We start from the raw sequence: 72089 nt of genomic DNA on the forward strand, positions 1-72089 counted from the left end.
TTACATCCATAATGTCCTCAGATCTTACAATAGATCTACTTACATAGCATCAAAAGTGCAACCAAAATCTAATGGACATTTAGCTTTAAGTCCATTGATTACCACTTCCTCTTCAACATGCGGATTACGTCCAGATAGAGATGCGTTGTTCATATAGCCATGGAAAAGAGCGGCCACTGTGTAGATTGGCTGTGAACTGCATTCATATAAATTGTGTTCGCGGCTGTTGTGAAAATTAAACCGTTTTCTTAACTTATGCCTTTTTTAGTATCCTGAGTGGATTTTCTGAAACAGGTGGCAAAGAACCTTGACAGAACATCCTATCGCACTTGAGTGAATCAAAGTTTTGGCTTGTGATGATTTCAGACATTAATGCGTCACATGTCCAGGCTCCCAACAGTTGATGCAGACCGGTGTTCCATCCTCAGCGTATGGGAAGAATCCCCTACTTGTTTGCGCCCAAATCAGCCCTGCCGGTGCTGTGGGGTGGTTAACTACCCACTGAACTTGGTGACTTGCTTGTGTTTGGTTAAGAGGCTGGCCAGGATGTAGGCTGCTCTGTCCGCTTGCTTGTTGGATGTACTGCAAAACCTCCAATAATTCAGCGAACCTGTTTAGTTTAAAGTTGACATGCTCGCACCACTGCTTTGGAGGTTGCAATGTGCCTTGGTTTTGGCTTTCCCACTCGAAGGCCTGGTTTCTTACTGCAGTGAATGGCATTGCTGGTTCTTTCTCCACCAGTTTAAACAGTTCTCTCCGTAGAGCAGAGTCTATAAACCCGTGGATTAACTGGTCCCTCAGCCTTGCCTCGCTGAACCACTCCACTCTCTCACGTACCAGTTCAGAGTTGGCTGTTGAATGCCAGCCGAAGCGGACGACTCGCGTGGAGCCGCCGCATAGCTGAGGCAGTCCATGGGAAGGTTGAAGCCGCGTTCCGAGCTCGGCCGGCCCCGTCGACTAGCAACGGGCGGCCTCGCCCAGCCCGGGGTCATCCCAGTCCCGCTTCATAACCCGGCCCAACTGGCCCAGCCCTCAGAGCCAATCTTTTTCCAAAGTTACAGTTCCAATTTGCCGACTTCCCTTACCTACATTGCTTTATCGACTAGAGGCTGTTCATCTCAGAGACCTGCTGGGGATATGGGTACGGCCTGGCACGAAAATCACACCGTCTTCGTTGGGTTTTCAAGGGCCAACAGGAGCGCACCGAACTCTGCAAGAGCCGCGGTGCTTTACGGAGCCATTATCTGGACAAGCCGATTCCAGGAATGAAGCCCCTTACAAAGAAAATAGAACTCTTCCCGGGGCTCCCGCCGACGTCCCACACTTCGTTTGCGTTGCCGCACGTGGCAGCAATCTCCGTGTCCAGGTTCGGGAATATTAACCCGATTCCCTTTCGATAAGAGTCGAGCAACCAAATAAAATTTTGTATAAAAATTTTAAAGCTTTGCCTCAGAGTCAGAACTGAGTTTTCCTATCTCTTAGGACCGACTGACCCATGTTCAACTACTGTTCACATGGAACCCTTCTCCAATTCAATCTTCAAAGTTCTCGTTTGAATATTTGCTACTACCACCAAGATCTGCCCCCGGGGCGGCTCCACCCAGAATCGCTTCCCAGGCTTCCACGCTCACCCCAGCGGCCCGCCTACTCGTCTCAGCCTGTCTTCCAGACTCGATTGCCGAGACGGCCCAGTATAAGTCCGACGCTCTAGCGCCATCCATTTTCAGGGCTGGTTGATTCGGCAGGTGAGTTGTTTCACACTCCTTTACGGATTCCGACTTTCATGGCCACAGTCCTGCTGTCTAAATCAACCAAAACCTTTTATGGTGGCTGATAAGCGTCTACGTTTGGCACCTTAATCGAGCGTTTGGTTCATCCAACAGCTCCAGTTCTGCTTACCAAATGTGGCCCGTTTTGGCACACGCATTTTAATAGGGCCCGGCTCCAATCGAGCGAGCCGGACTTCTTACTCATTTAAAGTTTGAGCGCCGTGCTAAATTCCAAAAGCTGACTTTTGCGGAACCACCCGTTTACATCTGAACGGTTTCACGTACTTTTGAATACTCTCTTCAAAGTTCTTTTCTACTTTCCCTCACGGTACTTGTTCGCTATCGGACTCGTCAATGTATTTAGCCTTAGATGGAGTTTACCACCCGCTTTGGGCTGCATTCCCAAACAACCCGACTCCTGAGACGCTCGCGGCCGCACGGCAAGGCACCTGCAAAGGCCTTATACCCACTCTGGGTGATGGCCCCGACCAGGAGGACTTCGATGCCCCGCACATACGACTGGTGGCATTCCATGCACAGAGTTTAGTTCATTGGTTAATATGCATGATTAAATGCATGACGCGTAGACGTAATCATCTTCTTTTTTGAAGTAACGTCTGTATCATATAAGATGAGATCTATACTGAATCTATAGTTACAATTCGAATTCAACTTGAATATTTATGCTTATATAGATTACACATTATAACTAGATTTTATAGATCTATGACTATTATGACAAGTCCTGCGGCATGTGTGAGATCAATTTTTCATCTAAAACAAATTCATTCATATGCGATTTTTTTTTAATTTATAAGCTTAGCATTATTTTGGTCCAATGTCTCACAATGGCTGATAAGAGAAATGAAATCAGGTATAAACATTATTAAAAAACACGACCCCTTAACTCAAGAAAACATTAAGAAATTAAAACAGACACAAAATAGACAGTGAGATTCATAACAAAAGAATATTCACAATTGCTATAAGCATAAAAGTAGTGCATAATAAAAGCTATTATTATTATTTTTATTATTATTGTTTACAGTAACACCTTTTTTAAAACACCTTTTAAAAAATAATTAAAAGTTTTAAAACCAAACCCAGAAAATTTCAAAGTACAATTATTTTTTGTGTGTGAAATTGTGCATCGGAAAATGCCGGGTACTTGAAGTAAGCTAGTTCTAAAAAAATGCACAGATCTTGGGTAAAAGTCTCATTAAATAAAGTACTGTAAATGTGTAGTTTCACACGCTTGTTTCAGGTCTTTTCTTTCTATAAACCAGAGATGCCTACATGCCAAAATGGAAATGCGTATCGCCAGACCTGGAAATGCGTATTTTGAGGGGCAAATGCGTATTTTCCTAAATATCAAGAAATATACCCAGGAAAGACTAAAATTCAATCATTCAAGCACATAACATACATAACATACATGAAAGACAGCGTAAAGTTATATAGGACATTTTGTACATTTGTCAAAATATGTACACCCTTGGTCTTTGTCTTAGACTTTTCTAGAATATTTTAGAATGATAACGTTCTTGTCACTTGACAATGATCTTATAATCTTAATGCCTCTTGTGTACTTCACATTCCATTAAAGCGGCAACAGAACATTTAGCTGGATCAGTGACATCTAGTTTTATAAAAGTAATTTTGTTTATAGGCAATTTCTTTACTAAGACTAAGACTAAGACTGCTTTATTGATCCTTACGGAAATTTGTTGTGATTACAAGGACTCTTTTCTCATATAAAGACAACACAGCAGAAAAATACACATAAATACAACAGACACAACATAAAGAGTTCATTCAGCGACTACACACAGGTATTTTGGTGCATTTCATGTTCACTGTTCAATGAGTGGCGGTGATAGAGTCTGACCGAGTGAGGTACGAACGAGTTTTTGTACCGCTCCGTTCTTGTTTTGATTGACAGCAGTCGCCCACTTCGCGACGACCTGACGTAGTTCTGATGGAGCGGGTGACCGTTGTCTTCCAGGATTTTTTCGATTTTTCTTAGGCACTTTTGTTCAAAAAATTCCTTTAAATGTGGTAATGTTGTGACTGTAATTTTTAATGCTTTTTTAATGATGTTTTCAAAACGTCGCAACAGTTTAGATGAGGCGTTGCCTTGTCTACAAGTTATTCCGTAGGTTAGCAGATTTTGTATAGTCGCGCCGTAAAAAGTCTCAAGGATCTTCTTGTTTAGTTTAAAGCTATTGAGTTTGTATAGAAAAAAGAGTCGCTGGGCTGTTTTCTTTGTCAGAGTTCTAAGGTGGTCTTCCCATGAAAGCTTGTTGTTGATGATAACGCCTAGATATTTATATGTCTTTACTTGCTCTATAGATGTAGTGTTTATTTGCAGTTCACGTATAGTTTGTTTTTTCTTTCTAAAATCTATTATAAGTTCTTTAGTTTTTGTGACATTCAGTTCTAGAAAGTTGTTGGTGCACCAGTTAGTAAACATTTCTATCGAGCTTCGATACTGAGTTTCGTCTCCTGAAATAAGACCGACTATGGCAGTATCATCAGCGAATTTAATGAGTTTAACTGAGTCATAGATGCTTCTTATGTCAATAGTGTAAAGAGTGTACAGTACAGGAGAAAGTATACAACCTTGTGGAGCACCCGTACATAGTACTCGAGTTGACGATTTGGTGTTGTTGACTTTAACATACTGGGGGCGTTGGGTTAAAAAGTTTAGAACCCATGCTTGTAAGTAAGGGCTTACATTTAAGTTACTCAGTTTGTTTATCATTAAATGTGGCAGTATGGTATTGAAAGCCGATGAGAAATCTTCGAAGAGGACTCGTACATATGTTTTGGGTATATCGAAATGCTTATTAAGCTGGTCCAAAAGCAATAGAATGGCATCCTCAGTTCCTCTTGCTGCTTTGTATGTAAATTGGTGAGGGTCTAGGCTGTTATTGACTTTTGCTACAAGTTGTTTAAGCATATATTTTTTCAAAACATTTCATAACAATAGGTGTTAGTGTTACTGGGCGGAAATCATTTAAGCAATTTATTTTTGGTTTCATTGGCACTGGTATGATCTCTGAAGTTTTCCAGATGTGTGGAATTACGCACGTTTGCAATAAGTGGTTAAAGATGTGACAGAAGATAAAAGAGATTTGCTCCGCACATAGCTTGATCAGCTTGCCACTAATTTTGTCTGGTCAGAAGCTTTTGTTACGTCTACTCTTTTAAATAACAAGGTCACTTCATCCTCAGTTACAAAATCGTCTTTGTCAAAACGAAAATTAATAAACTCTTTGTTGCTAGCATTATACTTTGTTTTCTTTTCAGTAATAAGGTGTTTGATTTTTTAGGTCATCCAGGGCTTATTGTTTCCATAGACTTGTATTGTTTTTGTTAAAAATATTAACTCCTCGCAGAATGATAGATACGAGTTAACAGTTTCCAGCCATAGGAAATATTTTATATCACTCAGATTTTATTCTTCCAGATCTTTTTTGCAGAGTTAGCTATGAAAGCTATGGCATCCTCTACAATCACTAATAACAATCATTGTAAATATTTGTTTTTCAGGCAGATAATCCTAATTAGTCATTGAATCTTGTTTCTAATTTTAAAAAGCTTTGCTTTTGAGTCTGCCTTAAATGTCCCTGATTTCATTCTTTGAACTTAGGCCTTCATAAGTAATGGAACCTAGCTAGTCGCTAGTGACTATAACAGTAGCTACCACAGAAGATGCATTCTGCAAGTTATGGAACATTAGTTTGATTCCTTTTATCATGCTAAAGACACGCTACCAATGTTTCTTCCATTAAAACCTCTGCCCTTCTCACTTTCATCTAAAAAAAAAACAAAAAACAAATCCACATCTAGAATAGATCTAGATCTGTAACCAGCTTCATTAACAGTTGATTTTTTTATTTGCATATTTTAGATTACATAATTGATACGAAATTGCTTCTTTTGGATAGATATAATTTTAGATCTAGATCTAGTTACAGATATCTAAAGCCTTGAGTTTTTGAGGTCTCTCTTCTACTAGAGACAAATCTAAACCTACAGCCTACATTGATTGCTACATCTAGCCAGCAGTCTAAATCTAAGTCTATTACACACCAGGTCATATCTTGAGCTAGAATGTAGACTAGAATTAGATTTAGATCTAGAATCTAGATTTATATCTAAATCAAGAAAAATCTAGACCTATAAGGCCAATTTAGATTACACAATTAGATCTAGATCTCAATTCTAAATCTATATTTTCGTACATTCTATCATAGGTGCCAATTGATCGTCAAAAGAGCTGAGCCGAAGGCTCTTCAAGCTCTAGACTTGTGAGTCTGTTTGAAAAACCGTTCTGTCTGGAAGAGATCTAAGTCAATGCATATGTTAAGCATTGCTATTTCCGATGCATCTGGCACTCCAGGTGCAATAACTAGAATGCATGGCCGAAGGCCGAGTACACTGGGAACCTCCGCCATTTTCCTATGTTGTACCAAGCTAACCGTGCAGGACTCGCCATTAGTATAACGGTCCCTTGAGAAACGGCGCATTGATTATCGACAGGGACGTAGGAGCTCCCTTTTAACTCCTCTCCGTGCAATGGGCAAGCTCTCGCCTTCCCTTAGACACTCCCACAGGAGTTTTGTTTTGCTATTTTAGCCTAATCACTTCCTCAAATGATCGTTTCCACCCGAGTGCCACTTTGAGGCAGAATAGCGTACCCGGTGTCATAGGTGCCGTTAGATCGTCTAAGAGCTGAGCCGAAGGCTCTTCGAGCTCTAAGTTGAAAAAAAAACCTGTTTAAGCGTAAAACATAAAAAAAAACCTGCGTGAACCGCAGTTCTTTCTGGAAGAGACCCAAGGTTCCTGACATATCTCTCTTTCTAGATCAATTCTAGATGAATTAGAAGTAATCAATCAATTAATTCCCAATTAGTTTGAAGACTTCATAAAAGCTTACACATTGAAATGAACTCAACTTTATCTAGATTAAGATTTAGACCTAGTAAATATTTAAATCTTCGCGCGTCAGATCTATCTTGTGGTAGATCTAATAGGAATAGTTTATTTCAAGCCCTTGACGCACTGATCTATTCATCTAATTAGCAAGAACTTTTTTTTCTGCTTTAAAGGGAAAAAATGCGTATTTTCAGATGCTAAATCATACTCGCGTATTTTCGAGTCCATTAGCGTACAAAATACGCAAGATGTGTACTTGTAGGCAACTCTGATAATTAATCTCTATTGGGTTTTATCCCAACTACCAGACGAATTTGTGTGCAGAATTTTTTTCCTCCATCAGGCACACTTAAAATTATAGCATAATAATGCCAGTTTAATTTAAAAGAGAACTGGAAAATGCAAAAGAAATATAAGGAAAAGGGTACTTCCGACCCAATTTATAATTCTAGTTTTAAACAAAGAAACGAAACGCATAAGCACAACAAAGCCCATTGAGAAAGTGTTTCGATATTCCTAGATAGAAATATTTTAAGTCCGTTAATTTTAATCATCTTATGTTTATTTAAATAGATTGATTTCCTAGTATTTCTAGATTATGTATCTAAAAATGGCAAAATAATAATTTTGAGACGATGGTGCTTATTTTCGAGGTTCAATCACTAGATCTAGATCTAAACATCAAATTATACGCTACATAGATTAGGGTCGAAATAAAATTTAATTGTTATTACCACTTTACAAAACAACGCCTTGTTTCAGCTTTTTTTTTAATTTTCAAGATATTTTTGTGTAATGTTAAAAGATATCAATGTCCAGTCTAGATATATTTTAATAGGTCTGTGGTACTACATAAATCTTGTTTATTTGTTGTTGTTTTAACTTAAGAGCACATAAACTCAAATATTCAGTAGCGGCTTTAGGAGGGGGTACAAGTGTTTGATACAAGTGCTTGGTAACTTTCTCAAAATATTACTTTTTGATCTTTGCATTTTCATGATTGTTTTTTGTTTCGACGTGGAACAGTTTAAAAGCAACACAATAATTCGCAATTTAGAAATAAATATACACTAGTCTGCTTTTTTTAATTAATTTATTTCGAAATCTAAAATTATACAAGAATTTATATAGAAAAGCGTCAAATACAAACCAAAATATTTTTTCCAAATTTTTTTATATCATGGAGACGTTTTTAAAACAAATTTTCAACCAAAACACATATTTTATAGGCGCTTACTTTTACTATAATAATTAGTTGGACTTTTTGTTCTAAGATAAGTGTTATTTTAAAAAAAATTTAGAAGACACGTGTCACAGCTTTCCTATTATATTTATAATTATAACTCGATAGAATCTACCTTAGGTCTCGATACGTCTAGGTGTCCCTGGTTCAGTTCTAGTTAACGAAATAAAACAACGAAACCACTAGATCAAACAAATAAACTTTAATCAGCTTTACTGCATATCACACACGATGGTCTCTGTCTGATCAACCTCTGACAACATAACACACTTACGGTCATTCCCGCAGATTGTAAAAATAGGTTATACATACATACACACATTCATCAATGACATCTCGCCCCTCCTAAAATTATAATCGATTTTTATAAAAATTACTAAATAAAACGATTATAAAATAAATATCAAACATTACACCACAATACAACAAAAATGTTCGTTCGATAGACCACAAAGGCTCTGGGTATGCCACAAAGGCGGTTATGTAGTCATTCAGATTTAAACATAGTCACAAAAATCTTGATGTAGTCACACAGACTTCAATGTAGTCACACAAACTAAGTAACAGACACATAGTCTATAGTTAAGACACACAGTCTTAGTATAAGAACCACATTCTTAGTTGAATACTCACAGTCTTAGAAAATGAAGACACAGTCTTAAAAGATGAATACACAAAGTCTTAGTTGTAGACAGAAAGTCTACCATCAAGCAACAAAGTCTAAACAGTTGAAGACACAAAGTCTTTGATGAAGCAACACATGCTTGTGAGAAGCCACGTAAGCTTATATCTATGATAAGCGTGACAGAATGTCCGCTACGACGTTTCATTTACCTGGAATATGCTGCAATTCGAACTTCAAAACAGCGTAAGGGTGCATGATCTGTGTGGAGTACGAATGTTCTGCCCAACAGGTATCTGGCCAACTTGGTTACTGCCCAAACAACTGCCAAGCACTCTCTTTCTACGGTGCTGTATCGTTGTTCTGCTGGAGACAACTTTCTACTGACGTACATAACGGGATGTAGAATGCCCTGTGATTCCTGTTCATCCCCAGATAGCAACAGCAGATGCATCAATAGCTAGTATGAATTCCTTCTGACAGTCAGGTAGACGCAGGATCGGCTCCTCAGCAAATGCCTTCTTGATCTTCTGCAGCGATACTTGACAGTCATGTGACCATCTGATCACATTGGGTGCTCCCTTTCTGGTCAGGTTTGTGAGTGGCTCAGTCATCTCTGCAAAATCTGATATAAACCTTCGATAGAAGTTGCAGAGTCCCAATAAACTACGGACCTGTCTCTTGGTTGTTGGCTGACGAAGATCCATAATCCGTTGTCGCAGTTCAGGTGAGTGTCCTCCAATTACATATCCTAGAAAGGAAATGTTCTTGCAACCAATCTCCACTTTAGATGGTCTCACGGTTAAACCATTTCTCCTCAATGTATCTAGAACCATTTCTAGATGTTGTAGATGATCTGACCAATTAATGTCATGAATGCAGATGTCGTCTAGGTAGCACAGTACATGGGGTAGATTAGACAACACCTTTCTCATCATTCTGCTGAACGTTGCTGGTGCTTTAACAAGCCCGAAACTCATGACATTAAATTGGAATAAACCAAAAGAACTACTAAACGCTGTAAGTGGTTTAGCTTAATCTACCAAAAGTATCTGACAATACCCACGGGTCAGGTCTAGCTTTGTAAAAAAATGTTGCGTCTGCATTTTGAGGTAATAAGTCTTTAGGATTGAATAATGGTTCCGAATCAAGCACAGTAACTTTGTTAAGCTTCCTGTAGTCAACACATATTCTTACTGCGCCTGACTTTTTCGTAACTACCACAATAGGTGCCGTGTATGGTGACTCTGTTGGTGATATAATATCTAACTTCAACATCAATTGAATCTCTTCTTCCACTTCCTTCATATACCCTAAAGGTACTGGATAAGGTTTCTGTTTTACCGGTTCAGAGTCTTTGAGTATGATGTCGTGTTTACTTACTGCAGTGCTCCCTGGTACATCCGTCAAGATATTATCATATCTAGCCAGTACTTCTTTCACTTGCTTTGTTTGCTCTGCTGATAGTGACTCTTCAATTTTGCAATCTATGCAAGTTTCTGATTGCTTTAAAGCTAATACAGATAGTAATGATCCAGTCAATTCATTTTCGTCTTTCTCTGGTTCATTAACTATCGCACAGCTGTAACGTACTACTTTATCAGTGTTAGCATTACTTTCCTGTGACTTTCCACCAAACTCTCTTAACATGTTGATGTGAAATGTTTTCAGTTTTCCTCTCATATTGATTTGGTAATCTACTGCAGTTATTTTCTTGACTACTTCAAAAGGTCCTTGCCACTGAACAATCAGTTTACTGTCTTTCCTTGGTAGTAGTACATACACAAGGCTTCCTCCTTAAAGTTTTCTTAGAGTTTTATTTCTATTAACAATGGTTCTGTGTCGTGCTAACTGTGACTCTAATGCTTGCTTTGCAAGTTCACATGTTGTTACCACTTTCTCTCTGAGCTTGACGACATGTTGATAGCTTCTTCTAGATTCATTGTTCAACATTTTCTCTCACTTAGGATTCCCAGAAGAAATTCTAAGTGACCAATGGACTCAGTTTACGTCCGAGTTAACACATCAATTTCTGAAACTTTCACAACGCCTTACAGGCCCCAAAGCAATGCGGTTTGCGAGAGGTCCCTGGTTTGACGAGCCCCCAAATATGTCACAGCTTTCCTATTATATTTATAATTATAACTCGATAGAATCTACCTTAGGTCTCGATACGTCTGGGTGTCCCTGGTTTAGTTATAGTTAACGAAATAAAACAATTAAACCACAAGATCAAACACATAAGCTTTAATCAGCTTTACTGCATATCACACACGCTGGTCTCTGTCTGATCAACCTCTGACAACAAAAAAACACTTCCGGTCATTTGCGCAGATTGTAAAAATAGATTATACATACATACACACATTCATCCGTGACAACACGGTAATAAAAGATATTTAAAATGTAAATTGCTACACATTGAGACATTGTAACAATAACAGTTCAAATTATTTTTTTTCTTTACAAGATAATAAAAACGCTAAATTTAGCGTCCTTGACATTTTATTTAATTTTGTGGAAATCTAAAATAAAAAATTTATAAGACAACGATATTTATTTCTAAATAGCACAAAAAATATCTCATCCAATTTTAAACGATTAATTTGACCATGTTTCTTTTTAATTTGTATTACTTTTCTTCTTATCCACTCTAGAAAAATAATTGTGTGTTCCTTGTGAGGGGTGTTTTTGTCAGCTCCATTTGAAAAGAGGCGGGTTTCGTTTCAAGTGCATTAAACAAGAGTCGAAGTCGTAAGTATTATTAATTTTTTATTTGATTTTTGATTTAATTCTGTAGATTAGTTCTGTTCTTCTAAAAATTCGTATTCATATAGTTTACACTATAAATTACAATATAGAGAAAATATTTTATTTTGTTGGCCACAAGCGCATCATAAATGCCACCTATATATTGGCCTACTTTTGACCCTTAAATGTCCATGGAATTTTTTTTGTGCCCGTGGAAAAATTTAAATAAAACCTATTATTTCCAATTTTATTTAGTTGATAAACGAGCTTTTTTAATTACTGATTTATAGATTTAAACTTTACATATAGCTTTTATCTAGAAACGTACCTTCCAAACATCAACTTTTATTTTTCCTATTATTTAACTGGAAGAAATGAATTATCTCCAATGCCAAGAACTTTATTAAACAAATTACACACTTTTATCATAGGCCCTTGCTTTGAATTGAAGATTGCTACACATCGAGATAATGTAAAAATAACTGCTACATTATTTTTTTTTAATATTTAAATTTAATTTAACGTTTTTGACTTTTTGTGGACATCTCCAAAGAAAATGTATTAGTCTTATTTCTTTGTGTATAGATTTAGACATTTATCTAGAGACACACCTTTAACACATCAAATTTAATTGTCCATATCATTTAAGTCGTGGAGATAAATTTGTTTTGTCTTGTTCTTGGTTTCAACATCCGCCTGAGTGAAAACAGGTATACTAGGGAAATCATTCAGAACTGAGAAGAAATTTAAGGTCTTTACCTTTTAAGACGAAAAAATTAGGGCTACCCTTGACTGTGTAGCAACAACTATACACAAAGGAAAGATGGAAAAAGTCTTTCGAGCATTCGCAGCTTGAAGAATCTATTAAGCTTGGCAACTCAGATAAACGGGCGGCTTGGGTAAAAATCCGCAAACATACCAAGCTCTCCCACTATATTCAGTTAAAATACGAGGATGATCCGAGGACCTACAAGGTCCTTGTGATAATTCTGGGCGCATACAACAGTGCTGGCTTTGCTGGTAGCACAGGTCAAAACAGTGTCCTAATAGGGTGAACCCTAGATGTGACCAAAACCCTACAGAAGGTGGAAATGAGGTAGGAGGGAAAATTTTCCATGATATGGCCCTTAAAGTGGAGGGAGTGAAAAGCGATTCAAGATTGATCGATTGCTAAAAAAAAGATGACTTCACGATTGTTGAAAGCAACAAATGAGGAAAAAAACAAAGGTGAGGGGGGCTAGTCAAAGTGGCCTCTCCCCTCCCACACCCAACATCCTGAATATAAATCTTTAATCAAAGTAAAAAAAAAGACTTTAAATATCTGGAGGATCTAGTTCAGCACCCACCAAAATAACAAAAAAAGAGATCCCGACCTCTCTCTCTCTCTCTCTTCCTCTTAAGAGGATTAAACGAGGATCCGCAGATAAGAAAGGAGAAGAAAAATGAAGAACAATTCAAGCTCGAGCTGATTTTTCCAGACTCCCTGTTAGCGTCAGCGTCATATATGAGGGGGAAGACTCTAACACACATTTAAACATAAAAACAATAAAGCGACTCTTAAAGACAAAATTCATATACATACAATAGAATAATAAACACACAACCCAATTACACGACTCATGGCAGGCATAAAAAACTTGACACTTAACATAAGTAAGCTAAACAATAAACACTCATACATAGAACATCTTACTAGAAAATACAAGCCAGATTTTATTCTTTTGCAGGAGACAATACACACTTAGAGTACAAGGCCAAAAAAGCAATCTTTATTATGGACCTCCGAGAGGGTTATTTTATTTTAGGTAAAAGTCACGAAGGACAGACATTTTACAAACATCCAATAGGTTTTCATTCATGCACTCATATCAGGACAATAGTGGAAGGATGCTTATAATTAGATTAAGCTATAAAAAAACACACATACACTTTAGATAATATTTATGCATTTGCTCAAACACAGAAACACGAGTTTTTATGGGATGCTAAGCGACATTCTACACACTCAGTACGCAGGATTTTGGGAAGCTACCACCTTCTACCAAGCGCGCAGGGGAGATAAATAATCCCCCAATCCACCCCTATCCCCGAAATAAATGCTGTCTACGCCCATGCTAGGTACCGTTTAGTTTTAGTAATGACAGCAATTTTATCAACTGTACTTTCTAACTTCTATCACTGTTTGGCAATTCATCTTTAAAAAAACACGTAGCCGGAAGAAATAAATCATCATTTTTTATTGTGTAAATAAAGACTCATGCAGCACTGCTAGGTCGCATTACAGTATTAAAATAATTAAAACATATACAGTAAATATACTGTTACTTTAGTCCGCTATAGAAAATAATGGATGAGAGTATGTGAAGATTCCATGTTTGGTACTGTGGCCTAACTTGTATAGTTATTTCGGCCAATCAGCATACAGAAAAACTGTCGATGACGTATTAATTTTTCCACAGTAGGCTACTGTGCATAAACATCGAGTGGCCGTGTGAAAACCCGTTTTTCAGTGTCCGAAAAACAAACACGGATTTATTTTGTTCATAAAATAGTCGGATCTGGAAAATTCAATAACCCATTGTAGCTCCTATCGTACACTTTGTTTTTATACCACAGACAAAAGACAGTATTGCCTTTTCGTGGTAAGTAGTATGTCACGATAGCTACTGAAGGCCAGTTAGCAAACGAAAGCTCCTGCGACTGGAAACATATTAGTAATAAAATTCAGCATCTCGACTTATCTATAAATCACGTCAAATGTTTGTAAAATGTTTTAAATGTTTTGGAAGTTCCTTCAGAGTTGAAGATAATGTTTCTTGTCCAAATCTGCCCCAGGACCACGGGGGTTGGCAGCGGGCAAGGAATGAACCCGGGACGATCGAGACGACCAAACAACATCCCAGCGCGCATACCACACGGCCATGCACCCATCCATATTTATAAATATTGTCAGCATCGTTGGATTAAGCTTTGAGAAGCGCAATAGATAACTAGATGCAAGAACACATAAGAAAAGAAAAACTCTTTTGGCGCGCAGTCTTAGCTAGAATTCTAGCGATCGTTTAGCACCCTTACAAAAACGTCACATTTCGTGGAAAACAGAGAAACTTTATGCACCAGACAAAGGTCAGTTTTTAGGCTTAAATGAGATGATTGACCCCATCATGCAGCAAGAACATCTTCGGCGAAGTAATAATGCCTAGACTCACAACCAGTTCCTCGGATGTAATATTCATAACGAGACCTGATATCATATTTTCCCGTCATCCTTCACTGCACGCTTGATGATCGCCACAAAGGGTAGATATCTTGTACATATTGTTACGTATTTCTGATTTTCTGGCTAAATGTACTAGGCACACAAATAAAAGAAACACTGCAAAGAACTTGACGACTCAACTTTCAGCTTTATATAACTTTATTGAATTATAACTATAACAATTCGTCACTGTAACATGTAGCGTATACGTCTTACATCGACTGTATCGACTGTAACGGCTCAAGTCCACTCTCTTCTACTGTCTCGCACAGTAGAGAACAGTATCGACGACTGTACTGACTCTTTTCACATGAACTCTCTGGTTTATAAAGAGTCCCTAATCGCTTGTCTATTGTTGCAAAAACACTGCTAGTACCCTCTGGAACAACATGGGAGGAAACATCACATCCTGTTGTTGTTTATACATGTCGATTCCAGAGGATGCCTGCTGCAGTGTCATCTCGCCGAGGTCACACGTAGTGACCTCTTACTGTCACTGTTCATTTGTCACAATGCCCCCCTTCGTAAATCTGTTCGTCCTCTGGAACAACACGTGAGGCACGTCCCATCCTGTCTTTGTTTACATGCATAGATTCCAGATAACACTCGGTGCTGTGTCATCTCGCCGGGGTCACACATAGTGACCTCTACCTGTCACTGTTCATTCGTAACACTGCCCCCTTCTTAGATCTGTTCGTTCCGAACAGATTCTATTTCACCACGGTACTGATGGAGTCGGTCAACGTGGACAACCTTCAGCTTGGACCGTGGACTTTTCTGTATCCGGTAGACCACGTCGTTTATTCTTTTTACGACACGGTATGGACCTTCCCAGTCTCTTTGGAGTTTCGGGGATCTGCCTTTTCGTCTCTGTGGGTTATAGAGCCACACTAGATCATTCTCATGGAACCCCGACGTATTGGCCCGTTTGTCATACCTCGTTTTCATCAGGTCACTGTTGGTCTTGATGTTTCTGCGGGCCAATACATGAGCATTCTCCAATCGTCTTCGGAGATTGGTGACATATTCAGTTGAAGACACTGGCGTATCTCTCGGAATCCCAAATAACAGGTCACATGGTAGACGAAGCTCACGACCAAATAACATCTTCGCTGGGGTATATCCTGTGGTGCTATGAACGGATCCTCTGTATGACATGAGGAACATGGGGATATGGGTGTCCCAGTCGTCTTGTCGGTCATCAGTAACCTTAGACAGATGTTGTTCTAGGGTTCTGTTGAATCGCTCCACCATCCCATCAGATTGCGGATGGAGAGCTGTCGTGTGAGTCTTTTCGATGCCAAGTGTCTTGCACATCTCCTGGAAAACTTTGGACTCGAAGTTCCTGCCCTGGTCAGAGTGCAACTCATTAGGTACACCAAAGCGACTGATCCAGTTATCCACGAGTGTTTCGGCCACTGTGATAGCTTCTTGATTTGGTATGGCATAAGCTTCTGGCCATTTGCTGAAATAGTCCATGACTACCAAGATGTATTTGTTTCCTTTCTTGGTTTCAGGAAATGGGCCTGCTACATCTATTGCGATCCTCTCGAATGGAACACCAACATTATACTGTTGCAAAAGACCCCTAGTTTTGCGTCGAGGGCCTTTTGCTGCCGCACAAATGTTGCACCTTCGACACCATTCCTCTACATCCTCTCTATATCTGAACCAGTAGAACCGCTGACGAACCTTTTCCAGAGTCTTATTGTCACCAAGATGAGATCCGCTAGCGCCATTATGCATCTCTTTCAGTACTTCAGCAACTCTCACCTTCGGTAACATCAGCTGAAGGCGATTGGATGTTCCATCAGCAGATTCCCAAACTCTTTTGATGACACCATTGACCAACGTCAGCGAGTCCCACTGAGCCCAGTACGCCTTGGTGGCTACCCCCTTCTCAGAGACGTCTTTCCAATCTGGCCGTTGTCCATCTTCTTTCCATAGAAGAATGGGAGCCAGATCTTCTTTGCATTCGGTCCTCTCGAATCCTTTTATCACACCAGGGTCCGGAAACATCTACTCCGAGCCGAAGACAGTTGACAGATACCTCCTTTTCTTCAGCCCTCTTGCAGTGCTTACATTCTGCTTTGCAGGGTCGTCGAGACAGTGCATCAGCATTTTGGTGAATTTGCCCTTTTCGGTGCTTAGTTTCAAATTCATAGGTTTGAAGACGTTCGATCCACCTTGCCACCTGACCTTCAGGGCTCTTAAACGAAAGCAACCATTGCAGAGCTGCGTGATCTGACCTTAAGATAAATTTCTGCCCGTATAGGTACTTGTGGAAATGTTTTATTGCATCCACAGCAGCCAGCAATTCACGTCTCGTCACACAGTAGTTCCTTTCAGCTCTCGATAGGCTTCGACTGAAGTATGCGATGACTCGTTCAGTTTCATCCACCTTTTGGGACAAGACTGCGCCTATTCCAGTGTTGCTTGCATCTGTGTCGAGTATGAATGTCTTCCCTGGAATGGGGTAGGCCAATACTGGTGATGAGGATAGTGTGTTTTTCAGCCTCTCGAAAGCTTCTTGACATTCAGATGTCCAAATAAATGGCCTCTTTTGCTCTGTCAGTTGATGAAGGACCTTACAGATGTTTGAGAAATTTGGCACGAAACGTCGGTAGTATGTACAGAGTCCCAAGAAACTTCTCAGCTCATGGATATTACTTGGCGTAGGCCATCGTTTCACTGCCTCAACTTTGTCAGGGTCAGTGCTGACTCCGTCATTTGACACAATGTGACCAAGGTACTTAACGTTTTTCCTGAATAAGGAACACTTCTTTGGGCTGAGTCTCATTCCCGCACTTCTTATCCGTTGAAATACTTCCTTCAGATTTGCAAGGTGCTCTTCAAACGTTTTTCCAATGACAATAATGTCATCAAGGTAAACAAGGCATGTAGTCCAATGAAGTCCTCGTAAAACCCTCTCCATCAATCGTTCAAAGGTGGCTGGTGCGTTGCAGAGACCGAATGGCATCACAGTAAATTGCCAGAGGCCATTGCCAGCAGAGAAGGCGGTTTTCTCTCTATCATTGGGATGCATTTCAACTTGCCAATACCCACTCTTTAGGTCGAGAGTAGAAAATACCTGGGACCCTGCAAGCGTGTCCAAAGTATCGTCGATTCTAGGAGGTGGATAACTATCTTTATGTGTGACTTCATTCAGAGCTCTGTAATCTACACAAAATCGCATAGATCCATCCTTCTTCTTTACTAAGACAATAGGCGAACACCAAGGACTATTTGAGGGCTCAATGATTCCCTGCTGCGTCATGCCCTCTATCATGTCCATAGCTTCTTGTTGCTTTGCTAGCGGCAAGCGACGTGGTGGCTGTCGAATCGGTCTGGTGTTTCCAGTGTCTATTCGATGTTGTACCATATTTGTCCGTCCGCAGTCTGTTTCATCAGATGGCAGAATATCTTCAAACTCAATGATCAACTGTTCCGCTTTGCTGTACTGCTCATCTGATAAATTCACTTTCATTTCTGTCAGGAGCTTGGTAATTTGTGGATTGAAAGGTTTGGTGGAATTAACGATCGTGATATCATTATTACAGTTTCTGATCAGGTCAAGAGTATTACATATTGCGATGGGGCTGTCTTTCTCTAGATGTCTCTCCTGTAGGCCGAGGTTCATGATTCTGACGGGCACCTTTTGATCTTTTCCGACAAGGACCAATGTTTTTCCTACTGCCATTCCGCTGTTGTCATTTTCAATGCCTTCCACTATCGCCGTCATCGTTACAGTTTGACCATGCTCTAACTTTCCCCAGATAATTGCTTCAGACTGAGCTGGCAAACTTGTATCTTCTGTTAAAAGGATTCTTCTTATTTGACCATTCTCTTCATCTTCATCCCCGAGCAAGGGAATCTAAACATCACCACATTTCAAAGTACCACCTCCGATGTTCAGAGAGAATTCACATTTCTGCATAAAATCGAGCCCAATAATACAGTCATCCGTAATGTTAGCGATCAGAAATTCATGTATAAATGACTGATGCCCGAGCTCAAAGTTTATATTTGTCAGTCCATGTATAGGCATCATCTCTCCACTGGCCGTCTTCAAGGAGTAAGAGTTCACTCTCTTGATTTCGTTCTTTTTGACAATGTCTGGCCGAATGACTGAACGTGAGGCACCAGTATCTAGAAGAAAACGGTAATTTCGAGATCCAATTCTACCATTGATGTACAGACTTTTATTCTTCCCTAACACAGCGACTGGAATTATAGTTGCAGGGGCTGTCATGTTCTTGATCGCCGATTTTTGCCCCATAAAACCGGCGAAAGTTAGTTTCTCTGGTAGACATGAGCACCTGACCTTGCATCTGTCTCCGGTCTGTGCTGATACTCTGTTTGTCGGGGAAATCTTCTCGTGCAGTTCCTTTGTAGATGGCCAGGTTCTCCACAATTCCAACAACGTACACTGGTTCTATTCTGTCCTTCTTGCTTCTTATTTGGTCTGCGTTCTTCTAGCACTTCAGTTACCCTTCTGAGAAGTTGTGTAAGATCTTCTTCTTGGACTTCCAGCATACGCCCATGATGGATATTCTTAGAGGCGTCTTTGGCGGCTTCATAGGAGAGGGCGTAGACCAGAGCTTCGCTGGATTTGCGCTTACCACTGATTCTTATTGCCTTCTTCAGTTCTGGATCTCGAATAGCATCAATGAATGCATCAGTGATAATGACGTCCAGAAAGTCTTGTGCTGCTGTTGGATATGCCAAATGAGCAAGACGTTCTATGTCCGCCTCTAGCTCTTGCAAGGTTTCACCGGAGCGTTGTTGTCGGGTTTTCAACTGAACTCTATAAACTTCTTGTAAATGTTCGTCTCCGTAACGGAGCTCCATAGCCTTAACAATGGCAGCGTAATCTTGTTGATTTGTTATTGACTGAAGCAGTTCTGCTGCCTTCCCTCTTAAAGCTAACACCAGAGCAGTCGCTTTCTCTTCTTCAGTGTTCCAGTTATTAACCTTGGCCGCTGCCTCAAACTGTCTTTTGTAAACAGTCCATGAGATGGATCCATCAAACACAGGTGGCTTTATCTTCCCAGAGATTTCGGGCACTAATGTTTTTGTTCTAGTACCCCGTTCCTTACTCAGTTGTTCTTGGACATGAGTCCTTATCTCTTCCATTTCTTTTTCCACAGTGTTGACTCTCTGGTCAATCTTCTCGTTCATAGAGCTCATCTGTTCATTTACTTTTTCATTCATGGCGTTTATTTTCTTGAGGCTCTCCTTCATTAAGTCCATCTGGCCCTGCATGTTACTCAGGATCTCTGTCATATCTGGGTTTAATTCAAATATGTATTCATCTGGATCTTGATCTTCCTCAATAAGGGCCTGTCTTAGGCGTTCTGTTAGTGTTTCTTTGTTACCATTGAGCTGCAGACCTCTCTCACGAAGTTCTTGCCTTAATTCTTTGACCAACAGCTGGTTAAGTAGTTTCCTCGAAGACATTTCAGCCAGAAAACATCCCACTTCTGACACCAATTGTTACGTATTTCTGATTTTCTGGCTAAATGTACTAGGCACACAAATAAAAGAAACACTGCAAAGAACTTGACGACTCAACTTTCAGCTTTATATAACTTTATTGAATTATAACTATAACAATTCGTCACTGTAACATGTAGCGTATACGTCTTACATCGACTGTATCGACTGTAACGGCTCAAGTCCACTCTCTTCTACTGTCTCGCACAGTAGAGAACAGTATCGACGACTGTACTGACTCTTTTCACATGAACTCTCTGGTTTATAAAGAGTCCCTAATCGCTTGTCTATTGTTGCAAAAACACTGCTAGTACCCTCTGGAACAACATGGGAGGAAACATCACATCCTGTTGTTGTTTATACATGTCGATTCCAGAGGATGCCTGCTGCAGTGTCATCTCGCCGAGGTCACACGTAGTGACCTCTTACTGTCACTGTTCATTTGTCACAATGCCCCCCTTCGTAAATCTGTTCGTCCTCTGGAACAACACGTGAGGCACGTCCCATCCTGTCTTTGTTTACATGCATAGATTCCAGATAACACTCGGTGCTGTGTCATCTCGCCGGGGTCACACATAGTGACCTCTACCTGTCACTGTTCATTCGTAACAATATCATTTTGTGGACGTATTAGTTCCAGAAGTTAAGTTGCAAAAAACTTTGTGTTTTTGTAGTTAAAAGCCAATAGGACAGTACTTATATTCAGTAGTATTTTTTGTAACCAAAAAAAACAAGTCCTTCAGCGTAACAGGCGGACTGTCCCGTTAGCGAGACTTGCTACGATATATATGTAGACTTCCCTAACGGCTCAAGGCACTGCATGTAGCATTCGTCCAGACCCCCACACTCGACTAAATCCATCTCTGAACATATACATACAACTTTTTGTATTGTGGATTTTTTTTTGTATTGTCTGTAGTCTAGTTCTTCTAACATTTCATCAATCTTTAACTCTAAATTGTAATATATAATAATTATATTATTTTGTTTGATACAAGTGCTTGGTAACTATCTCAAAATATTACTTTTTGATCTTTGCATTTTCATGATTGTTTATGTTTCGCCCGTTGAACAGTTTAAAAGCAACACAATAATTCGCAATTTAGAAATAAATATACACTAGGCTGCTTTTTTTTAAATTAATTTATTTCGAAATCTAAAAGTATACAAGTCTTTATATGGAAAAGCGCCAAATACACACCAAAATATTTTTTTTATATTTTTTATATCATGGAGACGTTTTAAAAACAAATTTTCAACCAAAACACATTTTTCATAAGCGCTTACTTCACTATAATAATTAGTTGGACTTTTTGTTCCTAAGATAAGTGTTATTTTGCAAAAATTTAGAAGACATGGTAATAAAAGATATTTAAAATGTAAATTGCTACACATTGAGAGATTGTAACAATAACAGTTCAAATTATTTTTTTTCTTTACAAGATAATAAAAACGCTAAATTTAGCGTCCTTGACATTTTATTTAATTTCGTGGAAATCTAAAATAACAAAATTATAAGACTGTTCGATATTTATTTCTAAATAGCACAAAAATATCTCATCCAATTTTAAACGATTAATTTGACCATGTTTCTTTTTAATATTATATTACTTTTCTTCTTATCCACTCTAGAAAAATAATTGTGTGTTCCTTGTGAGGGGTGTTTTTGTCAGCTCCATTTGAAAAGAGGCGGGTTTCGTTTCAAGTGCATTAAACAAGAGTCGAAGTCGTAAGTATTATTAATTTTTGAGAGTTTTTTTTAATTATGTAGATTAGTTCTGTTCTTCTAACAATTCGTATTCATATAATTTACACTATAAATTACAATATAAAGAAAATATTTTATTTTGTTTGCCACAAGCGCATCATAAATGCCACCTAAATATACTTTTGACCCTTAAATGTCCATGGAATTTTTTTTGTGCCCGTGGAAAAGTTTAAATGTAACCTATTATTTGCAATTTTATTTAGTTGATAAACGAGATTTTTTAATTCCTGATTTATAGATTTAAACTTTACATGTAGCCTTTATCTAGAAACGCATCTTCTAAACATCAACATTTATTTTTCCTATTATTTAACTTGAAGAAATGATTTATCGCAAATGCCAAGAACTTTATTAAACAAATTACACACTTTTATCATAGGCCCTTGCTTTGAATTGAAGATTGTTACACATCGAGATAATGTAAAAATAACTGCTACATTATTATTTTCTTAAAAATAGTTAAGTTTAATTTAACGTTTTCGACTTTTTGTGGAAATCTCAAAAAAAATGTATTAGTCTTATTTCTTTGTTTATAGATTTAGACATTTATCTAGAGACACACCTTTAACACATCAAATTTAATTGTCCATATCATTTAAGTCGTGGAGATAAATTACTTTGTTCGCTTCGAGAACTCTTTTGTCTTGTCCTTGGTTTATACATCCGCCTGAGTGAAAACAGGTATACTAGGGAAATCATTCGGATCTGAGAAGAAATTTAAGGTCTTTACCTTGTAAGACGAACTATACACAAAACATTTTTTTTTCTTTACAAGATAATAAAAACGCTAAATTTAGCGTCCTTGACATTTTATTTAATTTCGTGGAAATCTAAAATAAAAATTTTATAAGACTGTACGAAATTTATTTCTAAATAGCACAAAAATATCTCATCCAATTTTAAACGATTAATTTGACCATGTTTCTTTTTAATATTATATTACTTTTGTTCTTATCCACTCTAGAAAAATAATTGTGTGTTCCTTGTAAGGGGTGTTTTTGTCAGCTCCATTTAAAAAGAGGCGGGTTTCGTTTCAAGTGCATTAAACAAGAGTCGAAGTCGTAAGTATTATTAATTTTTGAGAGTTTTTTTTAATTATGTAGATTAGTTCTGTTCTTCTAACAATTCGTATTCATATAATTTACACTATAAATTACAATATAGAGAAAATATTTTATTTTGTTGGCCACAAGCGCATCATAAATACGATATTTATTTCTAAATAGCACAAAAATATCTCATCCAATTTTAAACGATTAATTTGACCATGTTTCTTTTTAATATTATATTACTTTTGTTCTTATCCACTCTAGAAAAATAATTGTGTGTTCCTTGTGAGGGGTGTTTTTGTCAGCTCCATTTGAAAAGAGGCGGGTTTCGTTTCAAGTGCATTAAACAAGAGTCGAAGTCGTAAGTATTATTAATTTTTGAGAGTTTTTTTTTAATTCTGTAGATTAGTTCTGTTCTTCTAACAATTCGTATTCATATAATTTACACTATAAATTACAATATAGAGAAAATATTTTATTTTGTTGGCCACAAGCGCATCATAAATGCCACCTAAATATACTTTTGACCCTTAAATGCCGGAGTGAAAACAGGTATACTAGGGAAATCATTCGGATCTGAGAAGAAATTTAAGATCTTTACCTTGTAAGACGAACTATACACAAAACAAAAATAGAAGAAGTCTTTCTAGCCTTCGCAACTTGAAGAACATATTAAGCTTGGCAAATTAGATAAATAGGCGGCTTGGGTAAATAATCCATAAACATACACGCTCTCCCACTATATTTAGTTAAAATACGAGGATGATCCGATGACCTACAACGCAGGATCAGCACTGGTCAAACCAGTGTCCATACAGTGCCAACCCTAGATGTGACCAAAACCCTACAGAAGGTGGCAATGAAGTAGGAGGGAAAATCTTCCATGATATGGCCCTTAAAGTGGAGGGAGAGAAAAAGCAATTCAAGATTGATCGATTACTAAAAAAAGATGAATTCACGATTGTTGAAAGCAACAAATGATGAAAAAAACTATGGTACGTTATCTAGTCAAGGTGGCCTTCCCCCCTTCCCACACCCAACAGTCCTGAAAATAAATCTCTAAGCAAAGTAAAAAACTTAAAATATCTGGAGGATCTAGTTCAGCACCAACCAAAATAACAAGAAAGAGGGCCCACTCTCTCTCTCTCTCTCTCTCTCTCTCTCTCTCTTCCTCTTAAGAGGATCTGAAAAAGTATCCGCAGATAGGAAAGGAGAAAAAAGAGGAAGAACAATTTAAGCTCGATTTGAACTTTCCAAACTTCCTTACAACGTTAGCGTCATAGATGAGGGGGAGGACCCTAACACACATTCAAACGCAAAAAAAAAACACGAATATTCAAGACAAAAATTAATATACATACAATAGAATAATAAACACACAACCAAATTACACGACAGGCATTTAACTCATGACACTTAATATAACAGGGCTAAGAGGCTAAGTGCGGCTAACTTAGCTTGGCTTGGCTACCTAGAAGGGGGCTCGAGGTTCGACACCCGACTCGGGCAGAGTTGTGTTTAATGACACCTAAAGGCAGCACGGCAAACCAACTCCTAGATACCCCCTCCCCCCCCCCCCACCGGTCCACAAATGAGATTGAACCAAAGCGCTCTGAGCATGCTATAAGCATGAAAGTAGCGCTATATAAAAGCTATAAATAATAATAAATAATAATAATACATAGAACTTCTCACTAAAAAATACAAGCCAGATTTTATTCTTTTGCAGGAGACAATACACACTTAGAGTACAAGGCCAAAAAAGCAATCTTTATTATGGACCTCCGAGGGGGTTATTTTAGTTTAGGTAAAAGTCACGAAGGACAGACTTTTACAAACATTCAATAGGTTTTATTCATGCACTCATATCAGGACAATAGTGAAAGGATACTAATAATTAGATCAAGCTATTAAAAAAAACATACACTGTGGTTAATATTTATGCACCTACTCAAACACAGAAACACGAGTTTTTATGGGTTGCTAAGAATACGAAATAAATAGCCGCGGACCATCTTATTTGTAGTTATGGAGGATGAGGTGAAATATTCCAGTGGTTAGAATATTTACTAAAAACATATCAGAAATTAAGTGAAATGATTGCAAAAAGCGATTATATGGCACTCTAGCTCTAGACCCAATTAGATGAAGCTCGTTTGCTAGGGATAGCAGTTCATGTAGGAGAGAAATTTCCGAAAATAAACACTTGCTGCCTTGCAGATCTTGGATGTTTGAAGCTATTGGAGCACACCCAAAATAATAGCAGGCTTAAGTCGGAGTCAATGGGCCTCCTGGCGCATAACACATTGACACGCAACCTCATCTATGTTGGAGTTCAGTAACGATTCTAATAGATGTGGCGTCCTGCCTGTGGAATTCCGACGCGCAGGTAGAGAATCGGGCTCTCGGACTCGAAGGAGCCCACACAAGCGAGCTGGTGGTTTTTCTATCTCTACCAGTGGAGCCAGGAGCAGAGACAAGAAATTAAAAACTACTGGCCAACACTCCATGACAAAAAGTCTAAAAATCTTACAATGGAACGTAGATGGCATCCAAGAGATAAAAGAAGCGCTAAAAATGTTTCTGCATGAGAAAGAAAACAATGTAGCTTGCAGCCAAGAAACTCTTTTGAACAGTAATCTACGTTTCTCCATTAGAGGCTACACCTGCATTAGACAAGATAGAGAAAACAGACCCAAAGGGGGATTCTCACCTTTATAAAAATGAAATCCCTACCACAAATATAAATCTGCCCAACTCCTCAGAATAAGAAATAATGGGCACAAAGCTGATTCTCCCAGATTAATCTATTTAACTGCTACTTAGCCACTAGACAAGAAAATAGAGATTGACCACATACAAATACCTGACCAAGAAGAATGTCTTGTCTTAGGGGATATGAATAGTCACTCTCAGAGCTGGGAAATACCCAGTCCTCAATGCCAGGGGAAAAGAAATCGAAGAATGGCAAGCAGAAAACAGATTTATCTTGTTTAAGAAACCTGAGGATAAACCAACCTTTTTCTCAAGAGCCTGGTTAACATTAACCACTCCAGATCTAGTCTTTGCAATTGACAACATATCAAAAAAGTGCACAAGAGATGTTGCATATCAGCTATCCACAAATGGCCACAGTCCCATATTGATCAGTATTGACACCTCCTTCAAAATATAAGATAACTCTACTACCCCCAGATGTAAAAAGCCAACTGGAACCTAGTCACAAAGCTCACAGACCTATATAACACTTCAATAAACTGCAAATCAAATCAGGTTAATATTAATATTAATATATAGCAGCTAAGGAATCTATTCCTAGAAGAGCTAGAAAAGATGATATTGCTAACTGGTTTGATGACCTACAACAATTCAAAAGGCCACTATTGAAGCCAGAACCACAGTAGAAAATAACCCTTGTATAGAAAATAACGTAAATCTAAAAGCAGTTTTCAGGAAAAATGACCTATCCGCTATGAGAAAAAGTTGGTATGAAAAAAACAGAACTAAATGTAGATAGAGACACCACAACCTCTGGTGGTCTCAACCATGGGCGTAGCCAGGATTTTTTTACCCCCCCCCCCCGGCCGCGGAAATGTTTATATATATATATATATATATATATATGTGTGTGTGTGTGTGTACATAATTAATCTTTATTACATTCTGACCCTTTCGGAAGACGTTTATTGTGCCCTAGAATAGATTCTTCCTGGAATTAGTGGAAAACTTGTAGACTCCCCGCCCTTGCTAGCAAGGGGGTATGGGGGTGGGGAGCGCGGGGCGAAGCCCCGCCGCCGAGCACTATTTCTGGTATTGAAAGCCAACAAAATGCATATTCTGAGGTATCTACAGTGCATTATCTTGCTATTAAAAAGTTTTATTTCTAAAACGTAATGTGCTATTCTTACTGACTTAGACCCTCTCGCGCAGTTCGGCGCATTTTCCGGCAAGCTGTTTCCGCAACTCTTATTTTGCGTAATTCATTTTGTCGGAGAACATGTCCCGCAAAACCTCATGCGACGCTCTGTCACAATCTTACTAATGGTTCGACTCCCAGTTCGGCATATGATTTCTTTTATTTAGACCCGATCTCTATGACTGACTCCTAAAATCTGTCTTAGCCATCTTTGTTGAGCCACATTTAGTGCTTTTCAATTTCGGCAGAAGACTATTCACACTTTATTAATGGAGCCCAAGCCACTGGTAGAAATGTGTAACCTTTCTTGACTACGCTCTTGGAATTACATGCCTGTAATTCGTTTTAGATTTTATATCGAAAAGGAAAGTTTTTTCGTCAAAATCATCTGTTGAGTGGTTTTAATTTAAAACCCCATTTAGTTACGATCATAGAATTTGGTGACTGAAGTTTGCTTTAAAATAATATTGAAGAGAGAGGTTTTCAACTCTAAACGCTATGTTGGGGAATTTTAAACTCAAAACCATCTGGAGGGGTTTTAAACTTTAAAGAAAAAGCCATCTGGAGGAGGGGGATTTAAACTCAAAACCCCCTTTGGCTACGCTCATAGCATTTTGAGTGCGTAATTTGCTTTTTTTTTAATATTGAAGAGGTAGTTTTCAGCTTCAAACCCCGCTGGCAGGGGGTTTTAAACTCAAAACCCCTTTGGCTACACTTATAAATTTTATAGTGTGTAATTTCCTTTTTTTTAAATATTGAATAGGTACTTTTTAGCTTCAAACCCCAACTGGAGGGGGGGGGGGAAATTAAACTAAAAAAAAACCTTTGGCTACGCTCGTAGAATTTTGAGTGTGTAATTTGCTTTTTTTATATTGAAGAGGGGGTTTATCGTAAATTTTGGAGGGGGTTTTAAAATCAAAATCTTCCTTAACTGTGATCTTGGAATTTGGGGATTGTTGTTTGCATTTTTTTGTTTTGTTTTATAGAAGAGGTGGATTTAACTGCAAAAACCTCTGGTAGGGGGTTTAAAACTCAAAACCCCCTGTAGGGGGTTTTAAACTCAAAGCCCCTGGTAGTGGGTTTTAAACTCAAAACAACCTAGTAGAGGGATTTGTATCTCGAAACCCCCTGATAGGGTTTTTTTAAATCTCAAAACCCCCTGGTAGGGGTTTTTAAACTAAAAACCCCCTGGTAGAGGGTTTTTAACCTAAAACCCTCTCGATTGTGCTGAGGTAAGCCGTCCCCCCCCCTCCTTTTTTTTTTGGGAAGGGGGGGTCGAACCCCAACCCCCCCCCCTGGCTACGCCCATGGTCTCAACCAGGTAGAAAACAAAACAACTTCTATAGTTAAAGAAAATGACAACAAACCCCTGAAAGGCCAAGAAGCAGCTAATGAATTTATAAAGTATTTCCAAAGCGTAGGAAAATACAAATCAATGAAAGTAGAAATAAAGATGTAAACTCGGAAATCTAAGAAAAAAAATAAAGAAAACAAATCAGCTTACTCCTTGGGAATGACCACAAACCTTAAAATGAAGGATGAAATATGAAGCCCTAAAAGTCCTCAAACCACAACAAGCCCCGGGCTCAGATAAAATTTCTAATGACATGCTTCTTTACTTGGGTTCTCAAGCCAAAAGAAAACTGCTACAAATATTTAAATGCTAGCTGGAAATCAGGCAGAATCCCAAACATCTGGGGAAAAAGCCATTATGATCTCTATGCTAAAGCATGGCAAACCTAGAATTAAACTGGATAGCTACCGTCCCATTAGCCTCACTAGCTGTACTTGCAAATTTATGGAAAGATTGGTAAATAGCAGACTCATTCTGAACCTTGAGTCAAATAACCTACTGACTGAAGCCCAGGCTGGCTTTAGAAAAGGAAGATAAACTGAAAATCAAATCGCCTTCATCACACAAGAAATAGAAGATGGTTTTCAAGCAAAGAAATCAACAACGATTGTGTGGGTCGAATTAGAAAAAGACAAAGTCTGGGAACAAGGGCTCTTACTCAAGCTAATCCACCATCACATATCCCACAGAATGTACAACTGGATAAAGGAATATCTAAATAATCGAAAAGCTTTAGTTTGCATGCGAGGGCAAAGAAGGAGGCAATGTTGTAACTCTGCTCCCGAGCCACACTGATGGTGCGCATCTGAGCACTACTAAACACTAGTAGTACAAGACATATTTAGACAGGAAGAAGATGGTAATAGATCCTTATCTTATCTTATACTAGACATATGTTACCCGCGACCCGCGGGTCTTTATTTGCGCATTACTGTCGATATAGTCACTGAGAGTGTTTTGTAAACAATTAAACGAAATAATAATGTAATAAGTAAAGCGAATGTGTCAATGTAAAAATAGCTAATAGGCTTAAATCCATTTTTTTTTTAATTAAAACATTTGCTTTTGAATAATCTAGTGGATTGGATTTAGATGTATGTTAAACGTAGCTAATGATCCTTTCACGTTATTTCTCTTTCGCTACGAAAATAAAATTAGTTTTGCGAAAATGGTTTACCCGAAGTCGATACATTCTTATCTATTAAAAACGAAAAGAGCGATAGCTTTGTTAAATAAATGGGATTATAAAGTGAACAATTAAACGAAATAATTTTTAGTACGCGAGTCATGAATGAATATAGATCTAGGCCTATCTCAACTCGGCTTCGCAGCTTTCGTAAACGAATGTAGCTTTAGAAAACCAAATTTGAATGTTTATTTGATCAAAATATGAAATGAATGGACTTTAATTAATATGTTTATGTGTTAAAGTATAAGACTATCTGTGCGAAGAGAAGTTTTATCATCTTAGTGTTTAATTAGAGTTTTAGATCTAGGGATGGGATTATAAAGTAACAATAAAACGAAATAATTTTTAGTACGCGATTCATGAATGAATATAGATCTAGGCCTTTAACTCGGCTTCGCAGCTTTCGTAAACGAATGTAGCTTTAGAAAACCAAATTTGAATGTTTATTTGATCAAAATATGAAATGAATGGACTTTAATTAATATGTTTATGTGTTAAAGTATAAAACTATCTGTGCGAAGAGAAGTTTTATCATCTTAGAGTTGAATTAGAGTTTTAGATCTAGGGATGGGATTATAAAGTAAACAATTAAACGAATTAATATGTAGTACGCGATTCATTACTGAATTGTCTAATGAAAGAATGTTCGTCAGGAAATCTGTAATCACAGATATAAGGAACTAATTAATGTAAAAAATGCTTTTGAAACACAAAATTGAAGGTTAATTTTATTATATAATGAAATCAATGGATCTTCTTTTGTCTTTTCATGTGTCAAAGTAAAAAACTATCTGCGCAAAGTGTATTTCTTAAAATTAGATCTAGGTCTAAATCCTTTCTATCTTTTCTCATGTCAACATTGTAGACATGGCCTAGATCCATAAAATACTATAGCTGTAATAGAGTCGGAAACCTTTATTTTTTTTTGAGGGTCTTAAGTTTGTTTTAGGGCTACAATACATACACTACGGTCTAAGTTGGTACCCAAGGAACATTCCTGCCTAGTTTTATCAAGATTGGTCAAGCGGTTTTGATGTCTATAAGTAACATACATACATACATACATACATACCCCTCACATTCTACTTTATAATATAGATAATACAGACGTTACTTCAAAAAAGAAGATGGTTACGTCCTACGCGTCATGCATTTAGTCATGCATATTAACCAATGACTTAAATTCTGCCAAGTCACTGGTTTTCCTTGCTAGCTCAGGCAACCCATTCCATGCTCTAATAGCACTAGGGAAGAAGGAGTATTTGTACAAATTTGTCCTAGCATATGGGACGAGGAATGTGCCTTTATCTTTGTGTCTTTCAGAGTATTTTATTAAATTTTGTTTTTGTATTTGAAGATTATGGTTCAGTGTTTTATGTATGATTGCTACTTTACTTTTGAGCCTTCTGTCCTGAAGGCTTTCTAAATTTAGTGATTTTACTAAAGGTGTTACTCTAGCCAAATGTGAATATTCGTTTGTTATGAATCTCACTGCTCTATTTTGTGTCTGTTCCAGTTTCTTAATGTTTTCTTGAGTTGAGGGGTCCCAAACGGAGGATGCATATTCTATTATTGGCCTAACCAAGGTTAAATAACATTTTAGTTTTATGTTCTTATTAAGTTATAGAAATTTCGTTTAATAAACCCAAATGCTTTGTTTGATTTTTTTTGTAGTTTCATCAATATGTGGATTCCATGATAGTTTTTCATTTATTATAACACCTAGGTATTTTGCGTTTTTAGTCTGTGTTACTGGTTTGCCATGAATAAGATAAGTGGAATTAATTTGTTTTAGTTTTTTTGTTACTCTTAACAACTGACATTTTTCTGGGTGGAAAGACATGCTCCAATTTGATTCCCATTTCTGTAATTCATCTCATTCTCTTTGTAAAATATCTGTGTCTTGTGTTGTTTTTATTGTTCTATATATTATGCAATCGTCTGCAAATAATCTGACTTTTGTTCCTGAACTAATGCAATTTGGTAAATCATTTATGTAAATTAAAAATAGTAGTGGACCCAAGACTGTTCCTTGAGGTACACCTGAGTTTACTGTTATCGGTGTTGATTTAGAGCCATTTATTATTACAGTTTGTTCTCTTCCTATCAGAAAATCTTTAATCCACTGATGCAGTGGACCATTAATGCCGAAATATTTTAATTTTTTAAGCAAACTATGGTGGGGAACTTTGTCAAAAGCCTTAGAAAAATCTAGTAGGATAGCATCTATTTGTTCACTATTATCTAAACCTTTTGAAAAATCATCAATTAGTCCTATTAGTTGTGTTTCTATATTTCCTAAAGCCATGTTGGTATGGTGTGAGGACATTATGTTTGTCTAAGTGGTTTATGATGTTGCTACATATTATGTGTTCTAGGATTTTACATGTGATGCTGGTAAGTGATACTGGTCTGTAGTTTCCTGGGTCAGATTTTTCTCCTTTTTTAAATAGGGGGGGGGGTAGGGATCCGGCTGCAGTTTATTGAGGTCTGGGCTGTCTTGACTCGAGAGAACTTCCTGTGTGCTAAAAACTGCATTGAGGACCTGAGGCGGCACTGGGAAGTGTGTCGTAGTCTGTATTGATAGTTAGGTAGGAAAGGACTGGTGTCACTTGAGATAGGACATTCCGGGACTTGATGGATGAAGTCCATGCCTGTTTAGTGTATTGTAAATAAATACCTAGTTTATTGTTACCTACTGCCTTCTACTGCAGTGTTCTAACTCTATTCCCGAACTGAGATACATGGCGCGCACTAGACACTGCTCCACACAAGCGTGGAAAAATAGGTGGAAGGAAGTAGAGACATGATAGTAAATGCCGGCTCATGTTTAAGAAGAACAAACTTCCGGGGCGCCGATCGGCAGACGACCATTACATTGTGACATAATCAGCATTTGTTTTCTATTATTCCTTTCATATTGTGTTTCATGGAATAAAAGTGTTTCTAATTCTATGGACTATTTTATTAGTGTGCATGTTAAAAACCAGTGTTTCAGTGGATAGCATAAATAATATGATCATTAATGAATCTATGTACACACCCGCAATCTTGAAAACAAACTGCCGATACATAACAAACCGCCATGAGCCCATCAACACACAGACAAAGCGAAACAAACGAGGCCGTAGAGGAGGAGTTCGAGTCAAAAGCAGGATAACAGGGCAAAGGACTACCTGTCTTATATTGTCATTGGGAATGTTAGATCACTAAATAAAAAAATGGACGAACTTGATTGTTGCTGCAGACATTTCTACCAATTCCATGAAAGCTGGCTAATCTATCTCACTGAAACATGGCTAAATGAAATTATTCCCGACGCTTCAGTAGACTTCAATGCGTTTCTTTTGTACATATCAGACAGAACAACAGATAGTGGCAAAACAACAGGAGGAGGACTGGCCATTTGTGTAAATAAACAGCACTGCTGTGTCAACAATATTTCAATCAAAACTAAAGTGTGTACTACCGATATTGAACTACTTTGTAACAATCTCAGGCTATACTACCCCGGAGGATCTCCAGCTACCCGTCGCCTCAGCGTGGCCCTCCGGTGGAAACATCCAGAGGTGGATCTGGACAGGCAAAGAACGAGTAGCGAACCAGGCCTTCTAGCAGGTCTCCCTGGGTGAGCTTTTGTTTTTTTTATCTCACTCGGGGTGGGGATGGAACAAGTAACCTGCAACCCAGTCCAAAAAGTCCGCCACGCCGTTCCACAAAGGGGGCCGTCATCAGTGACCCGTTGGCTGGAGTGGCGGCCCCTGCACGGAACAGTGGCGGTTACAGTATAGGAATATGAGACAAGCTCCCCGCAGTTAGAGCTGTTCCCGGCCACTTATAGCGAGTGGGCCAGGACCAGTTACGGCGCGCTGTGTACACGGCACGGCCCGGTTTTACCAGTCAGTCAACCAATATGGCCGCCTACCGTTGGGTGCCCTCAGACAGGACAGGGGTGAAGAACCCCATGTCCAGGCCTGGTGGTTGGATAAAAGCCTTTCTAACCATCAACGGGATAATGGCGCCTCCTGCGCCGATTCCCTACTGGACTTCATCGAAGGCTATACTACCTGCCGAGAGAGTTTACACAATTATACGTCATGCTTGTGCGAATACCACCCACAGTCAACACAGAGAAAGCAACAAAACATATATTAGACATTGTACAGATATTTGAGACAAAGAGTTCTGATGCTGCTACCATGCTAGCAAAGCATCAAAGTACCCCACACAGTCAGATTGTTTTTCTAACCGATGCGAAAACAACCCTCCAAATTGGAAAACTTTGATTCCTCTCATATAAAAAGTCTCAAGACAGCACTTACAAAGCTCAACAACAACGGCAAAAAAAACTGTTATTCAATGGATACCAGCTCATATACAACTAGAAGGAAATGAGAAGGCTGACACACTCGCCAAGAACTCACAATTAAACTCTGCACTCTTTCCAGAAGAAATTAAGAAACTAATAGTGAATAAAATAATTGAGAACTGGACAAGGTCTCATCCAAAGCACAAGAAAAATGATGCTTATTATAAGCCATCCCGAGAAGACCAACGTCTAATCTTTTGACTCAGGACCGAACACAATAGAATGCGACAACATATGTACCGGAAACTCAAAATTGGAACCAGTGAAATCTGCCCGTGTGGAGTATCACCAGAGAATGTCGACCATGTCCTTAAAAACTGCTCTTTTTACCCAGAGGCCTTTACGAGACACTGGCCCCAAAACACCCCAATGGAAAGAAGACTATATGGGGAGCCCCTGATTTGGAAACCACTGCGCAGTTCATCTCATATATTGGTCTAGTAATCTGAACGCTCCAACATAACAATGAGAACGAAGAAGAAGTACGCAGGAGAAAATGTAATAATTGGGGTGGGGGATTAAATTACATTGGTTCACAATTAGACAAACAAAACACAAACATAGAGGGTCCTGCCCTTCATGTAACAATTAAAACTCTTGACTTTTTGGGTGGAGTCATCAAGGCTTTGGTAGATGCCTACGGAGAAGTAGAGGTTATGGGTCGCGACATCATGTTCAGGGACAAGGCATACCAATAAAAACAAGGATCGTGTATGTGCCAAGATCTGCCAAAGAAACTTTACAATATACAGATCACAAAGGAGTCTTAGTGGAACTGAACCCAAAACTAAAAAGGAAAAAACATAAAGCATCGATCTGAAAACTTAACAACGACCTCTTAAATGACCCGCTCTATTAAAAAAACAATATTAAACCTTTTCAAAATTATAATACAGGACTTAAGCACATCCTATTTCAAAGTCACACAAATATGGACGTGAATTAAAAGCTCCATTAAGCAGCAAAGCCAAATACTGACAACACTAGTTAATTCAAAAAGAAAAAAAGAAAGACTATAGACTTTAAAAATTTACAACAAACGAAGAAGATGAAGCAACCAAAGCACATATACTAACACAACTAGAAGAACTATTCAACTATCAAAACAAAGGAGTTGTATTGAGGTGCAAAAACAATAAAATGACCGAAGGGCCTACAAACATTTTTATCGGCAGAACAAAACATCCAAATTAACAAAACTATAGACAACATAATAGATAGTAAAGGAGAAATTATACACTATGTGGACAAAATAACAGACATATTTACGAAACACTTTAATATAATTTGTATGACAAAGAACAGACGGACGACAACGCACAAAAGTATTTTTATAAAACTGCAAAGAAATATTTACGATAGTACAGACTGAGACAGACGCTCTCTTTACACTTGATGAACTGAGGGCTGCTTTAGAAGCAACCCAAAACAACGAATCCCTTAGCCCATTTTACAAAACTTTTTTTCCCCCAAATAGGACCCCTACTGTCAAAACTGTACAGCAATATGTTGGTTACAGAACATTTACCAGAAGATTTCAACTTAACATACATCACACTCCTACCAGATAAACAAGAAAACAACACAACACCATGTGACTTTAGACCGATCTCACTTCTAAACACCGACTACAAACTCCTAACAAAAAATGATTTTTTCTAAGACTGAAACCCCTCGTACCACATTTAATAGGACAAGACCAAAACTGTAGCAGCCCCGACAAAACATCTACGAACTTAATCATATTTAAGAGACATTATATGGAAAGACGAAGGCCTAGCCATCGGCAGTAGGCACCAAAATCAGACTGATGCGCTCCCTGGTCATGGTCACATTTTTATATACATGTGAGTCTTAGCCGCTGACTGCAGAGCTAGAGAGGAGGATCATAGCAATGGAATTGAGATGCTACAGAAGGATCCTAAGTATCGCATTCAAAGACCGCATAAAAACCAAGAGATTAGAGATAGGGTTACTGCAGTGATTAGACCCATGATGACCTGCTATCGTAAAAAAATGCAAGCTAAAAGTCTATGGCCATATTACAAGATCTTAGGGGTTCGCAGGGAACAGTACCAGGGAAAAGAAATAGAGGCAGACAGAGAATGCGATGGGAGGACAACATAAAAGAATGGATGGGCCTGCCATTGAAAGAGGTTCTAATTAAGGCAAAAGACAGAGAGGAATGAAGAAATACGGTCAACAAATTTTGCATGGTGCCCCATCGGTCCAACAGACTAAGGGATAGATAGCTAAAGGTAAAAAAAAAATAATGGACAACACGAAGACAGACGGAAGAATGAAGAAATACATAAAGCTGATTTACACTGATGCCACCAACAAAATCATAATAAATCAAACCCTTAGTGCCAGTATCCCTATTAGAAGATCTGTCTGGCAAAGGTGTCCCCTTTCCCTCTTTTTATACCCCCTTTGCCTAGAACCCTTTTAGAAACCATTAGGCTAGATAGCGGAATAAAAGGAATTAGAATTCCAGACCCCACACACGTAGTTAAAGTTAAAGCATACGCTGAATACACCACCCTTTTCCCTCCTCAGAAAAAGACATAGCCGCAACCATAGGTAAGTTTACTCAATTTGGGAGGGCAAGCGGATCAAAATCAACATAAATAAGTCTTGTATTATGGGAATTGGGCAGGTGGGGAAGCCGCCCAATTATCCCCTTTAACCTTAAGATAGAAAAGTAAATTAAAATATGCGGCATTACGTAGACCAGCAACCCAACATATTACCACACACAGCAGTGGGAGAATATTTTGAAAAAAAAACAACTAAAAACACAATCAAAAGATTTCATTTCGCAGCAACTACCATATTTTGTAGAACAATATTAGTGAACCACCACCAACCTTTACACGAAACAAAAATACTACTAGAAGCATTAAACACACAAAACTTATACAAAACAGAGAGGATGGATGTAAAAACGTACAAGACATAAGAACAAAAAAAACAAGCACTTAGATTAAAATATATAGGACAAGTAGCCAAAAACCCAAACAATTTCCCATTTACATAATACTATTATGGCTTAAGGTAAGGTAGAATAATTCCAATACAAAATGACATCCCACACTACTTAGGTACAAACATATATTCATTTTACAGATTCATATCAAGAATACTCCCTGGTGATAAACATCTTTTACACAGAAAGTTAAAAGACACATACGCAACACTTAAGAAACAGTTACAAGAAAGATTATTCAATAGGATAAAATGGAATAGAGAGTTAGGTGTAAAAGATTTCAGAGACAATTTCATCATAAATCTACACAGCAAAAACACTACACCCAAAGCTAGAGAAATAACGTACAGACTAATCTACGGGATGATCCTCGTCGGATGAAAGAAGAGAAAGGTACACACATGTGTTATATGTCACACTGACAATGGTAACAATTAAGCCATTTGTTTTTAAAATGTAAAATATTTGAGAATGTTAGAAGAACTATGAAAGACTTACTAGAGAAACTGTAACACCAATGTTAATCTTATCCTAGCTATTATTTTAAATAAATTACCTAAAATCACAAGTAAGATCCTTCATAATTTTAACCTAATAATAGGGTCTGAATACAGAAGTCTGTGTGGCACACTAGAATTAAAGTTGTTTATAAAATGTGTTTAATGCCTTATAATTTAGATTTAATATTTGCAAAAATAATTGAATATAAAATTGATAGCTACCCTGGTTAAATAGAAATTGTAATTATTGTATAACTTAATGTACTTGAAAAAAATTGCCAGGACTCAGAAAATTTTTTATTGTTGTAATTAATCTTAAAGGTTACTCTGATATTTCTATTGTTATTATGTCATTTTGTCTAAGCTCTTATGCGAGTGTGTGAGAGTGTGTATGTACCCGTGTTAAAGAGACTTGGGGGGATGTGTGATACAAATCAAATGGAACTTAAGTTATCTATGGAAAACTGTGTCTTTTAAAGGGAAGTCAATACTTTTGCTGAATTATTTCCCCTATGATCGGAGAGCATGTCACAAGTCAACATTAGTGTAGTCTGTATAAACTCAAGCAATGGCGTCACTATGGGGGATGGGTGCGGTTCGCACCGGGTGACACACGATAGGGGGTGACACCCAAGTGGAAAAAATGCACTTATCCAAAAAAAGAAAAAAAATGTAAACTGTGACAGAAGAAGGATCGTAAATCATAAGAATGGTTGAATAAATTTATTCTTAATGGGGGAAAATCTATAGAAAGATATTTTTGTTTGATTAACAGTGGGCAAGTCCACAATGAGAAACTTGCGAGTTAAGAACATTTATCAGGCTTTCAAATTTAGAACATTTTGGCAGCCGGACTTTGGTATAAAAACATTGACAGAAAAGTAATTGCTATGATTAACGAATAGATGAGAAAACAAAGGAACATCTTACACTTATAGATTTATTGATATCGCAGTTTCAAACAAAGCAAACTTTAGTACTTGGTGGCGAATTGAAGAAGACGTATCATTGAATAATGGGGTTTAGTTTTTTTTTCCTTGGGATTGTGGAAATGTTATCTAAATATGAGCCAGTACAGAAATAGAAACTAATAAGATTGCAAGGCAGGTAACAAAGTTCATTTTTCAAGGACATCAACGAATCTCTACCAACCTTAGATTTAAGCCTTTAACTGGTTATTGTCAACTGCATGTCTACGTGGTATGTCTACGTGGCGTCATGTGAAAAAAGCTTTTCAAAACTAAAATTAATTAGCAACTATAAATAAATTTTGAAAAACGAATTTCAAATCAAACAATTCTGTCAATTGAAAATAAAGTCGCAAGATATATTGAGTTTAAAGTTATACGTTTACACATTGAAATTTCTTAAAAGGAAAATTTATGTTTGTATTTTCTAAAGTTACTGCAGTCTTTTAAAAAAATATAAATAAAATTTTTCTTTTCAAGTTTTTTTTACGGGTCAATATACTTTTCATAACGTTGCATTTTTTCATTAGTCATCCTAAAAAAACTACCACTATAATGTTAAAAGGTTTCCGCTAAGAGCTATTTAATGTTTACTTAGGAAAAACATGCGCAGTTGATGTTTAATTTCTTTGTAAATTTTAAAATATTACATTTTAATCTATGTAATCTGTGTCATTTTACGTCTCTAGAGACGATCTTTTCCTTTTGCATATTCTTGTGTGACTAAAGAGGCCAATCCTTGATACACAGCTGCGATCGCAGGTTGGGCTTATATAATCACCAGGCGCCGTTGCATTTTCACCCTTCTACTGCTTCTTTTGTGTATGACATCTGCAATCCGTGACCCTTGATTTATGCTCTCTCTCCATGTGGATCTATCCAGTGCCAGCTCTTCCCAGTTTCTAGTGTCGATTTTGAAGAACTTCATGTCGCGTTTGCATACATCCGTATAACGTTAAAGTGGGCGACCAGCGGCTCTCCTGCCTTCTATTAGATCGCCCTACAGAATGTCCTGTGGAAGTTGACCTTCTGGCATTCTGCAAACGTGGCCTAGCCAGCCAAGGCGTCTACTGCTGATAACAGAGCAGATGTCCTGGCACCCTGCTCTTCGCAGCACTTCCTCATTGGTTATCTTATCCTGCCATCTTATTTTAAAGATCCGCCTTAGGCATCGGAGGTGGAAGACATTCAGCTTTTTTTCCTGCCATGAGTAGGTTGACCATGTTTCACTTCCGTACAGCAAGGTGCTCAACACACAGGTCCAGTAGACTAAGGCTTTAGTACTGTTAGTCAGTAATATGTTGTCCCAGACTCTTTTCTGCAACCGTGACATGGTGGCCATTGCTTTGGCTATCCTGTTGTTAATGTCTTTATCCAGTAGAGTGTTGTTGGATATGATGGAGCCAAGGTAACAAAAGTGATCAACAATTTCTAGTAGTTGGCCATTAATGCTTACTTGAGGTGCAGTGTTTGTGTTTTGGACAAGTATCTTAGTCTTGCTTTGACTGATGTTTGAGCCAAACTTCTGGCAAGCAGCAGATAGTCTGTCAACCAGGAACTGTAGTTGAAATTCAGAATCAGCCACAATAGCTGCATCATCAGCATACAGAAGTTTTCTGATGAGTAGCTTCTTAACCTTGGTTGCCCGAAGCCTTGATACATTAAATAGTTTTCCAGAGGATCTTGTATGAAGAAACACGCCTTCGTTTATGTCGTTGTACGCATAATGCAGTAGACAGCAGAAGAATATGCCAAACAGAGTAGGTGCGAGCACACAGCCCTGCTTGACACCACTGCAAACCTCAAAACGTAGTGTTTGGGCTCCATTGAATCTAACAGTACATTTAGTTTCCTCATGAAAGCACGCAATGAACTTCAGTAGTTTGGGAGGGCAACCTATTTTCCTCAGGAGTTGGAAAAGGCCACTTCCGCTGACCATAACAAAGGCTTTAGTCAGATCAACAAAAACGATGTAAAGGCGTCTGTATCTCTCTCTGAATTTCTCCTGCAGTAGTCGTAGAGAAGAAATCATGTCTATAGTGGATCTACCACTCCTGAATCCACACTGAGACTCTGGGTAGACTCTAGAAGCTATCACTCGCTGCCTGGATAGTGCCACTCTAGCAAAGATTTTGCCAACTATACTGAGGAGAGAGATACCCCTATAATTGTTGCAGTCACTCCGATCCCCTTTGTTCTTGTATAGTGTGACTACTAAAGTTGCGTCACACATGTCCTGTGGGACATGACATGTTTCCTAACAGCGGCAGAGGAGAATATAGAGTTCAGGGAGCAGGAGTGATTTGTTGACTTTAACTACTTCCACTGGGAAGTAATCACTCTCTGGAGATTTTCTATTTTTCATGCAGTTAATTGCCTTTTTTAGAAAATTAAGGCTCAGAAGCTCATCTAGGCATTCCAATACTGGAAGATCTGGTAGAGAAGCCAGTGCGACATCGTCTACTGTATTCTGTGTGGCATAGACATCGAGGTAGTGTTCTGTCCATCGTTCTAGCTGCTTGGTTTGATCTGTAATTTTTTCTCCTGCAGTAGTCGTAGAGAAGATATCATGTCTAATGTGGATTACATTTTAACCTATGTAATACCTATGATAAAATGTCAAAAACAAAAAAAAATAGAATCGACACTCATTTTAACGTTGTGTAACTGTATTCAACAAACTGTATACTAGCGCAAAAAAGAACTAAACAATTATAGTTTTTATTGGGAAGAATAAGAGGAACGATAGTGGGGGTGTGACACTCTGATCTTATTGTACCGGGTGACATCCACCCTAATGACGCCACTGCACTCTAGAACACGGCAATCAAGCAAGTTCAGAGTCTACATTTAAAGCCTGAAAGAAATATTTTTAAAAAATATTTAAACTAAAATTATGTGTTTAAATCATAAGGTAGACAAGTAAAAGTGATGGAGTTAAATTACACTAGGAAAAATTTTGAAAACCGGAGGGTTTCTAGTTCCTTTTCTTTTTCAAATGCGAATCTAGCAGATCCCTATGTTGATTTGATAACATTGATTGGAGATTCTTTGTTTCAAGTTGCTACGGGTACAAATTGTTGCAAATGTCTAACCTCTATCAGGACAAAACATAGGCATGTGCTGGTGTTAAACACTTTTATCTATTTTAGATCCTCAATTAGGACAAATGTCGTAAGATCACACTACAATGTTCAACTATGTTTTGTGGCGAATAGAAGCAAACTAGTGAAACGGGACATAAACTCAGCCAATTATAATTCTATACTCTAGTAAATAAAAAAAAGTTATCGTTAATATAGAATTGTTTACTTTTGAACATGTAAATTTTTTTCCCATGTAAATTAATTATCTTTTTTAATAGCTTCATTGTATGTTTTGTAAATGTATTAAGTTGGTAATAAAATGCTTTAAAAGAAAAAAAAAGCCCAAGAAAGAGATAGAGAGCCAAAAAAAGGCTAAGAAAGCCCCAAAAAGAGGCAATAGCCCAATAATGTAAACAGCTCGACAAATGATGTAACAAGCTAAATTGAGATATTCTAAAAAAATAGTAACCTTAGATAAACATGAACACCTTAAGGGCATTAATAAGCTTTTCATAGAAACTTTACACAACTTAAGTTTAGATCAAATCATTAAAAAATCAACTAGATTAAACAACACTTTAAATCTTTTCTTAACCAACAGACCTGAATTAGTAGTAGATTAAGATATTATCCATTGTCTATCTGACCATGATATCATTAAAATACAAGTAAAAGCAGTAGCCAATATAAAGCCCAAAAACAAAATCTTACTCTGGAACAAATGAAACCTAACACAACTACACCAAGCTGCATTAAACTTTCTACAAAAATTCTTATCAGAAAAAGACATTAATAAACCTGTTGATGACCTCTGGAATTCCATTAAAAACTAACTTAAAAATATTATAGAAAATCATATACTAACTAAATACACCTGACTACAAAATAAATGCTGGTTTAATGATAGATTAAAGAAGCTTTATAAACAGAGGAAAACATATATAGAAAATTTAAAGAAACTAATACAGAAAGGGCTTATTGAAAGTATATTAAAATTAAACACCTAAACCACAAAGTAAGCAGACAGCAGCAGAGTGAATACATAAACAATGTAATATCTAGGGAAATGAACAAAAACCTATGGTCATACATTAAGTCTAAGAAAATGGAAACAACAGGAGTAGCACCATTAAAAGGAGAGGGTAACATAAAACATAATGATATTGAAAGTAAAGCTAACATACTAAATTGCATTAGCATTCTCATATTTCTTAATATGAACCAAGTAGACAACATAGGAGATATAGAAGTACAAGAAAAAGGAATCCCAAAACTATTAGCAAACATTAAAGCGATTAAAACATCTGGACTTGATGGTGTCTAAGCAAGATTACTCAAAGAACTAAGCAATAAGCTAGCACCAGTGTTCAAAATACTTTTTCAGGCGTCTCTAAACCAGAGCAGAGTACCAAGGGACTGGGAAAAAATACTGTCACCCTTCTGTTTAAAAAGGAGAAAAATCTGACCCAGGAAACTACAGATCAGTAACTAGTGTCACAAGTAAAATCCTAGAACACATAATATGTAAATAGAATACATAGACAAACATAATGTCCTTACTCCATCCCAACATGGATTCAGGAAATATAGATCACGTGAAATACAACTAATAGGACCAATTGATGATTTTTCAAAAGGTTTAGATAATAGTGAACAAATAGATGCTATCTTATTATTTTTCTAACGTTTACCACCATAGTTTGCTTTAAAAATTATCATATTTTAGCATTGATGGTCCATTGCATCAGTGAATAAAAGATTTTCTGATAGTGCGAGAACAATCTGTAACAATAAATGGATCTAAATCAACACCAATAACAATACCTCAAGGAACAGTCTTAGGACCACTACTATTCTTAATTTACATAAATCATTTACCAAATATTAGTTCAGAATTAAAAGTCGGTTAATTGGAAGGCGATGGCATAATTTATAGAACAATAAAAACAACACAAAATACAGAAATTTCACAAAGAGAAGTAGATGAATTACAGAACTGGGAATCAAATTGGAGCATGTCTTTCCACCCAGAAAAAATGTCAGTTTTTAATAGTAACAAAAAAAACTAAAACTAATGAATTCCACTTATCTTATTCATGGCAAACCAGTAACACAGACTAAAAGAACGCAAAATACCTAGGTGTCATAAAAAATGAAAAACTGTCATGAAATCCTTATATTGATGAAACTATTTTTAAAAATTATACAAAGTGTTAGGGTTTATTAGAAGAAATTACTATAAATAAAAAAAGAACATAAAACTAAAATGTCATTTTACATTGGTTAGGGCAATAACAGAATATGCATCGTTTGTTTTGGACCTTTTAAGAAAACATTAAGAAACTGGAACAGACAAAAAATAGATTAGTGAGATTCTTAACAAACGAATATTTACATTTAACTACAGTAACACCTTTAGTAAAATCAATTAATTTAGAAAGCCTTCAGGATAGAAGACTTAAAAGTAAAGTATAAAACACTTAACCAAATCTTCAAATACAAAAGCAACATTTAAAAAAAATAATCAGAAAGACACAAAGATAAAGGCCCATTCCTCGTTCCATATACTAGGACAAATGTATACAAATGTGCTTAGAGTAACATCTTTAGTAAAATCACTAAATTTAGAAAGTCTCCAGGAGAGAAAACTCAAAAGTAAAGTAGCAATTATAGTCTTCAAATACAAAAACAAAATCCAATAAAATACTCAGAAAGACAAAAAGATAAAGGCACATTCCTCATTCCATATGTTATGACACGTTTGTACACATGTTCTTTTTTCCCTAGTGCTATTAGAGCATGGAATGGGTTGATTTTATAATGTTTTAATAAAATTGTACATTGTGAAAAATAGATGTAATTTGCATTTCGATTGAACGTTTATAATAAAGCTGTATATATAGAATAGTTTTTTAGTTCTGATAGTAAGCATATTTTTTTCTGCATTATCTGTACTTTAAAAATATAGTGTGTTTTTTTATTTTCTTTCTCCAGGTCAATTTTTGAATAAAGAAATAGCTGATAGCAACAACAGCCTCAAAAATTCGAAAACATTGTGCCTAAAATTTCTAATAATGAATTCTAATATAATTCAGTCTGAGCAAAACTTTAGCGATGCTGTTAACGGAACGTATTGTAGCGCTTGTGCTTATGTAAAATGGATATCCCTTATCAGTCTATTCATCATTTATGTTATTATAATTTTTTTAAATTTATTTTTTTTGTTCATTTTCTTGGTCACTAAAGAGCTTAAACATTTCTACAATCTCTTTGTATTATCATTAGCTTTAAATGATTTACTGTTTTCTCTTTTGAATTTCACTAAGCTTTTTTATATTGAAAATTATTTACTAGTTGAGCTAACGACTTTAACATTACGATATATTAATTACTATAGTATTTTGTTAATAAGTCTTGAACGCTGGCTCCACATAGTCATGCCGTTAGTATATAAAAAACTTTATAGAAAAAGAATTTTTGTAATTTTATTATTGATTAGTTATATTACTGCTCTCATGATGAGCATTCCATGTTTAATCAGTCATATTACATATAAAAACTGCCAGGCATATTTGTTTCCTTCTCTGCATGTCATTATTCTAATCGTGTTGTTTATCATATATTGTCAAATTTTTTCTTCTCTTCAATTACACTACACTAACACAGCTAACATTCGTCGACATTTATCAGCAATTAAAAGAAACAAAATGAAGCATAAGTCAATAAAATTTATTTTAGTAGTATGTTTTGTTAACGTAGGGCTTCTAACACCTTACTGTTTTTCTACTGCATTTACATATCTTTATGTTAATTTAAATCAGGAAACCGTTTTGGCTGTACTTCTTATTAGAAAGTTTTCCGATGCATTTGTTCATTTGTCAAACTTTCTTGTGTATATTTGGAAATGCCCATATTTCACAAAAACCATTAAAGTAAAATATTATGAACTTAAGTCTCTTTGTTTTAATCAAGTTTCAGATGACATACAAAACAGAACTATTAGAAACCAAGACCGTCAAACACATTTTTAAAATTCAACGTTAATCAAACTTAATATGTGATACCAACAGACATATCTGGACAAATATTCTTTTTGCATTAACTGAAGATAGCATGAACACCCCATCCCACCCCCAACCGAAAATATTGTGTATACATGTCTTTAATGTTAAATGAATGTCACCATTGCAGTGTTTTCCCTTATATTAAATGCATATATATATTAAGATTGTTAGAAATGAGTGAAACAGAAGAGAAAGTTGAGTGAAATAAAGATCTATGTTTGATTTTCAAGTACTGAAAGCATTTTTTTTATTCTGTTGTTTTTGTTTTCGTTATGAATTGAAATATATGCTCTTAAATCATTGAACCTCTTTCAATCCATCTGTTTACTACATTCCACATTGAATTTTTAAGCTATAAAGCTATATATTTGTTCAATAAAGCTATGTATTATGTTCAATAAAGTCAAGTACATTTGGTTTTTAAAAAGAGTTTTTTGATATTTATATACTCAGATTCATTCATTAGCAATATATACATGTATGCATGTTTGTCTATTTCTGAGTCTCTATCTCTCTCTTTCTCTCTTAATATTCCATTCAGTAACTATTCCTTAAAAGCAGCAAAACACGTCTTCTTGAAAGTAACAAACATTTTACAATTTTTAGAAACCAAAAAAAAAACAAAAAAACATATAATTATAAAGCTTTTCAACATTGGTTATACCTATGTCTTGTTCGGGACCCCTCAACTCATAAAAAACATAAAAAATGTTTGAAAGTGCTTCTACTTCTTGTCTTTGTGCTACTTTAGATTCATTAAAAGCTACTTACTAGAGGGACAAAAACGTATACAATGCCACTGTATATATTTTAAATTGTATCTAAAAACCTAGATCTATCTAACCCTAAAATAAGATCGTTGTTTATTAATTTCTCATCAGCTTTTTGTATCATACAAATTCCACTGCATTTTTTTTTTTGGAAAAAAAAAAAGAAATTATTGATGATAGGTACTTACATAGCCTATTACTATAGGCTAGTGAGTTTTTGATACTAAAGCAAGATTGTTCTTTATTGATTTCTCATCAACTTTTTATACCCTACAAATTCTAAGTTATATACTTATATACTACTATAAACTAATGAGTTTTTGAAATAGAGACCTAAGTGAGTTAGGTAAAATAATGCTACATCTAGCTCACGTATATTATCAAAGTAACTCAATAAGGGGCTGGGACATCATCGTTATGGTACACTAAATACATTAATGATAGGAATCTTTTTTTTATTCTTAACAAAGTTTAAGGATGATACGACACATCTTGTTCTACTCTCAAAGAGCTAAGTCGTCAAGAAAAAAAAAAGAACAACGAAAAAAAAATCTTATGATAATTTTTACAATGTCAAATATAAAAAAAACAATCATACAAAAAAAAATTACAAAGATAGTTTGCATGAAAAAAAAGAAACTCAGAATCAGTTCATGAAGTGGTCCACTCAGTCAAGTAAAAAGGCAGGTTTCAATATTTTCAGCATTAATATCAGAAGCTATGAATTGCAAACTATCAACAACCATAACCCTGTCTCCAACTATCAAGAACCGGTCATTTCATCCCCGGTCATTTCATCTTTGGTCATGTCATAGCCAGTCACTTCAACCACGGTCATTTCACCCCCAATTAAATATTTTTATTAGCAATGTGTAATCGTGCTGTTTAAGGTTATTTTATCAAATATAAGTATGTTTTTTAGAATGCTTTTGGATATTTTTGAACTTATTGTAGTGTTTAAGTGATTCACCTCCTCTCTTCATTCTTGTCGAGAAATGAAAGTATATATATAGTGTTATAACCCTGCCATGCGCACCGCCATCCAGACTAGTGCAGATGGTGCGCACTTCTAGAAACCAGACTAGGAAGGATGTTTACATTAAGAAGAGAACGATTTCAGTCCAAGCCAGAGCCGAAGTGAAAAGACTGTGCTAGAGATAGATGTAGTTATAATGTACTTGTGATGTCCTGTTAATTAACATCCTTGCCTCCTTGAGTTGCCTCCCTTAAGTTATTATATTTGGTGTCGTGGTGGGATTGGGCGACTCAACGTAGGCCTTTGGTAGGAGCTTATTTAAAATAACATCAATGAAACGGCTAGACGAGCTGGAATTGAAGGAACTGAAAGTAGAGCTCGAGTGGCGGCGTCTGAAACGCTATGAAAAGAATAAGGACATTCCAAGAGCACGTCTTCGGCAGGCTATGGCTGATGAAGGGGAGGAAACCTGTTCATGTCATTTTAAGTCTGCTTCTAATTTTAATCAAATATTAGCAAAATTAGTAAAATTAGCAATAACATTAAAATAAATGTCATAAACAGTGGGGATTTTATAATAGAATTGACACTCATTTTACATTTAAGTAAAAATCAATAATAGTAGTTAATCAGCTCACTGTATTTGTTCAACAAAAAGAACTAACTAGCAATAGTGTTTATTGGAACATATTTGAAGAAATTTGATGGGAAGGGATGACACTCTGAGCTACAGCACCAGGTGCCACCGACACTGTCTGGGGGCGGTTTCCATTCTGCTTTTAGGTGATCAGTTGGATCTCTAGTCTACCCTTTAGGTGATCAGTTTGATCTCTATTCTACTTCTTCCAGAAGAGTTCGAAGTCTTATCAAAGACGAAGAAGTGCTGTCCTGTTTGCTTTTATGTGAAAAAAAAACGCCAAATGATTTTTTAAAAATTTATCTATTAATTTAAACGATCAAAACAAGACTATGGCTTAAATATAAAATATCCCTGGTCCATTGGTCCACTGGTGACTTCACCACTGAAATTGTGTGATAACACAAACTCTCTTTGTAATCTTGTTCACTTTGTCTTTATATGTCAATCGTTCTTTCTTGAATTCGGGCGCGCCATTTTTATTCTAATAAGCGCTAACGTTAACCCTTCTCTATAGCTCATTTATAAACTTTAATCCCTGTTATAATAATAAGGCTTGTCTTCGAGTCCAAAGATTAGTGAGGAATATAGTATTTCTCATAGCTGCGCAGCCCCAGCTGTGACCTACATATTCTGCCACACCCAGGGCAAGCATAGCCGTTGTCCGCAAGTGGTCGATTTAGATTTTTTTTGCCATCTGCTTCTGTCCTCGGCTGACATAGACGAAAGCACCAGGTTGCATGCGGCCTCAGAACGAGACACCTGGAGGCCACTCACAAAGGTCGCGGGATACACATTTGAGACCAAAAGAAAATCTCCGTTACAACGTTGGAAGAAATATAAACACTTTGCAAGAAATTACAAACGATGTAAAGCGGATGAAATGACCAGAAAAAAAAATGACCGGGCAATGAAAGGAATAGGGATGAAATGACCAGGAAATAAAATGACCGGGCAATGAAAGGAATAGGGATGAAATGACCAGGAAATAAAATGACCGGGCAATGAAAGGAATAGGGATGAAATGACCAGGAAATAAAATGACCGGGCAATGAAAGGAATAGGGATAAAATGACCAGGAAATAAAATGATCGGGCAATGAAAGGAATAGGGATGAAATGACCAGGAAACAAAATGACCGGGCAATGAAAGGAATAGGGATGAAATGACCAGGAAATAAAATGACCGGGCAATGAAAGGAATAGGGATGAAATGACCAGGAAATAAAATGACCGCCCAATGAAAGGAATAGGGATGAAATGACTAGGGAAAGAAATGACTAGGGAATGAAATGACCAGAGAATGAAATGACTAGGTAATGAAATGACCGGGTATGAAGTAACCAGGGATAAAATGATCGTGAACCCACAACCTTATCTCCCCAAATATAAAAAAGTAGCGTAGCGGTGTCGTTAGTATAATGTATTGTTACGCCTACTAACAACATAATACCACAGGATATGGAGATTTATTATTACTATTATAATTACATTGCTAACATCCATATGTATTCGACAAACTAATTATATCAAATGTGGTCCCATGTGAACCAGGCATAAAAAATGTTATTGAATGATTAACTTATTGATGGTTTTGTAAAGGGCTTATCTCTCAACCAATGTCTTAAGGAATTGACTCTTCCTTTGATATAGGTCTAAGTGTACTTTTGTTGCACTCGGTCTGTAGAATATAAAACACTGCTTATTAATTTAGATAAACATTTTCACGCATATACCTCGCACATGTGTATACCCCGCATCCCGCGTATACCCCGCACAAATATCAAAATTAGTAAAAACAAAATCTAACAACCCGCACCCTTATCTACCCTGCGTGTGCATAGAGGGACTTGCCGTAAACTCCCGTTACATACAGTACAATCATTATCATAGGCACATAAAAGGATTTCAGTTTTGAGTTTATACATAACATTTGTATTTCGAGGCATCACGATATTGTTTGAGTGTGCGGAAATTGTTTTAGAAGAGAGAACTATACGAAATCTGTATTAAATCTATCAAGAGCAATTCATTTAAATAACAAACAAAGGAGGCGCAATGGCTGAGTGATAAAGTGCTTGGCTTCCGAACCGAGGTCCCAGGTTCGAATCCTGGTGAAGACTGAGTACACCCAACTCTAATGGGTACCTGATATTAGTTTGGGGAAGTAAAGGCGGTTGGTCGTTGTGCTGGTAGTGTGACATCTTCCTTAACCCGAGGGCCACAGACACAGATGGCCTTTACATCATCTACCCTGTAGATCGCAAAGGGAACTTTTTACTTGTAAGCACACATTTTATTTGCTTAAATCCTCACAGATCATTACGAAGGTATGGATACATGCAAAAAAAAAAAAGAAACCCCAAAGAGAAATGTTTTTAAAAATACAAACCAACAAAAAAAAAAAAAACATTTTGCAGGTTGATGTAGTGCCGGATTTGGGGCAGAGCAACCTGTGCAGCTTCACACACCTCAGCTTTGGAGGGGGTAGTGGTCGTCTATAAACTTAACCAGCGTTTCTCAAACTGTGGAACGCCTCCCTAATGGTCGCGAGGTCCCAACAAGGTTATAGCAACGTCCTTACAAAATCGGTGTGTGCGGAGCATGTCAATTTATTTTTCAAGGGACAAGAAAAAAAAATGTCATCGTAGTTATCAATCCATGTTTGAGTCTTTAAAACGTGATATTATTATCAAAGCTTAACATTTTGAAATTTTAAACGTCGTTTTTTCTCCTCATAAGGACCTTCACAATGTAGACCATTTTTCGAGAGGCAACAACATCGACTCCAAATGTTTTAAGAACTTATTTCAATATTACCTGCAAAACGTGATTAGTCTCGTATTTTTGCTAGAATGGTCAGAATCTCCAAGACGTTAAACAATAAATAAAAAGGTCTGGGGCAAGTCGTTTTACTTAACACGAAGATGATCTTACCCTGATCATGCGCATAGCAGACTTTTATACGCTATTTGTAACTCAAATGTTCTTATAACAGTATAAGCCATTATTAAAATTCATCTGATCTGAGACTTTTTCTTTAACTGAAAACCCCTTTGGCCACTCTCATAGAAATTTGAGTGTGTAATTTGATTTTTTATTTTGAAGAGGTGTTTTTTAGCTGCAAACCCCGTTCGATGAGATTTTTAAACATAAAACCCCTCTTGGCTACGTTCATAGAATCTAGTCTTATATTGAAGAGGGGGTTTTATCGTAAAAAGTATTTCGGAGGGTTTTTTTATCAAAATCTTCCTTTGCTTTGCTCTTGGAATTTGGGGATAGTCGTTTGCATTATTGTTTTTGTTTATGTTTTATAGAAGAGGAAGATTTAACCACAAAACCCCCTGGTAGGGGTTTCAAACTCAAAGCCCCCTTGGCTGAGCTGGGGCAAGTGATGGTTTAGTATTAAAATCTCACCCAAAATAAACAAAATTAAATTTAAAAAATCAGTCAATAAATTAGATCCCCCCGCAGGTGGGGGGGGATTTCATTTCGGGTGGGGGGGTGAATCCCAACCCCTACTGGCTACGCCCATGAGCTTGATAAAAAATGTAATAACTAAAATGTGAACACGTGACTTATGACAAACCAATCATCCAAATCTGTGGTGGGTTATCCTGATTTGTGTAATTGGACCGTGTCAGTGAAGATTGCATAAAAAGGCAGAGGGAGAGGGTATGGGAGGGATGTTGACAGTCTAGCATTGGCAAGGGAGTTACGCAACATGTCCATCTGTCTTATATGGCCTGCGTGCTCATGCTTATGTTTTCTTATTGATGTATTGTATGTATAGAGTAAAAACAAGGTTACAAAAGACAGTTTGTGTGGAAACACAAACTCAAAATCGGCCCCCGAAGTGGTCCACCCAGGCAGGCTTCAAGATTTTCAGAAAGAACATCCAAATGAAATTATATCAAAGACAAATGAGAGATAAGAATAGAGAAATAAGGTTAACAGATCTTGTGTAGTGCCCCAACGGTCCCGCAGATCAAAGGATAGGTGAAAGTGAATAAGTTAGATGTGAACCTGACCTAACTAGTTCTCCTTTCAGACCTTGTGGTCTATAGGGCAGATGATGTAAAGTTCATCTGTTTTTGTGGCCTACGGTTAACGAGGGTGTCATGTAGCCAGCACAACAACCAACCGCCTTTACTTTTCCCCAACTAATGTCAGGTACCCATTAGAGCTGAGTGGACTCAGAGGCGCCCAAAGATTCCAAACTTGAAAATCTCAGTCTTCACCAGGATTCGAACCCGTGACCCCCAGTTCGGAAGCCAAGCGCTTTACCACTCAGCCACCGAGCCTCCCCTGGCATAACTGACGTCTTAGAATTGATCTAATTGTTTTGAAAAGGCTCAATCTCTTATTCGAATCCTCAAAAAAAAAAAAAAAAAAAAAAAATTCCGCTATTAAAAAAAGTTCAGGAAAATGAAGTTTACAAGACACTATTCGTTTTAAATTACGTCTTATAATGCATACCAATTATCTTTTTCTCTTTAAAAAACTGCTTGCATAACTGATTTTAAAAATGAGATTTTTCGCTTTCAGAAAAAAAAAAGGAGGCCATTGCATGAGAACTTTGAATGGTCTAAAATAATGTGATGTCGGATTTTCAATATCTTTTCTAGTTTACGAGATCTAAACGGGACGGACGGACAGACGGACAGACATTTAGCACAAAACTAATAGCGTCTTTTTCCCTTTCGGGGGCCGCTATAAAAAAAGGAAAATTTACACTTATCACATTAAAGTACGCATACATATTCATCTGCATAGCTGTTAAAAAAAAGATAGATAGATAGATAGATAGATAGATAGTTAGATAGATAGATAGATAGATAGATAGATAGATAGATAGATAGATAGATAGATAGATAGATAGATAGATAGATAGATAGATAGATAGATAGATAGATAGATAGATAGATAGATAGATAGATAGATAGATAGATAGATAGATAGATAGATAGATAGATAGATAGATAGATAGATAGATAGATAGATAGATAGATAGATGTTAGTTTTTTAAGCTGTATAAAATCCTATTTGTATAGTCATTTGAAACATTTTCTCCATTTCCTATTTATTTGCTATTGTGCTTTGCTGCGCCGTCGGTGTGGTGTCTTATCGTAACCAACGTACAATATCTCTGTTGTCTCGGAGCAAAAGTTCTCACGTCTGCTATCAAACCCGCTAGACGCTTGGCAAATAAAACGAGGTAAGACACCCCACACACACACACACAAATAAAAGGTGTGGTCAAATAGCCTGGTATGGGGGGTGGTATTAGCGACTTAACTTGAGCCCCATCCCAATTATGATAGGTATAAACAAAATTAAGCATTTTAAACTAATAGGCTTACTTAGAAAAATATTTCCGTAAATATACAAAATGTCACATATGCTATAGTAGACATTCGAGATGTTGAGACTAGCGTTTAAAAACAAATGTGTTTCACTTCCAAAAAATACATTGTGATCTTCTATTCTAGATCACTTGAAATACAGCGGAAGAAATTAAAACGGACCTAACCTTATTTTATGCATTTATGTTTCTTGTTCAAAATGTCTTGGTGTCCAGGTCAGCTTGTGTGTGTGTACTGTGTTATTGTTGACTGTTTTGTCAGAAAGAACTTTTCACTCATCAAAACTTATATCTATGGCCAACACGAACCTAACTGGTTATACTCGCGGCCATGTTAATGCTGACATTAAGAATAAAGGCTCCACTTATAAAGACTTCAAGCTACACATACTTGACAACCTCTGTGAGGATGTTATTTTAGGCCTTGACTTCCTTGAAGAGCATGAGAGTGTACAGATCACTTTTCAGGGGCCTAAACCAACAATGGTTATAAATGAAATATAAGCTGCTAATGTCGAACCCGCTCCTCTTTTCCAAAATACGATTAAAAAGTGTCGACCTATCGCTATAAAATTCAGACGTTATTCTGAAAAGGACACTCTATTCATTAATTCAGAGGTTGACAGACTCTTGAAAGATGGCATCATTGAGCCCTCGTCATCTCCATGGCGGGCTCAAGTCTTTATAACAACTAACGAACGACACAAACGAAGAATGGTAGTGGACTACAGCCAAACTGTTAATCGGTTCACACTTCGGGATGCATATTCCTTACCCCGAATTGATTATATGGTCTCTCAAATAACTAAGTATAAAATATTTAGCACCCTTGATCTTCAACTGACTCTTAGAGAGGAAAAGTGTGCATACTCTTCTTCAAGAATAAAATTACTAGGCTATGAAGTCTCCCTTAATGAGATGAAGCCAGACCCCGACAAACTGCTGCCCTTGCTGTAGCTTTCTCCACCCGAAAACCTAAACGCACGAAGGCGAGCTGTAGGTCTATTCTTCTACTATGCCAACTGGAAATACATTTCTCAGATAAGATCCATCCTTTAGTACACAACAGAACTTTCCCACGCTCTGAGAGAGTCAAAGATAGATTTCAAGGGTTGAAAGAAGAACTAAAAATGGCTGTTGTCACTAATGTAGACCTCTGTAGGTTGAAACAGATACATCGGATATCGCTATATCCGCTACCTTGTCCCAGAACAAAAGACCAGTTGCTTTCTTCTCCAGAACACTATCTCTTAGCGAGAGACGCCAATCCTCCGTAGAGAAAGAAGCAATGGCTATCGTTGAATCAATCAAGAAATGGAGACATTTTCTATTAGGATCGCATTTCGAACTCCACTCTGATCCGTATCCTGCATGCTTAACCCTCGTCATCACGGTAAGGTTAAAAACGACAAAATTTAGAGGTGGAGAATAGACATATCAATGTACAGTTTTGATGTGTGTTACCGGCCGGGGGCTGACAACATGGCCGCCTATTCTCTTTCTCGTGGATTTTGTGCAAGTACAACCACCCCTAGGTCTTTGAAAAAACTTCACAACACTTTCTGCGAATGCTCCATTCCATCCGACCAACGAATCTCTCGTATGCAGTTGAAGAAAAAAGAACTGTAACCAACAATTGCCCCATCTGTGCATAGATAAAACCTCGTTTTTATTAACCATATGTCGGAAGCTTAGTAAAAGCCAGATCACCATTCGAGAAGACTTAGTGTTGACTTTAAGGGACCTCTCCTTTCTACCACTAAAAATAAATATTTATTGACAATTATTAATGAGTACTCAAGGTTTCCTTTTGCATATGCCTGTCCTGACATGTCTACTCAAACAGTATTCGCAAGCCTATTCAGCATTTTCGTGACGCCCTCGTATTTACATTCTGACCGGGGATCAGCCTTAATGTCTGAAGAGCTACGATCTTTTCATAAAGGTAAAGGCATAGTAACAAGCAAAATCACCGCATATAATGCCTAATGGAACGGGCAAGTAGAAAAACTGAACTTGACTCTCTGGAAGTCAATTCAGAGGGCTACATAATACACAATTAGAGCTAACCCTAAACGACGCTCTCAATTCAGTCAGATCTCTACTATGCATTGCTACAAAACATGATTCATAACAAAAGACTATTTTTTTACAAAAGAAGGTCCGCCTGTGGTGTCTCTCTACCAACCTGGCTATCTGTTCCAGGGCATGTCCTGATGAGAAGGCATGCGAGGCAAAGCAAATATGATCCGCTGGTAGATAAAGTGGAGCTTAATGAAGCAAATCAGAACTATGCCCACATACGTCTTCCAAATGGACGGGAAGAAACTGTCTCAGTACACCATTTGGCTCCGAGAGGCGACTCATCATCTGAGTCTGTAGTACATGATTTCGCTCCGAGAGACGTTGAGGCATCTTCTGAGGTCTCCCAACATCAATTGGCTCCTGGTAACACTGAGACTTCGCCAGGTGTCTCTCAACACTCAAGGGCTTCTAGGGGTGACATGGAGACATCTCTTGTTTAATAAAGCCTAAGATCAAGACATGTCTTCTTATAGTGTTTCATTAGGTTACTGCATATTTATTTTTATTTACATACATGCGAATGTTTGATCTCTCCCTACGGCTATGTAGCTATCATCCTCTAATCTTGTCCACTTTTACGTATCTATACCATACAGTAATTATGGTCAATCATCTTAATGCTTACGTCGTTCCTTTCCCACATTTCTCCCAAATTACAGTTTGGCACCATTAATAAGCCTCCATGCACTAAGGCTCCTGGAGTAATGCCTTACAGCACGGTCCAGGTATCTGGCAGTTTTCTGTAGGTTATGCTTGTCTTCGTACAAAGCGAGACTCCCACATTCACCTATCTTTTTCTATCTAATTCAAGACTAGTCGTGTCTTCGAATGTCTTTCTGCACACATTCTGCATTTGTAGAGGATGTGTTCCACGGTTTCGTCTTCAGCATGGCAGTGTCCACATCTGGGATTGTGATTCTCTCGGATCCTAGCAAAGTACACTCCCATCGGACAGCGTCTAGTTCGGAATCGTGCCAAGATTTCTTGCTCCTTTCTGTCAGCTGCCACCACTCGTCTTTTCTGTTTGGGCATTTGAGAACTTTCCAGACTTCCCGTTCGTACTCTCGTTTGTTTTTGGCTCCTCTGGTGGGTCTAGAAGCGTTCTTAGCTTCGCCAAACTGTCGGCCCTCTTGTTTCCTCTGATTCCACAGTTTGATGGAAACCATTGCATCACCAAACGTACCTGATATTTACATTCGAGGCGCTCCACGCACACCACAGTTTTTGTTAGTTGTGTAAGCCATGTCTCTGGGCTCTTGAGAGTTTGCAGGCAGGAAAGTGAGTCTGTAAAGAGAATTACCTTAGCCGTTGCCGCAGTTCCTTCCTCTATACGTCTTTCTATATGCTCTATTACATTTTTTTTGTATTCCTTACATTTCCGCAATGTAATTGCTTTCTCCTGCACATGGGCCTATTTTTTCGTTTTCTTCTACACAAGAGAAACTGACTACCGCTCCATAGCCCAAGTTTGTTCTGCCTTGGACTTCTCTCGTTGATCCGTCCGTATAAACCTTAATGGTATCTTTCAGGAAATTGGGCTATTGTTTCTCTCGCAGTGATATTTAATAAGTTTTGTGTACATTTCTAGTTTATCTTTCCGTCAATTAATGTAATGCATACTAATTAGCTTTTTCTCATTAAAAAAATGCTTGCATAACTTATTTTAAAAATTAGATTTTTCGCTTTCAGAAAAAAAAAAGTAGCCGTTGCATCAGAACTTTGAATGGTCTAAAATATTGTGATGTCCGATTTTCAATATCTTTTCTAGTTTACGAGATCTAAACGGGACGGACGGACAGACGGACAGACATTTCGCACAAAACTAATAGCGTCTTTTCCCCTTTCGGGGGCCGCTAAAAACGGGGGGAAAACGTAATTAAACAAAACACATTCTTAGATTTATTAATTTTTTTTATCAAAAAAGACCTATAATTAATTATAATATGTTAATTAAAGTTCCCCTCTTAAAGACGTTTACAATCTAGACATTGAAAAGAAAAAATATAGATCTATATTACATGCATCCAATATATTCTTAAAGGAGAGAGAGAGAGAAAGAGAGTGTGACCGGGCGCGCTCTGCTAGTAGAGCCGTGACCTCCGAGAACCCATATCCATATCGAAGGTGCCGGTAGGACTGTGACCTTAGTGACCCGTGATCTAGACGAAGATTCTAGGTGTTTCAAAAGAAACATTTCTATGTACACTACACAGTAAGACAATGGACACTAGTGACCCATCAGCCTAAACGCTTAACCTTAACCCATAACGAGTGATGACGTAGGACGCGCTGTGGTTAGAGGTCAGGTTTTCCTTATCAAAGGTGCCGGTAGAGCGCGCTTGCGCAGGTGAGGTCATTTCAGTACGCCATCATACATGCGGATAGACAGCTGCCAACTAATTGACCTGAAAAACTAGGGGCCTTTGATGGAATGTATTTAATATGGGGCATCGATGGCCTTTAAAAAAATCATGTAATAAATGTAATAATTGATTGATGAGTGAATTGATAACAGCAAACATTAATAAGGTAACACAAGTGGACATGAAGTTTCGAAGGGAAAAGATCGTCTTCCAAGACGTAAAATGAGACAGACAACACAAGTGGATAATTATTTTTCAATACAATATACTAGTTAAAAAATATGCTACTAAAACTATCTATTAAGATAATAGAGATGAACCATAAAGACAAAGATAAAGACATAATCAACAAAACAGCCACTAGTCACCAATGCCTCCATGATTTGAGCCAGACGCCGCAGACTGCACCAGAGTTCAGTTCCAGTACCAGTTTCTATGTCATTTGATACCAATCACTGTATGTCGCTCCTCTTCTTGCTGACTGGTATTCGCCACGGTCTCTAATATCTATTCTGACTGTCACTCTGAAGACTTATCCCAGATTCAAGACTGACACTGTCTGACTCTGGCTGTTAGCTAAAACGCAATTCTGTTTATTCATAATCCACTAATATCTAATGCTATAATTAAAAAAAACATTGCTTCTAACCCTGGTCCCTTAGAAATACTTCTTACATGTAGTCTCTGGCAAACAACACACACCTCTAAGAGCCAAGATCGCGAGCATCCTAGGCGACTCGCTCCCATTGCCTATATGTATCATTCAACAGAAGCAAGGCGCTGTGTCTGGACTGCCCCAAACATTGTCTCTATATAGGCTGAGCCCCTAACCCACGATTAAACTAACGCAACTAAATCTTCTCTGTCTGCCCCAATTAACGGATATCAAGTCGCCATACAACAAGGGTTCTCAACTCGTGGTCGCGACGCCTTTGGAGGTCCAATGACCATTTGCTAGGGTCGCTTAAGAGCATTGGACTTTTTTTTTCGGCTTATTGTCTTTGGATTTTTTTTTTATGTGTTGTAACTAGCAAATTTGTACCATAGTTGATATACATTTCTATTTAGGGTGTTATAGAAAAGGGACATTATTCAGATTTAATTTTTATCAAATTACGAAACGATCGTCGAGCATCAATAAAATAAAATAAAGGAATGGGGGTGGCAAATACATTTTTAAATTGTCAGTAATGTATTCAACGTGAATATTATAAATACGCAATGAAAGTCATAAGGAATACACTTTTTTTTTTGTAATTTAAGTAGAAATGTATGTTTACCCTAAAGCTTTGTTCAGGCTATAAGAATGGAATTAACTACATGGAGATCAGATACATACATTTTGAAAACGATTTTATAACATTAGCTAAATCACATTTACCTAGGTTTATGAACGAAACATAAATAATGGTTGGAAACACCGCCAAAAGGAAAATTGTAATAGGGGTCGCAGCGCTAAAAAGGTTGAGAACCGCTGGTCTATGTAATCTGTTTGTAGAAACATATATAAATAAATTTACAGAGATATATCTATTAAATTTACATCCGCATTTATACTCTCTCTCTCTCTCTCCCTCTCTCTCTCTCCCCCTCTCGCTCTCTCCCTCACTCTCTCTCTCTCTCTCTCCCTCTCTCTTTCTTTTTTAAATTCCCATCCTTGTAGGCTACCGTCTTCTTTTTTTTTCCTAATTGTATGTTAGTTTTGTTAGATTCTAAACGTTACCCCGTATTGAAGGTGCCGCCCTAACCCCCCTCCCATAAACGCTCATACAATTCTTTACATGGCTCTCTCTCTTCCTGCCCTCACTATCAGTTTGATAGGTTGTCACTACACCCGCTCACTGTATACCCCACTCTCCTCGGCGCCAGCTAACCTGGCGTGATCACATGCAGTGGGCATCGTCTCTGGCTTCAAATTAGCAGCCCGCTCTTTCTTTATTTTCATTCATAAATCCTGTACACTAGATCTCTCGATCTGGGCCATGTTTACTCATCATACTAATCATAGATTAAATAATGTCAATAACATTACTTATGATATTGCCCTGTGGTGTTGACGGTCGTTGACTTGTAGCACCAAACTTCTGGTAGACCACTTAACCGCTGTATGCGTATATATTCTCTTCATGGCTTAAGAGTTTGGACGAGAAGAAGCAAAGGAAAGATCAGTCTCTCATTTTTGCGGATAGTTACTCCACGAAAAAAAAAGAGTGGGGAGAACAAATAGTATTCACCGGTCACTACGGATGGCTGTGCGGTTTGCGCGTTGGACTGTCGTTTGGATTTATTGATAGTCCCGGGTTCAAACCCTGCCCGCTCCCATCACAGCCACCGGAGATCACGCTCCCATCTCCCTTCGTCCTGCGGGAGGTTTGGACTAGCAAGTAAACTATCTTCAACACTAATGAACATCCGAAACATGTAAAACATTTAACTAACAAACATTTTACAAATACTAAATAGCAGTACCAGACCTAACCATTGTGACCAAAAAGTCATGGAAAGAGAACAAGTAATCTTACCCGTCACTAAATAGCAGGGCTGGACTTAACCATTGTTGAGCCCTATGCGAAACGGATTTTGTGGGTCCAAGTGTGGGTAGGAATACGGATAATAAGTAAAATTTAAGAGTTTGTATTAGAAAATAAATTCGTGTATACATTTTATTCATTCTTTACTACGTACAGAATTACTTTACGAGCCTTGCGTGTAGCGAAGTCATACAGTATATCATAATAATTATGTTTCCTACATAGATCACGCTTAATAGCAAGAATTACCAAATGTTTCAATCTATCTTTGAGAATTGTTGACCTCAAGTAATTCTTCATTAGTTTGAGGCACGAGAAGCTTCTTTCATCACATTACACAATTACGGCTAATGCATAATTCCGTTTTTATTTACCGAGCGTAGGATTGGCGTTTTCCATATTGAATGACACCCCAAAATGACTTTTTTTGTCTATATATTTCCGTATATTTTAAGGACTTTTTTTTTTTTGTACATTTTGCAATTTCATGAGATTTCCAGGAGCTCCTGGTAAATCGTCAGAAGGTAGCGGGAATTCTGTTTTAAGTTATAAAATGGTTTAAATTAATAATTTATACACCTTGAATTAGCGCGGGCCCTATGAAAGTGCGGGTCCCACTGCGGTCACATAGGTTGCAGTGGCCTAGTGCTACGCCGCCGGTTGACTAGTTGTATTTTTATTTGAAAAAACTTTAAATAATTTTAATAACTTTTTTGTCAACTATAGTAAATTTCACTTAGATTATAATATAGACAAGACCAAGTTGATATGAGATCAAATTAATGTACTATACTTTAGTAATAATATTTTTAACAAAATCTATCTCACAGCAATAACACAATCTTTCAGTCTCATGTTCTGAAGTCGTCTCCCCTAACTTAGACCAAGTGACGACAATATCACCTATTTTGCATCATTCACAACCAAGCGCTAACATCTTCCCACCAACACCACAAACACAAACACAAACACAAACACATTCCATAGTACTCTGTTCGGTGAACAAGAGTTAGTTAAATTAATTATTATTCGCCAATCGCCAAACATCTTTTTTTAAATTTCTGTTAACAGCTAATAGTATAAATGTGATCAAAGTGTCTTTTTTATAAATGAATGGAAGCTTATTCGATATGACCATCAGCATTTGATTAAACGGTCTCATTATCTAGTCCCCATTCCTTATATGGGTGTGAGTATCTTGGGGAGGTAAAAATAATAGCCTTACACACGTGATACCGACAGTCTTAAAAACTGTCATCTGTTTTGGGGAAAAGGAACAAAAAAGCCCGTCGATATTTGCTTCAAATATACAAAAAAAAAATCTCAAACAGAGGAGGCGATGTGTTAAGTGAATGGAGGCCATAGACGAACTGGATTTAGTGGCCCCAAATGAAATAGATGAAAATAAATATAATAAAAATAAAATTAAATGTATTTAAATCATATCCATAGTTAAGTGTTTCCAAAACTGTTTTCTGCGGAACACTAAGGTTCCGTGATGTTTGAAAAGGTGTTCCACGAACCATTAGAATAATTAGATAGTAGTTAAATTTTACACACGAATTAATTATTAATTAAATGCAGGAAAGAAAACAAGAAAAACATTTAAAATACTTTTTTTAAAGAATATACCTCATTTTTATATCTTAAATCTACTAGACTTTGTATATTAAAAAGTTTGGGGATTTTTTTAGACATTCTTGGAGAGTCAGCAGGTTCCCTCCATCTATCAAAGGTGTCAAGGAGAGCACTGTAAGTTCTCACAGCAGCTTCGGGGGTGGAGCCCCGGCTCCAAGCGTTTTCTGAGGCTCAGAACCCACATTCTCATGATAATAAGAGCGCAAGTTCTAAAAGGTTTAACTAAAAAAGGATGTGACAGATCGGTATTAAAGTTTCTTGCAACAGCGCATGTCACAGAATTGTGTATAAGTGAGGCTAATTAGTTTTTTAGGTGTTTTCACGATTCACCGACAGACTTGACAGAGTACAGAAAAAGGTAGAAAAGTTGTGACACTTTACCTTGATTTATACCTTGTAGGGCAGCGGTTCTCAACCTTTTTAGCTCGGCGACCCCTTTTTACAAATCCCCACAATGTGACAACCCCAACCGTAAAATTATTTTCGTTTAGAAGCCTAATTAACTGTGCTTTTTGGTAACGTTATAAAATCATAATCCAAATGTAAATATCTGGTATGCATTGTCAAAGCTTTATGTTTAATTACGAAACAATGTAATTATTATCTTATGTTGTATATTTCTGCTTAAAATTACATTACAAATACCGGTAAATGAAATTTTATCCTTAATTTAATTTTTTTTTATTTTTAATTTTTATTCACCATATTCATGTTTTATATTTATATGTGACAATTCGAAAAGCATGGAGGAGCAATAATAGGCTACATTATTATAATACTGTTGCGACAATCTGAATTTGTATCTGTTTCACCAGATTAGAAATTATCGGGATAATCTTTGCAAGATCTTACTAAATGTCATCTTCTGCATCAAGCTTCTCTATTTAGGCGTCATGACAGATTGGAAACCTCATATATATCACTAGAAATAGAAGAAATGGTGCAACTCAGACAAATCAGGATATGACTACAAATATTTAATCCAGAATTGTATAAATGACATTCAATAAAGAAATCCTTTTGCCATCACTTTTAATGAGTTCAAAATACTCTTCATGTGATGTCTTAGGAATATCTTCAACTTTGACTGTTTAATGGACTCCTGGCAAGAGCAAACTTGATGTTAGGTAGATTTGGGGAGTGTGCATTTCGTCAACAAGCATTCGCAAATATTGTTTCACAGAAATTATCCTTTTATGTTTGTCACGTTTAGTGTCATTTTAGAAGTTAGTGATTATTTTATGTTTGTCACGTTTAGTGTCATTTTAGAAGTTAGTGATTCTTTTATGTTTGTCACGTTTAGTGTCATTTTAGAAGTTAATGATTCTTTTATGTTTGTCACGTTTAGTGTCATTTTAGATGTTAGTGATTCTTTTATGTTTGTCACGTTTAGTGTCATTTTAGAAGTTAGTGATTCTTTTATGTTTGTCACGTTTAGTGTCATTTTAGAAGTTAGTAATTCTTTTATGTTTGTCACGTTTAGTGTCATTTTAGAAGTTAATGATTCTTTTATGTTTGTCACGTTTAGTGTCATTTTAGATGTTAGTGATTCTTTTATGTTTGTCACGTTTAGTGTCATTTTAGATGTTAGTGATTCTTTTATGTTTGTCACGTTTAGTGTCATTTTAGAAGTTAAGGATTCTTTTATGTTTGTCACGTTTAGTGTCATTTTAGAAGTTGGTGATTCTTTTATGTTTGTCACGTTTAGTGACATTTTAGAAGTTCGTGATTCTTTTATGTTTGTCACGTTTAGTGTCATTTTAGAAGTTAATGATTTTTTTTTAGACAAACCAAAGCATGTTGCATTTTGATTTTTGAAGTTATTCTTGTGGCAGTAACTTCTTTACTAATATTCCTCGATGAATCACATGTGATTTATTCTTTACCGTAATCAAACATTAAAAACCAGACCAACATACTGTAACAACTTAAGGGAGGCAACTCAACGAGATATAGGTGTTTATTTACACGAGGACATCACATACATGTAATCTTTGTAGAACATCTGCCTTGAGCACAGCATCTTCATATCGGTTCTAGACTTGGGCGGAAATCGTTCCCTCTCTCTAATGTCGACATCTTTCCTAGTCAAGTCTCTGATAGTGCGCACCTTCTGCACTAGCTTGGATGGCGGTGTGCATGGCAGGGTTATAACACTACTATCAGTAAATTTAGAAAGCCTTCAGGACAGAAGACTCAAAAGTAAAGTAGCAATTATACATAAAACACTAAACCATAATCTTCAAATACAAAAACAAAATTTAATAAAATACTCTAAAAGACACAAAGATAAAGACACATTCCTCGTCCCATATGCTAGGACAAATTTGTACAGATACTCCTTCTTCCCTAGTGCTATTAGAGCATGGAATAGGTTGCCTGAGCTAGCCAGGAAAACCAGTGACTTGGCAGAGTTTAAGTCATTGGTGAACATGCATGACTAAATGCATGACGCGTAGGACGTAATCATCTTCTTTTTTGAAGTAACGTCTGTATTATATAAGATACTATAGATTGGAGCATCATCAGCGCAGACACCATTTTAAATTTAATAAAGATGTTCTTATATACACCAAGTACTGATGCAGTCGTGTCAAGAGGTTTGTAAAAAAGAAACTCGTCTCTAGATAGACACCTATTTAACCTTTGGCAAAGTTCAGTAGTTTGCAATCACTATGACGTTAGTTCGTCTTCACGCATACATATAAAACTTCGTTATTAAAATTAGGAGTTTAAATTCCTACTTTAACGAATCAATTATTTACATAACGTGAAAAATTAAGTCATTATTTGTTCTTTTCTTTAGGTTGTTCAGTTCGAGATTTATTTTCATGGGATTGCATTTTCCTGAGACAAATGAAAAGCTGACAAAACGGGAAAAAAATGACTATGATGAGAATGTAGGAAAAAATGACTCCGATTAAGAGTCATTATATTATATAGACATTACAGGACTCTGCTAATCACTAAAATGCTAAATAATATAAAATATTTTAAGGACGTAATGTAGGCTTATATACTTAAATAATAATTGGGCTTGTCACGAGTCCGAAGATTAATGAGAAATGCAGTATTTCCCGTGGCTACGCAGCCCCAGCCTTGACCTACATATTTTGCCACACCCAGAGCAAGCATAAACATTGTCCGCCGATGGTCGATTTAGATTTTCTTTTCGCTGTCCTCGTCTGTCCTCGGTGTGACAGCTCTGTTATGTCGACCACCGTTCAGCTCACCAAAAAAAAAAACATTGTCCGCCGATGGTCGATTTAGATTTTCTTTTTGCTGTCTTCGTCTATCCTCGGCAGCGGATTTTCTTTTGGTCTCTTGTGCTCTCTATGTCAGTTAAAGCAAGTTGGAGCCTAAGCTAGTCTTTAAAGCATTTCAGTGTGACACCTCTGTTACGTCGACCATCTTTCAGCTCACAAAAAAAAGGCTGCTTTAGCATACGTTCGTCCCCCATACGGGACACGTGCCATGCTCAGCATAACTGTCGGACATTAAAATGTCCCTCTTTACTATAGACTTAAATAGGACTGGTTCATTGCAGGATGTCTCTGCTGCTATTGGTGCATGGGTCAGTAGATGGGTAGGATTTTACAAATAAAATAAAAATGAGTACTTTTCTGATGGCAGTACTAGTTGTTCTTCGCTAGATCTCAATCTCGTGTTTATCATATATGTGCTCCACCTAAAGAACTCTATTCTTTCCCATCATCTATAAATATAATTCTCTTCTTTGCTAATAATTTTGGACGAAAAGAAGAAGTAAAGGAAAGATCACTCTTTTATTTATGCGGATAGAGTTATCCTACGAACTTTACGAGCTTTGCGTGTAGCGAAGTCATACAGTATATCATAAAAAATCTATTTCCTACATAGATCACGCTCAATAGCAAGAATTAACAAATGTTTCAATCTATCTACGAGAATTGTTGAGATAAAGTAATTCTTCATTAGTTTGAGGCGCGAGAAGCTTCTTTCACCAGATTCCAAAATTAATTACAGGATAATGCCGTTTTTTTTTATCGCGCGTAGGATTGGCATTTTCCTTATTGAATGACACCCCAAAATGACAATTTTTGTCTATATAGGCCTATTTCAGGAGATTCGTATGAGTTATCTCAAGATTTTAATAATTTCCGGATATTTCCAGGACTTTTTCCTATATTTCGCAATTTCAGGAGATTTTCAGGAGCTCCTGGTAAATTGACAAGAGGCCGCGGGAAATCTGTTATAAGTTATACAATGGTTTAATTTAATAATTTGTACACCTAGAATTAATTAGCGCGGGTCCTATGAAAGTGCGGGGCCCACTGCGGTCGCATAAGTGCGGAGCCCACTGCGGTCACCTAAGGCCGGCCCTGCAAAATAGCGGATTATGCTACGCCGCCGGTCGACTAGTTTCTTCTTAATGCCGCTTCGATAACCTATTCACTTTTTTCACCCAATACTGTCAAAATAAAAAATGTAAGAATATTTTTTTTCCATTAATATTTTCATTTAAAAAAAAAAACAGTGATATAGCCCATTATCTTATCTTGTCTTATGAAATACAGAGGTAACTTCAAAAGGAAGATGATTACGTCCTACGCGTGCGCCTAGGTCAATCTAGCCATACATGTTATTCTTTGCTAAAGTCAGACCTGCGAAAGTCAAGAGACCACTGTAGGCCTACCTGTTATTTCATTTGAATTTTTTGTTTTGTTTTGCTACATTACAAATCTTCAGACCCCCTTTACTTTATAACAAAATCGCAAGAAAAAAAGTATACCCTCCTACCACCATTAGCTTAGCTGTTACGCAAAATCCGAACGTTCCTATAGATCAGAGGTTCTCTTTACGGGTCGAATGACCATTTGTCAGGGGTCGCCTATGCGCATCGGAAATAGGGTTTTTGAGTCTATTTATCATTTGAATAGTTGTTTGTTTTGTTGTTGTTTTTCGTTTCTAACAAGCATATTTGTACCACACATTTGTATTTATGATAACAAACCAAAGGGACATCACATTTCTCAGATTGATTTTCATTTGCTAAATTATGAAACGATCGTCCAAAAATAAATGTAATAAAATAATAAGCGAAGGAAGTCGGATATTTTGCTAGAGGATACAGATGGCACTTTGAGTTAGTTTAACATCATTGTTTGAAGTTGTTTTTTTCCATTGATAGTTACAACTTTGTATTGAGTTTGATGTTCTGCTAGTTCTCACTGGTGTAACGTGGTTGTCAAGAAGCAAACTTCTAAAAAGTTTTGTTGTTGTTTTTTTAAATCCGTGTGAAGAATATATTCTTTAATCAGAAAGCAAAAATACAGAAAATAGCGGACCTGTTAGACTTCTTTTTCACCTTGAATAATGCAATTTTTGAATGCAGAGATCGATATATTATGCCTCGAATTGTCTGAAATAATCTTTTTTCCAAAATGAAACTTCAACTTTGGCAAACAAAACTGAATGAAAATAAAAATTATATCTTGCCAACTGCATCTGCTTTCTATGAGGAAAAAGAGCATTGAATCTGACAGACCGACTGCAATGGCATTTTTTGTCAAAGAGCATTTGCACAGGCGTGCTCGTGAAATTTCACCCAACATGCAAATCTACATGACTTCCTGTTTACACTTTCTAGAGGTCTAAGTTGAAGGTGTTCCAGTGACAGAAAGAGATTACTGAGCTCATCAAAAGCGATTGCTTTTCAATGTCAGTTACACACTTCTGGATCACGTGTTTGCAATTATACTCCATTTTGAGATTGTGTTGCGCCTAATCCATTTCTAACAGTAAGTAGGCTTATATCTTGTCGAAGCAGAGTTTTCCAGCTGGTTATCAAGTCTAAAAAAAGAATGACACTTGATGCAGAAGGACGATGACATTCATTTTGCTCTGACAAAGACTTCCAAAAAAAAATCAACCTTCCCACTAACGTTGGCGTATTTACTAATTTGTAGCAAATTTGTAGCAATGGAGTTGACCTTATTTCATATTCTCTTCCATGCTTCGGCACACTTTTCAAATTGTTACAGAAGTATGCACATGGATAGGGTGAATACGCAATAGATAATTTAAAAATTGGGAGTCATAGAGATAAAAAAAATTTTTAGCAATTTAATTATAAAATATTTATTTTACACTAATTACAATTGCATTTTGCTTTTGCTGTGTTGAAATTCTACCAATGAAAATACATTCGTCAAAAATCAGATATAGACATTAAGATAACTATTTTATAACTTTTTAAAATGTCCATTTACCTAGGCCTATGAATGAAAAAAAATTACGGTTGTCGGTCAATGCCTTGTGGGGGAATCGAATTAGGGGGACGCGGCACTAATAAGGTTGAGAACCGCTGCTTGAGATAAACTGCTGCTTGTAAGCTCATTTGTAACAAACAAATCCCACTTGTTGACACCTGTTAACTTGAAACTTTCTTAAGAAAAAAAATTTTTAAAACATTCAAAAAAAAAAAAAAAACATCGTCTGCGTCAGGATTTAGAGATTTTACCATCACAAAGGAGATACTAGCCACCAATTAAATAGAACCTGGTACGAACGTATCTTTTGTTTTTATAGTTATCTTCGCTACGACAGTGTGTTGATATATGACCAATTATACTTTAAAACTTGTTTCAATTGTAGAATAAAATTTGGAAGAAGAAATTTGTATTTCTATTTTTTTAGATAGCAGAATTTTACGCTAGCGCATTTTAATAGTCTAAGAAAGGTAGGGTTATATAGAGACCTGCATACCGAGAGGAGGACAAAATGAGTAGTAAGCGTTACAAAAGAGGACAAAAAGGAGGAGTATGCATTACAAAAGGAGGCGCGGTAGCTGAGTGGTAAAGCGCTTGGCTTCCGAACCTGGGACTGGGGTTCGAATCCTGGTGAAGACTGGGATTTTTAATTTCGGGATCTTCGGGTGCCTCTGGGTCCACCCAACTCTAATGGGTACCTGACGTTAGTTGGGCAAAGTAAAGGCGGTTGGTCGTTGTGCTGGCCACGTGACACTCTCGTTAACCGTAGGCCACAGAAACAGATGACCTTTAATCATCTGCCCTATAGACCGCAAGGTGTTACAAAAGAGGACAAAAAGGAGGAGTAAGCATAACAAAAGAGGACAAAAAGGAGCAGTAAGCATTACAAAAGAGGACAAAAAGGAACAGTAAGCATTACAAAAGAGGACAAAGAGGAGTAAGAGTTACAAAAGAGGACAAAAAGGAGGAGTAAGAGTTACAAAAGAGGACAAAAAGGAGGAGTAAGCATAACAAAAGAGGACAAAAAGGAGGAGTAAGCATAACAAAAGAGGACAAAAAGGAGCAGTAAGCATTACAAAAGGGGACAAAGAGGAGTAAGAGTTACAAAAGAGGACAAAAAGGAGGAGTAAGAGTTACAAAAGAGGACAAAAAGAAGGAGTAAGTGTTACAAAAAGAGGACAAAAAGAGGACAAAAAGGAGTAATTGTAACAAAATAGGACAAAAAGGAGGAGTAAGTGTTCTAAAAGAGGACAAAAAAGAGGACACAAGAACCAAAAAAGACAGAATAAACTTTGAAAATTAATATTTCGCTATAGTACCCCTTTCAGACTTTGTGATCTACAGGGCAGATGACGTCCAAGTCATGTTTCGGTTGCCTATGGTTAACAAGGGTGTCAGCACAACGACCAACGCCATTTATTGTCAGGTGTTAAAGCCGTATGAACTCAGAGGCGCCCAAAGATCCAGAAATAAAAAAAAAACAGCTCTTCAGGATTCGAAGCCAATCGCTTTACCGATCAGCCACCGCGCCTCCTAATCTTACGCTATATTTGACAATAAATCAAAGGCTGTATTTCTCAGAGACAGCGACTCTTCCCAGTAATACATGAGTATAGCTAGCATACTTAGTCAACTCTAGGCAACATTTGGTTTGTAAGCGCCTTTCTGAAAAGAGTTGTCTCTCATTGGAGAGTCTCTTTCTCTCATTGGAGAGTCTCTTTCTCTCATTGGAGAGTCTCTTTCTCTCATTGGTCTCATTGGAGAGTCTCTTTCTCTCATTGGAGAGTCTCTTTCTCTCATTGGAGAGTCTCTTTCTCTCATTGGTCTCATTGGAGAGTCTCTTTCTCTCATTGGAGAGTCTCTTTCTCTCACTGGAGAGTCTCTTTCTCTCATTGGAGAGTCTCTTTCTCTCTTTGGAGAGTCTCTTTCTCTCATTGGAGAGTCTCTTTCACTCTTTGGAGAGTCTCTTTCTCTCTTTGGAGAGTCTCTTTCTCCCGTTGGAGAGTCTCTTTCTCTCATTGGAGAGTCTCTTTCTCTCATTGGAGAGTCTCTCTCTAATTGGAGAGTCTCTCTCTCATTGGAGAGTCTCTTTCGCCCACTGCGCGTTCATCAAAATTTAAAAAAAAAATACTTGAAAAAAAAAATAAAGCTTATATTAAGCGTAATTGTATACATTTAGTTTTGATAAGTCATGTCATTAAATTTGCGACAGATATACATTAACAATAATATATCTGTGCTATTAGAAATATGTTTACAAATTGTTTTTATTTCGCGCAGTTTCATGCCTTTATCTTTCTTAATCCTCTATGAACCCAACACTTATCTGGACCAGTTGGGAAAAGGGAGATGGAAGAAAGGGGTGTTTGTGTTTATTTGCACTCAAAGCTCCAGCCAGGGCCGGTCTTAGGCCACTGCAACCTATGCGTTCGCAGTGGGCCCCGCGCTTTCATAGGCCCCGCGCTAATTCTATGTGTAATTATTAAATTGCAAAATATATACGAAAAATTCCTTGAAATGTCCTGCATTTATTAAAATCTCCTGAAAATTGACAAAATTGTCATTTGTGGGTGTCATTTATTACGGAAAACGCCAATCCTACGTATGATAAAAAAAAGGGAATCGTCAGTTTTTATGTTATAAAATGTAATGATCGGACGAGTTTTCACCTAAACCGAAAGTTCCAATACCTTATTTACTTTTATAGTCAATGGCATATAAGTATAATAAATATTCCATAGGTTGCAAGGCTCGTAAAGTAACGTTAATTTGATCGCAATTTTGTACTTAGTAAAGAATGAATAAAATGCAAAGTCGAATTTTTTTCTAATACAAAATCTTAATTTTCACTTATTATCTTTATTCCCACCCAGACTAGGCCCCGCGCATTCAGTTTCGCATAGGGCCCCGTAATTTTTGGACCGGCCCTGGCTCCAGCCTCCTGAGGGGACTAATTCAGCTTCTACTACCACGTCTTTCAAGTACAATTATTTCCCATGTTAGATCCCTTGTTAGATCCCTTGTTAGATAGACGTGTTCTCCTTAAGCCGACGCCTGGTAACCTTATGGAAAAGGAAATCTATCTAGTAGGAATAGAGCAATATGTTCATTCGTTAAGACATTGACTTCACTCATTTAAAAAAAAAAAATAAAAGGGAAAAAGAAATGTTATTAGGGTTAAGGATAAGGTCGAGGTGACACTGACCAGTGCTAAAATGGCAAGAAAGACAGTTGTTGGCAGAAATGTACCGAACTCCACCAAGTCTGATAATTTTTATTGCTTTCTTAACACTAGCCACTATCTGCTTTATCTGCTTGTGCGCGTAAATTGGTTAATGCTTCTTCTATAATTGTCTATATTCTTGGACAACTGCCTGCATTTGCTGATATGTGAACCTGACCGTCCAGTACATAATAGTATCATTGTGTTGTTAATGTTAGCGTGCGGGCTCAGCTCTAGGTCAGGTCTAAGCCTTGTGCAAACTAAATTGATAACAACAATTTTACGTCTAACACCAGTTTTCTGTTAGCAGTTACAAACAGTACGCATATGGGGTCGCTACTGGGTGGTTTGATATGTGCATGGGCGCCCGGGGGATTTTTGCAGTGGGGGTGGGTGCAAGTTTCCACCTATGGCTCAAAATCGTAGCTTTTTTTTTTTTTACAAAGAATATTCAAGAAATGAACTGGCCCGTGTAACCCAATTGTCGATTTAACACTACCAAAACTGTCCTTATTAACTTTATTTCAGTGAAAGCACCATACGTTAATTGTTGTTGTTGTTTTTTTGTTTTTTTGTTTTGTTTTTTTTTTTTTTTGGGGGGGGGGGGGGGGTTCTGGGATATTTCCGTGCTGCCATTAGGCGCTTAAGAAACACAACTCTGCTCCAGTCGGAGTTCAATCTCAGTGGGTTGGCACCTAAATGGACCGATGGCTGGACATCGAATAGACCGCTTGGAACTGCAGTATAGCCAGTATCATTAAACGATTTTTAGAATATTTTCTTATAAAAAGGGCTCATGAAGCGTCGCGATTAACCCTCGCATTGCAGTTTGTAAAAACATCTTTTACGGACTAAATTTTCAGTGTAATAGAGGTCTAACAGATTTTCTGTATTATTGTAATAGGCTAGATCCCT

The 72089-nt window shown here is 37.2% G+C and overlaps 1 protein-coding gene across 1 annotated transcript; it reads left to right on the forward strand.

Annotated features, from left to right (window-relative positions):
- The first annotated feature begins 9244 nt into the window (after window positions 1-9244).
- Window positions 9245-45737, forward strand: LOC129921762 (chemokine XC receptor 1-like). Its single transcript, XM_056004500.1, has 6 exons — window positions 9245-9305; window positions 11236-11332; window positions 21717-21813; window positions 22817-22913; window positions 23166-23262; window positions 44267-45737. Exon 6 carries the CDS (start codon window positions 44347-44349, stop codon window positions 45301-45303), a length of 957 nt encoding a protein of 318 aa, XP_055860475.1. The 5' UTR covers window positions 9245-9305; window positions 11236-11332; window positions 21717-21813; window positions 22817-22913; window positions 23166-23262; window positions 44267-44346; the 3' UTR covers window positions 45304-45737.
- Window positions 45738-72089: the final 26352 nt, after the last annotated feature.

Source organism: Biomphalaria glabrata, chromosome 11 (genome assembly GCF_947242115.1).
Source record: "Biomphalaria glabrata chromosome 11, xgBioGlab47.1, whole genome shotgun sequence".
In the NCBI taxonomy this organism is placed as follows: domain Eukaryota; kingdom Metazoa; phylum Mollusca; class Gastropoda; family Planorbidae; genus Biomphalaria; species Biomphalaria glabrata.

What these genes read in the sequence shown, in the direction of transcription:
- LOC129921762 (XM_056004500.1), top strand. Translation starts at nt 44,347, where the DNA reads ATGAATTCTAATATAATTCAGTCTGAGCAAAACTTTAGCGATGCTGTT.